Source organism: Strix uralensis, chromosome Z, assembly GCF_047716275.1.
Source record: "Strix uralensis isolate ZFMK-TIS-50842 chromosome Z, bStrUra1, whole genome shotgun sequence".
Lineage (NCBI taxonomy): Eukaryota > Metazoa > Chordata > Aves > Strigiformes > Strigidae > Strix > Strix uralensis.
The window spans coordinates 54,450,866-54,521,868 of NC_134012.1; the positions used below are offsets into that span (position 1 = coordinate 54,450,866).

Sequence of the window (71,003 nt, forward strand, 5' to 3'; positions counted from 1 at the left end):
GGACTGCCTCAGCAGGGGCCAGTGGCTGAGGCATCTCCCCTTCTTGCAGCTCAGGTGCTTTGCAAATCCCAGCAATACTACATGCTTTCCCATAAGGATTTGGATGCTGGCACAAAGCCACTGATGCCTTTAATCCCAGCAATGCTCTCAACCTGGAAAGCTCTGATTTCAAGCCCCACTCCTGCCCATCCAGGACAGGAGGGCGTCAAAATTATGTTTTCATCAACATGCTCTTGTTACTGAACCCTTGTCCAACAGAGCTCTAAAACCACCATATAATTGTGCGTCATATTTTAATCACCACATAACCACATCATTTATATACTTTTTCCTTTAAGGAAGAGGTCCTGTCTGTGCTGGGGTTGGAGGGCTGGTGGGTATAAGTTTCTGTGTTTGTCTGGAGACTCCAGTGTGTATAGGCACTCTGATTTAAGATATGTTTAGCTAGCCAAGATAAAGCATAGGGGGAAACCTAGGCCCTTTATGTCCAACTAATCTGGTGTCAAGCATCCTAGCTTCATAACAAGCTTTTTAATAGGGATTAGGACTGCTTCTGCTGTAACTTCACGGAGCTAATGTGGCTGGAAAAACATGCCCTTTTTGGCCACCATGAAAAGATATCTAGGAAAGCTGAGAACCTAATCAGATAAACTGAAACATATTTTTTTAAAGACTGTGGCTCCACCTGTGCTAAAAGGGCTAACTTGCTATCCCTCCACACCAGCTTAGAAACACTGAGGTTTTTTTCATCTGTGGACCAGACAAAGGGTATGAATTCTCCTTAGGTGATACAGGTAGGGCTCCTAAATTTGCTGATCACCATTAGCACCTTGCTAGCTAACACATTTGTACATTCCAGTTTGGAATCACCATCCATGTCTACTGCCCAGTACATAGGTCCACTGGAGCTCAAAGCCAATGTGCCACCTCACAAAAACTCTGGGTAACTCAGGTTCAGGAATTACACCCAGCCATCCTTGCACCAAGTTCAGTATTTCTTATTTGCATAGAGCATATCTAGCACAAACTGGTGTGGTAAACTTGGGGACTGTGAGGAGGCCAAGGCTCCCACACACTGCTTAGTTGGACAGCAACATGTACATATACCTGTCACACAAGGTGTGCAAAGAGTCCTCAGCTAATTTTGAGGAATTTTACACAGGCATATACAAACTTTCTTCTCAGAGGGGTATAAGTGAGACTGATAATTATGGGTTTTTTCTTACTAAAGCTGTTATTTAACACAAAATAGTGCACCAAGTCCCTACTTTTGCAAAAGCACAATGTTACCCTTCAGGCTATTTTATGGCTGAGCATTTCTTGTTAACCAAATTAGTGGTTGCAAGCACAAGGTAGAAATACAATGGGCCTCTGATGTAACATAAATACTGGAGTTGGAACAATCTATTTTGATCTATAAAATTCATACAGGGAAGTTGTAAAAATCACAAAGATCTCAGGGCTACTTATTGAGGTAAATACTAGGTCTCCATGTATTTAGCAATGATAACACAAACCACATAAAAATACAGAGTAGGATAAAAACTTCCTCCAAGTTACTATAGAGGGGCAGGTAGGAAGGGGTTTACCTGAATATATTGTCAGTTGCTTTTCTTTCTACAGGGAAATCAGTGAGTCCTCTGTTGTATTTTCTGTGCTCTAGGAGGTCAGAGTGCTCAGTGGTTTGTACTTATTACAGAGTCTTCCGTCTATGGAGGGAGCTGAAAAACAACTGCAGCAATCAGATTGAAAAGTTGGACTTCAGGGAGAGAAAAAAAATCTGTCTTCATCTGTCTTCTGCCACCTGGTTGGTGGAATAATATTGTGTGGCTTACAGGCATCTTGCAAGATAACAAGATGGTACCCTAAAATTAGATCAACTGGGCATTTACCTCCTATAGCAGTGGATCATACTGTAATGATGAGGTAAAGTCAGAACAGATACCTCTTGGAGATTCTCTTAGGACTTCTTTTGCCACAGAGCAAAGAAGGTCAAGGCCAGGCACTCTCTAAAGGCAACCAAACAGCTCTGACTGCCAGAGGATGGCACCCTGCATGTTTGCATGCTTCATCCCAAACAGATGCAAACCCTAGTTACACGCACAGAGCAGTTCACAGCTGATGTCTCTGTATATAGTTTCTCATGGTGAACAGGTCTTCAAGTCCTTGGGTATCCCAAGGGTCAAAAGCTGCAGACACTTCCATTACATGCTCTCATAACTAGGGATGATTTCTAAATGCTTGCCAGGTTGCGTCCCAGGTGCTTTAGAAGGGCTTTTTTTATATAAAAGGGTGCCTGCCACACACAGTGTCTAGGCTCTGCAGTTTTCTAATATGATTACCATAGTGCAGCACCATAGCAGAGCTCATCTGACAGGTTGGGGTTTCTTTTTTCAGTGAAGCCTTTTCCTGCTGGCAGACAATGCCTCATGAAACCCAGCTGGTACTAGTACCTCAGCCAGTAATGACAAGAACATCAGAGGTAAATAATAAATGAGCAGAAACCTACAGATTTGGCTGAGCATCATGGTATGAGCAGGAACACCAGTTAGAGAACACCAGGTGGCTCACTGTTGTGGTTTCAGCACAGAGGGCAATGCAGCCTTTCACTCACCCCTTCCCCCCCAGTGCTGGGAAGGAGGAAAAAATGAATCAAAAGGCTCAGGAATAAGGACAGTGAGGGGTTGCTCACGCATTAGCAGTCACAGGCAAAAGACTCCTTATTAAGTGGTTCAGCACACGCTGTTCTTCAGTATTCCTCTTCCTGTGATGAAATATGTGTATTTGATTGCACCTGGTATCCACTCAAACATAGGCAAGGCTTTGCTCATCCTGGTTTGTCGTGACTGTAAGAGAGGATGCTTTGAAGCCCACAGAACCGAAGTTCAGGAGTTAAATCTGTGTATGAAAAGAAACTGTCCTTAATGCAAGAGAGAAAGGAGGTGTGCAGAGGCTGCCAAAGATGGTGCAGAAAGTCTGATATGGTTGGAAGAAGGAAGTAGAGGCCAGTGTGCAGGAAGGACTGTTAAAGAGGTGCTGTAAAGTAGTTCTGTCCTGCGTTTGAGAGTGAAGGGACAACCAACAAGTTCACATGAAATGTGCAGATCTGGTGCATCATGATGCACCTCTTGACACTCAAAGCACTGGCGTGTCTCTGTGTCCTGAATGGGTCCCTGCTGGGCAGAGAGGAGGAGATCTGAGCAGAGGTAGGTGTTTCCATACTGTGCTAGTTTTATCTGGGATAGAGTTAATTTTCTTCATACTAGCTAGTATGGGGCTATGTTTTGGATTTGTGCTGAAAACAATGTTGATAACACAAGGATGTTTTAGTTACTGCTGAGCAGTGCTTACACAGTATCAAGACCTTTTCTGCCTCTCACTCCACCCCACCAGTGAGTAGACTGGGGTTGTACAAGAAGTTGGGAGGGGACACAGCCAGGACAGCTGACACCAACTGACCAAGGGGATATCCCATACCATATGACGTCATGCTCAGCATATAAACCTGGGGGAAGAAGAAGGGAGAGGGGGGATATTCGGAGTGATGGCGTTTGTCTTCCGAAGTAACTGTTACACATGGTGGAGCCCTGCTTTCCTGGAGATGGCTGAACACCTGCCCACCAATGGGAAGTGGAGAATGAATTCCTTGTTTTGCTTTGCTTGCATGTGTGGCTTTTGCTTTACCTATTAAATGGTCTTTATCTCAACCCACGAGTTTTCTCACTTTTAATCTTTTGATTCTCTCCTTCATCCCACCAGAAGGGAGTGAGCAAGCAGCTATGTGGGGCTTAGTTGCCAGCTAGGGTTAAACCACGACACATACTTCTGGATTTCTGTTTTAAATATTTGGCCTTTCTTAACTATATAATGCTGTTAGAACAGCAATGCTCAAACTTTTCTTAATTTCTCTCAGCTACCTACCAGTTTCCCTGACCTGTACATAGTGTAGGTTTATTCTTCTCTGACTCTCCTTAGTTCCTCTAATTATTGGTTTGGGGTTTTTTGTGATGTGGCACTCCTCTCTGCCAGAGTCCTCCACACAGCATCCCCATGGGGTTTATTCTCTCAGAAGCTCTAGCAGTTTTCTGTCACTGTTTTGATACTTCAGCTCTATTCTTGTTCAATCCTTTTGTTTGATTGGTTGATTATTAATATTGCCAAGCATGGCAGTGAAGCAATGAAAGCTCTTCCAGTTTTCACATTCTTCTCAGTTGTGACACTTACTGTTTGAGTTTTAAATATCTGTTGTTGTCTTTATCCCATTGCACTGAGCTTATTAAACTGATCCACTGTTACTGTTGTGTCAAAATATGTCCTAAATCTCATACAATGGAAATCTCTTAGTACTTTCCTTTCAAAGTGGCTGTTTCTTTTTTAAAAAGAATTCTCTAGAGTAATACTTCTGCTTACTGTATCTTTGTTAACTGCAGCATTCCTCCTTTTTCTGATCAGTGATTTCACTGCCTTCTGCACCACCAAAGGCATACTCTGCAGAAAGCAGGAGGTGATGCTTCCTGTCCTGCCATCCACTCTTATGCTCAAAACTGCATCTGATGACTAACTGTGCCAGCACTCTAACTTTCTGTGCTATTCCCTTAGTCTAGTTTTGTAATGAAACTCCAGTGAGTAAACATCTCCTATAAATGTCCCTTTGTATCTTGGGCAAAATATTGCAGTCCTTAATGACTTTGCACATTTTGCACTGGTGTGCAGAGTTTCATGAGAACAGCGCTGATATAAAAGCACCCATTAAGATCTGGAAGTTGCCTGTTACACAGGTTATCCCCTGAGCACAATGAAGATTTCTAAGAAATGGGATGAAATAAGGGTGAGGAGCCCTTCCACCTGGAAAGACTTCCTCTCCAGCTGCCAGGTTCTGGTTCAGCCCTGCTGTGATGCTTATGCTGGGCACTTCTCAAGCGGTGTCTTAATGCAGATGTTCTGCTTCATGCAGTTTTGTTTCCTTTTGTCTGCTGACACATTTCTTTCACAAGGTGGGCTGATCTCTAGATGCACAATAGATTAGGGAGCTACTGAATTTAAACACTGACCTTTAGCTTTCCTACCGCCTCCAGTGATGCACAATTTAGTTTCACTCATAGTGAAATTTGAAGAATTACTCTGGGTAAGAACAGAAAACATTTCCATCAGCCACAAATCTAGCAAACAGCCTGATTTGATCAGTTTCACTTGATGTATTTCAATAGGAATAAATCTCACTGCAGCCAGTTTGGGGAAAATTTGTCAGCTACTCTTGTTTGTTAAAAGTAACTCCCCAAGAAGCTCTAGGAATTTGAGCTGTTAGATATGTTTGCTGAGGTTCACATTATTTCTCCTCATGTTATGGAAAATATAAATGTTAAGAATGTTACAACTGAATGTTTTGATCTATCTTTCTGTGGTTCATTGGAAAATGTTTAGGCTTTAACTAAGTAAATTTAATTTATGTTACATGGTATAGCCAAAAGAGGGTAAATTAGAGGTGAGGTTAACATTTGATTAATCATAATAAAGCTCCAGAGATTAGGCAGTACTTCAGTGCTGTGATAATTCTACTCTGAGAATCTGGGTATGAATGATAACTTGAGGTTCAGCTCTGACTCTAATAATCCTTATTAATAGATGGCTGTACAAATCTCCAGGATGTGACAGCACAGTAAGTCACTAATGCTTTGTGAGTAAGTGTGATGTGTTTATTGGCTTCACTAACTGGAACACCTATTTGCTTTTTGACAGTCTTTTCTTCCAAACACCAATATTTGTGCATCAGAAAAAGTTTGGGAACGTTTGGGAAAGTTTGCTTGACCAGTGCTGTCAGCTCGCTGCCATTCATTCTTCCCCCACTGTATGGGTTTTAATCTGGCTGTCCCTGAGCACAAGCCACAGTGAGCCTTGGGGAAGCAATGCCACAGGAAAACCAATAGCAATAAGCTGAAAACACTACTCAAGAGCAACCTACAGCTTAAATCAACTTTAATGAATGCACCCAGAGAAGAATACAATTAATTCCTACATCTTGAATCTGAATAACATGTCAATTGATTAGACAAGGCATAAACAAGTTGCTCAGATAGGATCTGTCTCCCCACTAATAAGTGGGGAGAAATCTCCAGAATTATTTCTGCTTCAGAGCAGTCCAGACAGGATTGCTAAAATCCAGTCTGCAGATCTCCTGAACTGCTCTAATATCTGTAATGTTTATATTTCTTAATAGTTTGACACCTTTGTCCACACATGATTAACCCTAATATTGTTCATCTAAATTCTTCATAGTATTGAATTGTTGTTTCTTCATCAACTGCTTAAAAACAAGGATTAGCTATTATGTTTAAGTAAATATCTTAATTATACCCAGGAATTACCTGTTGAACTTGTCACAGCTCTGCAGTGCTTTTCATCTTGTAGATCAAATCCTTAGGACTGGATCTGACTTCTATACCACCTTTCTTTGAGCAAATCTTTAACTGATATCACATATTGTCCCTCTCAATTCCTTACATATACTGGATACATAAATCTCAAAGCTGGCTTCCTTCCCACTAGATACACAGCTATGCCACAAAGGTCCATGCTTTTTCAGTCCCACAGGTTTGATCTTTGCAATGCCTTGCACCTGGAAATGAACCCATGGTCACTGGATGGTTCACTGTGCAGCACCCTCCAATTTCAGCTGTTGGGAGCAACACAGGATTATCAGTCTAGTGATCTGATTTCTCATGCTGTTTAAAACTAAACCCAAAGTCTAGATTTCCAAGGCCTACATGGTTTGGCTTAAAGTGTTGGAGGGGATGAAATTGACAATCACAATATCCAGTCCCCTGGGTTTGGATAACAAACTTCTCCCTGTGCCTGGTCTGCCGTCAGGCCTTATTCTTTCATGGAAGAGTATTCCCATAAAACAGTTTCTGAATCCCACTTGCACAGGAAAGCCAAATTAACTGAGCAGTCTGATGGTAAGTTGCCTGGTTGTGATATGGAGCTGCCATCTTGTCATTTGCCACATGTATAACCTGGCTATGGCTACAGGTCCCTGTGCACTGGGAGAGGACTGAAAAGTGAGTGCATCCAAATCTCCTCACTGTGTTGCTTCCCATACAGCTTCTGTGAAACGCATCCCTCCTCTTATACATGTCTGCTGTTCTTTTAGCAGCGTTAGATTTTTCTAGCTACATATTATTAGGCTAGCTGTGCATTAAACTTCAAAAACAACTGGCAGCCTATAAATGCAGTTTATAAATAAATAAAAAAATAAATCAAACATGTCTTTGTTGCTACTTTAGAGGAGCTCTGGGACCACATTAGCTTGGGTGAAGCGTGAAAGAGCAAACAATAAATGTGAAAAGCAAGCCTATGTATGTAGGTGGCTAAATGGAATTAAACATGTGATTATGTGACAGGGGGGTATAGCTATGAATCACAAACCATGCTGCCATTTTTCAAATGAGTGCTGCAGTGAAATAAACCACACTATCATTTTAAATGACATAAATGGAGCTTAACCTTGTTTCTTTCTATCAATCTCGATTGATTATAACTTTTTAAAGAAGTATTTAATTGTTAGGAATGCATTTTGCTCTGTTTTTCAGAGTGCTCTGCTGATGAAGTGTATGATGAGTCACCTAATTGAACAGGGATATGTGTCATTATATAAGAAGAAAAACAGATTAAAAGTACCACCCAAATGCCAATATGTATTCTGATTTTGATTACAGTAAATAGACTTGGGAATATTTTCTTTTATTAATAAAAATTAAATTTGTTATTTTTGAACATTAATATGTTCAACATTAATACATTGAAAATTGGTTTAGGAAGATTAGGGACATTAGTTTAAAAATAAACAAAGAATAAAACAGAAAAAATATTCTGGTGTCTACTGATCCACTGAAAATTTCAATGTCTTCTGATATTTCTGGTAGGAGAAAGAAGAAAATTCTCCTCTTTTCTCAGCCACTAAAAAACCTGGTATTTCCATAACACCCACTGAGGAGAAGATGCTTGGAGAGCAAGTGATGTTCCAGCACAAGTTCCAGATGCTAAAGCAGTGGGTGGTTTAAAAAATGTGGACTGTAGCCCTGAGGTGAAGATGGAGGCTGTGCAATTGCTTGTGTTATGTGACTGGGTGTGCACATACCATGAGGTTAGTGCTAAAGGCAGTGGCAAACAACAGCCCATTATCCTTTCAGTAAATCCTTGCCTGATAATGATGTCAAGAGCCATTAAAAATAATGAGCTGCTCATATCTCACAAAGCACTTTGGGTAAACATAAAACCCCTTATGCATCATTTCCTGGGAAGGCGTGAGGAACAAGAAAAGCTCTTTCCCCATGTGGGGACAATGAGCACGCTAGAACGGGTGCCTGGTGCAGGGACTTAGCCTTGCCTGCCACCTCTTCTGCATTAGCTGGTAGGAAGACCACCAGTACCACCAAGGTTAATGATTTCCTTGTGTCAAGTTGTTCCTGCAGAAAGCTCAACCAGGTGTTACTTAAGTTTGACCTCTCTGTGCTGGACCACAGTGCCCTGGCATTGCCCGGCATGCTGCCTGTCTGATGCAGATGCAAAGCATCGAGAGGTCTAGGAAGACCATCCATATGGCTCAGGTTGGAACGAGGTCCATATATCCTGGGCCCAGACCACTGTTCATGTTGACCTTCCTAACCAGACCTTGCTTGGGGTGACTCCTGGCCCTCCAGCTGCAACTCCTCAGGATAAAAAACTGTAGAACTTGCAGGTTTTAGCCTACGGTTAATTACCCACTCCTCAAGACAGCAGTAGCTGCTTTTGTAGGTCTTTGAGGCTGCTTTACACCCTGGTGGCACTGGGAAGCTCCACACCTTCTCAGGACCCAGCTGAGACCCAACCAAATACCCTACGGCACACTGCCCAGCCAGCGGACTGGGGTCTGTGTGTCAGATGGTGTGAGCAGGTGGGGAACACGTGAGGGTGGGCAGGCAGGCAGAGGTTAGCAGGAAAGGAGTTGTCTCCCTTTGTCACCTGCCATCCCTCTCCTCTGGCTGGTCTCTGGACTCTGGAGGAGATCTCCCAGTCTCCTGGCCTCGCTGGGTGCTCTGCAGGAGATGGGTGCTTTCCTCCCACGGTGGTACCGACCAAGTCCCCCCCAGCCTCAGGAAACATTCGCACTGTGAAAGGCCAGAGGAAACAAAAGAAAACGGTGAACAGTGCTGGTGTGTGAGTCTAGTTTTCCGTTTCCTACGGCTGCTTCTCAAGAATTTATTTTCCTTCTGATAAGGGACCAAGTCCTGCCCCTCCTCCCACTGCCCTTTCCCCTGTAGGAATAAATCTCCCAGAGAGTTTCCACTTGCCAGGCTTCAGGTGGACACAGACCTGGTCTAATATAACTTGGGCTGCTGTAGACCACTTTTCTATTAATATCTCTTCAGTTGCTCCAGGACTTATGGCCCCTCATACTTCTCGGTAAGTTATACTTACATGGTACTTATATGACGCAGCAAGTTTGCAAAAAGCCACAGCTGCATAAACACTGTCTGTTGGGATCCACTGACTGAATTCAACCAAGCTCCTCAGTCTGCTTTCAAATCAGACCATACTTATTTACACAGACTATTGTTCACGTGCCATAAAGAAAAACTTACCTTAGAGTGCTCTACATCTAATAAACGGACAAGGAGAACATAACAGGCATTCCTGGGCAAAACTACACCCATATCTTGATAGATACCTACATAGATACTGAACCACCTGCAAGAAATACTCAGAAAAGACATGAGCTGAAAGTCATACTGAAAAATGCACATAGAAATCGGGGAGCGTGCAGGTCAGGGTTATATCATTATGAAGGCATTTGCACACAAACACTTACATGTAAAATAAACATAGATGGTCAGTCATGCACAGGCTTTGAACAGCTCTTGTAGGGCTCGCCTTTTATATTAGCTGGGCTTAACATATAAATACCAGGATCTAACTTTTATATTAATGATAAACAGTTGCTTGTTATAGAATGAGCCTAGGTGGATCAGTTAATTAAAAATAATAATCGAATGCCAGCTGCTAATTAGGAAATTAATTAGTCACACAGTAAAGTGTCACTTCTGCATGTAAAGGAGCTGACTTCAAAACGTCTTGGAGGAGACTGGCTTTCTGCCAGCACCAGTAAGTATATTCACAGGAAAAAATAAACTGATTATTGATGACTACTTCTCCTTTGAATAACAGGAGGTCTGTACCCTCAATGAAATAATGTACTGCAGCCTCTTCATAAAACAGATCTATCCTCCCTCTTCTGGCAGAAAAGAGCTTCTGTGAGCTTCTAATGTTCAATACTAAAAAGGAATGCATGAAAATAAAATTCTTCAGGGTAAGGAAAGCTAGTCCTTTGTTGATGTAAGGTGTTGGTTTAATCTACTTGGTTCTCTGGTGTAATAAATACTTGCATGAAACCACTGCTCTTTGAATGGTAAGTGAAACACTAAAATGGGAGACTCTATCAGTAACTTCCCATCTGCACCATCCCAACAGCAAACTGCATTTAAAAAGATGTCAACACCCTTAGAGCCTCCTCCTAGCAGTCTTTGCTGTTCTTCACCTCCTAAAAAAACATTCCTCACAGTATAATGGGGAAAGCAACCACTGTGCTTGTAAATTAAAAAGTGTGTCTGAATATGTTCAAAGTCAGCAACAGACTGTTTTGATATCAGCACGATTTTAGGCAGCCCCAGGTTAATTCCCTTGCTAAGAACCAACATAACCTCATAAAAAGCCATACTACCATAAAGGAAATAGCTCGTCGGAGCTGTGAGGTGGAAGATGCCAAGTACAGCCTGTGTGTGACTATAGGTGTGTTAATTATAACATTTGGAATGCAAATACGAAGACATCATGTTGAAGGCCCAGGGAAACAGATGCCCTTGTGATGCCAGAGCTGAAATTATGTTAGATTTAGGAAATCTGACTAGGATAAAACAGCATCCAGAATTCAGCTAGGCATATATGTTACTCCAGAAATAATTACTGCACCAGAAGTTCACCACCATAACAGAGGTGAATTTCTGCCTCTATAAGCACATGATTCTACAGTGATGCCATACACCTAAGTGGGCAGCGAGTATACATGCATATGCGTGTACCTCAGGGGAGCTGGTGTGCCTGCCACAGTACCTGTGGTTGCCTCTGTTGTGAAATGCTGCAACTGCATCACTGTGGGCCATAAACCTGGCTCAACCACTGAGACAGGAGGAGGAATATCATATCTAATTCAAACTGTGGAGGACAGGATTTAAGCAGGCAGAATGTAATCTTTCCACCCAGGAATACAGATAAAAGTGATGGTTCATTCTCTGTCTTAATGGAAAATCTCAAAGGATAGTGATGGGGCCAGCATCTCCCATACCACCTCTCAGGTGAAAGCCTGTGCTACGGAGTTGTGTGGTGGGCGCAGAGCCAGGACTGAATGGAAGGGAAATGTGCAATTTGCCACACCTCCAGAACTGTTTTTAAATCTCACATACTTAACAATGCAAACATGGTCTTGGTTTTGGATGGCACATGCCAAGTGAGACTATCAATCCAGACAGGCATTAAGACAGGTCTCTCTTAAAGTTTTCCACAAATCTAATCAAATATCATGTTTAACAAATTTGAAAGGCCTACAGAAAAGTACGATTACCACGATGATTCCAGCCATTATTAGAAGAGTGTTGCTTTTTAAATCAAATTTAAGAACACAATCTATGAACAAGTTTCAAAGAACCTACTGATGCTGCAGGGACTCAATACCTTCAGCGGTCAGGCAACAAAATGTTAGTCTTACTAGCATTTTGATACCTGGTATTGGTCTACTCCTGGGCTTTGAAGATGCAAACATGTGCCATGCAAGCATGCAAGCAGCCAATACCACCTGCCCTTCTCCTCTACTGCTGGCATACTCTCTTAATCAGTGGCAAGGGATTACCAAGTATTTTAGTCACTAGGATGATAACAGAAAATGTTACACCATGGCATTTCAAGTGGAGGACAAGCAGAGGATGTATCTTGTCATTTTAACGAAAGAGGAGAGATACTGTCAAGCAAAGTAAAATGAACCCACTCAGTGAATTGTGCTTCGTGTGATATCTTCTGTAAGGTAATCGTTGTGGACAAAAACATACCAGCACACATTATTGTAGCTGGAAGGAAATGTTTCATTTCCAAGTTGTTACCCAGTGCTGGCACCAGTTTATTAGGAGACATGGCCTTTATTTGAGATGTCCTCTCTTTGATCCTCTAGTAAAAGTGCAAGAGAACAGTATTAAAAATAACAGGATATCAAATTTCCAGCTATATCGCAAGTCTGAAGTGATAGTAGTGGATCAATGAAGAGGAACAGAGATAATGCTACAACAGGTGTGGGTTCATGCTAGCCTGACACATTCCTGCCCTCTGAGGCACATCACTCTTCGCAGCAGCAGGCAAAGCGGCTTGCTGCAGATAGGTTATTTTAAGATGAGCGGTTCTCTGTCCCTGGAATGGTAAAAGTTCAGGTCATTGTACCTATCAGTGGGATGGCAGCGGGTCCTTGCTGTGCTGGTCAGGCAAAATGGCAAACTTATATGTCAGGATGGCTGGGTAGCAATCTTGAACCCTTCGTGCTAGTTTTGCAATGCAGGTACTGCTGGTACTGGTGTAGGTGATAGGTGGCAGCATGTTTGAAAGTTGGGGATGGAAGACCAAAATGAGGAAACATAAAGTAATAGCAGTCTCAAGGGTGAGAGGATTACAAGATTTATTTTTGAAATTGGTTATTTTTTTATTCTCAGCTGTGGCTGAGTCCTGGGAGGCTGTAGAACAGAGCATGGAGACGTTTCTTCCTCGAACAGACCTCCTTCTTATGGACAGCATTGTGTATTCACAAACATCTGTGATTTTTGGATGGTATGTCAACTTTGGATGGACAAAATTGGTGCTAAGGATCTTTTAAAATACTTGCCAAGGTAGAGATAAGTTGTGGTGGCCTCACTAATTCTGTCAGGCTCCCTTGGCACCTTATGCAGGTAAAGTCTTCGAAATACTTCTTTTATAGTCTATCCTCGTGTGAATTCCAGGTAAAGTTGTCACTGAAGGATCATGACTCTGCAGCATTTTATATATCTGTGAGCTCTCTGCCTCAGAAAAGAAAAGCACCTGTGTAGTTGGTGGTAAAGCCTTGGGAATAAGCTGTGGAGGACATAGACAATGCCTTTCTGTTGATAGCCCTTTGTGGTCCCTTGGGGGTTACAGTCTCGTAACAAATATTCCTCTAAACATGTAGGTCTCCAGTTCTGTCCCCAAAACAAGGGAGCTTCAACTCAAACCACTGCCCAAAGCTTGTGTTGCACAAGCAAGGCATCCCAAGGCAGAGGTCTGGGGTCTACAGTGAGACTCCAGCAGTGCTGTGGGGAGAATACATGCCACGGTTTCATCCCTTGCTGCTCCAAACTAGTTCCTCACACTTGCAGGACTCAGTCTTTTGCTGATCAGGGATATCAATTAAACTCAGACACCAGAGTGAAAAGAGCAGGCGTATTTACTAGAAATAACTAAATAATATAACAGAATAATACAGAAAACATACAGTAAGAAAAGACAGAACAGTGCACTCAAACAAATAGGAAAATACAGGGTAATGCATCAAATCATTACTACCTGAGAGAGAGAGTAGTGATTAAGAGAGATCCATCACCACTTGCATACGTTACCATCATCCAGATCCGCAGTCGCTGGGGAGCCCCGGTTACAGCGAGGGTTTGGAGAACCTTTCCCTGCAAGTGGGAAATCCTACGCGGTGCGTCCACCCGTAGGTGAGGCTTCCAAAGTCGCTGTGAGCGGGCCCAGCCTTATATACCTAAAAATCAGTAAGCCAGAATAGCTGGCACCTTTGTTTTAAGCGGAAATATCTGGTTTCAATCTCACATTAGATTCCCCCAGAGCCTGGCCAGGGCTCAAGGGAGAAGCTGAGGGAGTTTCTTTGTTTATCTGATTGGATTATGTGCAAGGTCTCACATCAGACCTCGAGAACAGACACCTGTCTCCATGACTCTGTTGTTCTATTCACATACAAAGGAAGGGAAAGATACATTCAGGACAGCTACATCCTCCATGCATATTTCATTAATGATTACATGCTGAGTTAACAGTTTCCGGCTCAGGGCCTGTTGCTCAGGCTTCAACAAACACTTCCACCTTTTACATCAGACTAGGTAGTTTGTTATAACTTAGTATAATACCTGTTAGCACAATGGTTATCAGTTATAAAATGTACAGGATTCATCTATAGGTCAACTCTGGCTTGGGCCTATTGTCCAAGCCTTAGCACTTCACTCAGGACTGTTGCTGTGCAAGACTAATAAGGCAGTGATGTCACGGATGAGTGGAATGCACCTCACTCTTTTGAGCGAAGCAGCAATATATTTTATTGAGATAAAATAATAATTTGACTGAGTTCAATAAATTTGATGGAATTTAACAAAGTTTAACAGTGGTTTACCAAGGTTCAATAAGTCTGATGGCAAGGTTCACCTTATTAATTACCTTATTAATTACTACAATAGCATACAAAAGAAAATTGAATTAGAATCAAGATAGAATCATTCACACAGAGACGAGACATAGAGGGTAAGGAAGACCCTCCTGTTGAGTCACAAGATTCAGAGTGGACCCCCTTGCTTTCTAAACTCCTTATAGAGCCTAGGTGCAGCTAGGTCCAATCTTAGTCTCAGACTTGGACAACAATTTATGTCTAATGGAATTATCTATATGAAGTTTATAATAATTAATATTGAGTAGCTACATGGATTAGTAATGTTTCATTAGTATTAATTCAGCATGCTACCAAGGGTCTGTCACAAGTAAGGGATGTCTCCACCTTGGGCAAGAAAGTCTCAGCTAAGGAATCTCAAACCTTGAGAGGCATCCCTGGTCAAGGGGAGAGTCACCTGGTGTGGCAGTCCAGCTGCAATTCAGGGAGAACTCAGGTTGGGCCCATCCTGATAGTAATATTTATAGAGTGAAGTAGCTGGCTGCTACTCAATAGTATAACAAGATAGATGTCTTGGTTTAACTCTGGTATCTTGTTCTATACTTCGGTTATCTTGCATTTTTGGGCTTTAAAAACACCTTTCAAAATATTCTTCCAAGGCACCTTCACTCCCTTGAATGTGATCTTTCCAGCTCACAGGTTCACCACAGGGCACAAGGCCTGTTGCTCCTTAGCCTGAACCAAAGTACGGCTAGGGGTCAAGTGTATCCGTCACAGGTGGCAAATCTTTACATGCAAGTACCTGGGGTCGAGACACAGACAGGCTTCCTGGCAGAATAAGTCTGGACATGATGAAAGGAATTATTTTAGATGTAGAAAGTGTTGTACACCTTACACAAATGTTGAGGTATGATAGTCCATTCTCAGCATCCAGCAGAAACACAGGAATACTGCACATATTGCAGGAATACCACAAGATCTCTCTTCTTACCTGGTGGATCATACCCGTGCAGAGCTGCCAGCTCCACCCCTCATAGGCTTGTCACAGCGCATATAATACAGCCGGTCACACAGATGTCAAGTGGCACATACATATAACTCTGAATTCAGCTGGAGTCATACTGCCAGCAAGGCAGCACAGGCATGGATGTCCCATTCTCTGGTTGCAGGGCAGCAGGGGTGAGGCCATGCTGGAGTCTTCCATGTTGGCAGCCAAACAATGTGCAGAACTTTGTTAGCTGCCTGGGCAAAGCCTGAGACAACAAGGACCCCGTGGACCTTTAAGCAGGGCTGAGCTCTCTTCCAACCACAGTTTGGCATGCCCTGGAGGGTTATCTGAGGCTACCCAGCTACTTTGCTTGCCAAGCAGATAGCTTGTAATGTATTTCTGAATATGCAGTGCCTGAGATGATAACCAGGTGAGTCCAGATACTTTTCTTCATTTGCTATAAAGCATTTGCATGCTTTCCAGTTCATGTGATTTTGTACAATTAATTCTTAGGTGTAACTGGTTGAACTTTTTCAGGTAGCAGGATCAATCCCACAGATTTAAGTATGCCAGCTCTTGCAATTATCCCTTGTCTTTTGAAAAGGAGCAAAGCTATGGCCTTCTTGTGCAACTAACATACCCAACAGACTTCATGCACTCAGAGCAACACGGATACAGGGCCTGACAACTCTGCTCCTAACTTGCTTCCTTGTGTCTTCTTCACCCTGCCCAAACTGTAATTTCAACCAGTCCACAAATTTGTTTTAGGTCCAATTTTCAAAGAGCCAAAAATCTGTTGGGGACCCTATGCTGTCATGTAAAGAAAATAATATAACCATGCTTTGCTTCTGTGCTCTCTATGAGCCATGGTGAGGCACAGGTTATCAAGATCAGTTTTTCAGTCAAGGTAAGAGAGCCAGGAAGTTTCCTGTGCATGTTTGGGGTACACTTTCTGCAGAGAGTTAACACAGGGTTGGGCACTAATGCTGGTCAGAAAATATTTGGCTTCAACAGTCATGTAAATAACATTTTTTTGGCAGAGAGTTGAACATTACACATTAGGAGTACTCCAAAATACCTTGCAGAAAATGTGTTTTGTGTTCTCCATTCTCCCATTCTGCCTTAGTTTACAAAGTCCTAGTAAAACTGTATCTCCTATCACATACTACCTCTCTCCTGTTTTTCTTCTGCTTCACACCAAAAGGACACTTAGGCCAAATGGAAGCATTTGGCTTGTCTGATGAAGATGCTTTCTTCAGCTATCAGCCCTATCTGGAGCTTAAACATGGTTTCAACCCACTTTAAGTGGTATGTTGACCTTTTGTTTTCCCTGTAGGCAAATAAATTTTCTGCTGAAACCACATGCTAGCTAGACAAATACAACTTTATTCCAATATGCTTCCAATGCCTTTTGCCCAGGTTGATAGAAGATTATGATGAATAAGGGATTTCTGCTTATGCAAGCTCTCCTACCATGCAGGAACCCAAAGTAATTGCCTTGTCACTCTTTGTAATAAAGAAATCACAGCACAAGACAAGAATATCTCCCACATATTAAAAAAAAAAAAAAAAAAGAAAATTAATATGTAATAGAACTATGAGAGATAGACAGGATCTTCTCAGGACACACAACACCTTCAAGAGCCTCAGACCCCACCTGCAGTGGAAATGCAGGCAGAGTCTCTTCCCAGCAGAACACCAAGTGCAACTTCTGGAGAAAGCAAAGGATGGAAGCTCGTGACTTCTGGCACCAAGAGGAAGGATCCTGCTCTATCTGAAGACCTGTAACTATGACATAGGTTCATTGCTCTCAAGGCTGAGGAGGAGCTAGGTATGCTTTCAAGAGAAGCATCTGGGCCAACTGACCCTGAACCATGCAAGACCACCATGAGGAAGCAGTGAGTGACAGTAGCGCGTGACTCCCTGTGGCAGGGGACAGAGGCACCCACCTGCTGACCTGACCTGTTGTCTAAAGAAGTTTGCTGCTTGCTGGTGGCCCAGATCTGGGATGTTGTGGGGAGACCACTGAGGCTTGCCTGACCCTCTGGCTAATACCCCGTGATGTTCTTACATGTTGGCACCAGTGATACTGCTGGGGCAACCTGGAGAGTATCAAAGGTGACTACAGAGCTCTGGGGCTGACAGATGGGGGCATGGAGGACCAGGTGGTGTTCTCAGTCCTGTCAGAGAGGGTAGAGGGTGTGAAGAGGACGAGGAGGAGGACACTGGTACTGCCTTGTCAACAACGGGTTGCAGAGCTGGTGTCACCAAAAGGGTTTGGTTTTGGACCATGGGACCCTGTTTGGAGATCAGCGTTGTCCAGATCCAATATCAGGGAGGGTTCTTAAAGGATCCCAAGAGCAAGATTAAGACACAAACGAGGTGAGATGCCATACAACCTTGTGAACTTTATTTTCCGTAACAACTGATAATAGCGATAGGACAGAGAGAGAAAGACAGGAAAAGTCAGAATCCCAAAGCAAGCAAAAGTAGAGACACAGCAAGATTAATTGCCACCACCACAAATCCAGCGATGTCCCGTTGGCTCAGTCTCGGTGCAGGTGATGGTGCTCCGAGCTCCAAGCTCTGCCAAAGTCCCAGCTCCAAGGAAGGAGAGCAATCAAGAATCATCAAAACCAAGAAGGATCCAGAGAGAGGAGTACACAGTCCTTTTATCGTCCCAGTCCCCACGATTTCTCTGAAAAGTCCGCCCATTTCCATGAGCTCACTGTCATACGTGCTGCCCCGTGTTCCTCCATGCGCGCATGCCCAGGTGTTCATGGTGGTCGTCCTCTCCACCTGGCTCGCAAGCAATTGCAGCTTGGTAGGCACTGCCAAGGATGTTGTTGCTCGAGCTTCGGGCAGATATTGTGGTTTCTTTGGGGACAATTCGTCTTCTTCAGAGTGTACTCCTCCATGGCGACAGGATGTTGAGGCCAGGAAGTGGTAGTGGTGCAGCAGCAATGTTGAAACAAACACAGTCCAATACAGTCCCTTACAAGCATCTGCTTGGGAAAGATGGGAACCACCCCACTACGTGGGGCAAATGTATCTTTGCCAGGAAGATGGCTGCCTTAGTAAGGAGAAAAAAATACAACTAAGATCTTTGGTCAAAGGCATAAATATCTATCTAAACTAACAAATACCATTTCTGAGAAAGAAGAGATATTTTTTGCAGAACAGAGGGCTGAATGCTAAACTAAACACCATGAAAACTGAAGTCCACTGTTAGTAAATCTCGTGGAAGCTTACCAGACACTGTGGCACATATATGCTGTGGTGTGACATGGAGGACTGATGTGATTTGGTGTTTCAAAGGCTGAAGTCTGAAGACCAGATGAAATGTCCCTGGTTCCCATTCAGATGTTTGTGCATGCAGCCCCTTGTACCGCTCCTTGTGGGTGCCCACAGGATGGGGGGACCCCTGCCTGGGGCTGGCACCTTCTTCCCAGGCACAGGACATCTAGTCACCTGAGCAACAGGTGCCAAACCAGAGTTTGCCTCTGTGTCTTTCTCCTTCATTGTGTGGGTCCTGCACCAAGGGCTTCCAACTTGCCCCAAAAAACATGAGCAGGTAGATGACTGTGTGTGTGTATGTGTCCCCCGCAGGGTACGTTTGCAGGGTGGCATCCACATCTGACAGGCTCCGCCCTTAGCCTAAGGCGTCTTGACAGGCAGGGAATCAAAACCTCTGCTTGTGTGATGGCTCCAAACAGCCGCTATGCCTTTCAACACAGGTTGCTGGCACCCAGCCTGCCCAAGGACTCACTGGTGTCTCTGGCACATCCAGCATGCTGCAGCAGCACAGTGGCTTGCACACACGAAGCAAGCCAGCACTCCCCAGGAGCTGCCTGGCCTGTTGGCTGGCACCCATGTCCCAGTGCAGCAGGACTCCAGCACCAGCCTCTCTGCAGCTAAGCTGGTTGACTCCTTAATGATGAAGACAACGGCTACTGCATGCACTGCCCTTTTTAGGGGCTCAGTGTTGAGCAATGGTACTTGCAAATTAACATCTTTGACACAACACCAGCTGCCATGCTCAGTGTTCCCCAGCCAGCGTTGGGTCCTCACCTGGCATCTCGATTCCTGCCAGGGTTTCTGCTCCTTCCTGCTCCTCTAACATGGGTACACTTTTGCCTTTACATAAGAGAGGTAAAATTTTAAAAAAAGGAAAACTGAAAAAAAAGAGTTTACACAACAAATTATTGTTTGGTGAAATTCTGGTCTAGCAATGAAAAAGAAAAGATAATGTGACAACTGATATCTAGTATTTTGCATAATATTAATAACATAGCATAATCCAAGTACTGCTATTGTTACTATCAAGTGTGACTAATTAGATATCTAAAAATAGCTTTTCTTATCTCTAGAAATCATTTAGCTTCCTAAAATACCTCTTTTATTTAAGATTTTTAATTTTGAGTGCTGAACATGTGAGGCAGAGTTTGACAGCTAAGAGGATTGCTTGTCAGTGAAGACTGGATAATTTTTGCAGGGCTGTGCATATGACAGAGAAGGTATTTTGCAACTTGAGTCCCCAGACCATGTTTGCACAGCACCTAGGGGACTGAGCCCTCCTAGCTTAAGGTTTGTTACTGCTACCAAAATGCAAATATGAAGACATTGAACTGCATGAGCCCCTCAGGAGCAACAGCCTCAGGGCTCTCATTGCCCAAGGGCACTGTACAAGCAGGCATCGACACCAACACCAAAAGCCATGAGCTCAGCGGTTAATCATTAACAGTGGGAGATATGTCTTTTATTGTGCCTCTGCTTGCAGGGTCTCCCAGGGCAGGCCAGAAAACCCCTGCTTGATTTCACTCACTTTGGGAGGTATGACATGAGAGGGACAATTCTAGATGAAAGAATGGCTCAGCGGGTGTGAATTGAAATGGGTCCATTCATTTCAACAGAACCGCACCAGTTTGCATCAGTAGACCAATTCTCTCATTGTCTCATCCAATTTAGCCCTGCAGAGCTGATGTTGTTAGCAGTATTGTTGAAATGTCTGATAACAGACAGAAAAAAGTGTGCGTATTTTAAAATATGTGTATGTATTCCTAGAAAGTGATGTTGGGGAGGGGGGAGGGATGGAAAAGAAAGAAGACAACCTTTTTCTGATGCTTTTTTGTTTTTAAGTGACAGTAAATTTATTATGGCTGTCACCACAACTGGCAATTGGTATGCTGTACGAGCTGGGGAATGGGAAAGTGGTGGGTGACAAAATTGCACTACTGTGCATAATTGAAGTGGACACATTACCAGAGAGCTGCAGTGGGTCTTAAAAAGCCCTGCTCCTTCCCCTCTCCTCCAGCTGCCTTCTAGTCCTCCAGGTATTTTGGGGATGCTTCAGGATTCTCCCAACCCCTCGTCAAAGCTCTGCCTAAAAAGTAACACTCACATCATATCCTTCACAGCATAAAAAAAAAAAAGCCTCATAAACCATGTGGCAACAGGGACAATTATTTTCTTGGTAATTATTAATGACTTAAACCCACTCAGCACTTCAGTTAAGCTGAGCACTGGTATCAATTTTTGTTCCTTTCTGCAGCAGGTATGAACTCTTTCCCGCTCCATCCATTAGTTCAGGAATTATTCACATGCTGTGGCAAAGTGAAAAATCAATAAGGGCTTTGTTTTCCCTCCCTTCTGGAGATTTATTTTTCAGTGCAGGTTAAAGTTATATTGCCCCAAAAGCACCACACACTGCTATTGGCTGACTCAGCTATTACTGATATCAGCAGCTGTCACAATGTTTTTAATCCTTTAGATTTTCAAGTTTTGTCAAAGGCATTCAGTGTAACAAGTTACTGCAATTTAGTATAATAATCATAGAATCATTGACTGGTTTGGATTGGAAGGGACCTTAAAGATCATCTAGCTCCAACCCCCTGCCATGGGCAGGGACACCTTCCACTAGCCCAGGTTGCCCAAAGCCCCGTCCAACCTGGCCTTGAACCCTTCCAGGGAGAGGGCAGCCACAGCTTCTCTGGGCAACCTGTGCCAGGGCCTCACCACCCTCACAGGGAAGAATTTCTTCCTTACATCTAATTGAAATCTACTCTCTTTCTGTTCAAAGCCATTATCCCTCATCCTATCACTACATGCCTGTGTAAAAAGTCCCTCTCCAGCTTTCTTATAGGCCCCCTTTAAGTACTGGAAGCCTGTTTTGTGTATTTCATGATCATGCAGTACCGCGTCTCATTTCCCTTTCCTTTTAGTGTACAAAACTTGTTTTATTGAATGGAAGGTAGCAAAAGATTATCTAAAATGTAACTTTACCTGCCAGTCTTTTCCTGGATGAGGGTAAAGTTTATTCTTGTGAGGTGTCATGCTGACCCCAGTAATGTTTACTTGCCTGAGCAAAAAGCACCCAGTTCAGTAAGGGTGATCAGGACTGTGTCCCTGGATTGCTGCCTCTTTGGCTACTTGTTTTCCACTGAGGAAGAAGCTTCTGGATGTTCAAAGGACATGTTGCAGATTCAGGAGCTAGCCATTTAATTGTTACCCTTTCTTAATTTTCCCATAGTCCTGTGCAAAGTAATAGGAATTATTTTCACTTAGCATATGGAAAAAATGAAGGAACACACATGGCTTGCCAGTACAAACCTTTTTGCATCTGCTGCACTAAGAGGAATGGATTTCAGCTTTTGCAGTACTTTTCTTTCACACTCTTTGCAAAATGATAATGAATAAGTTCAGTGCAATGGCTCTAAAGGAGAAAAGCTGGCAGCCACTGGGTACTCAATATTGTTTACACTCAGTAGGGTATTGCGGGCTGTTTGACTGAATGGGGGAAAGTTGGCTGAAAAGCAGCATCTTCCTGTAACAAAAGCAGGAATTACTGGCCTTCATGACCACTTCTGTTGCTTCCTGCTGTGGGATTCTTTCCCCAGTGCCACTGAACTCATGTACTCAGGACTGCCTGCTCCCTGGCAGTGCTGTGTGCCCACAGGAGAGAGCTTAAGCAAGACTCCCAGCCCCACTCTCCTTTCACACAGGCGGCCTGCTTTCCAGAGTCAAAGAAAAAGTGAGCTTTTTTCTGTTTCTTGCCCAAAATCTTGCTACAATGAAGGACCTGCACTGCCTTCTTTATACAGAAACACAGAATGACGGAATCGTCTAGGTTGGAAAAGACCTTGAAGATCATCCAGTCCAACCATTAACCTAACACTGACCGTTCTCAACTACACCATATCCCTAAGCACTATGTCAACCCGATTCTTCAACACCTCCAGGGATGGGGACTCCACCACCTCCCTGGGCAATCCATTCCAACGCCTAACAATCCCTTCTGGAAAGAAATGTTTCCTAATATCCAGTCTAAACCTTCCCTGGTGGAATTTGAGGCCATTAACTCTTGTCCTATTGCTTATTACTTGGCCCAACAGACTCATCCCCAGCTCTCTGCAACCTCCTTTCAGGTAGCTGTAGAGGGCGATGAGGTCTCCCCTCAGCCTCCTCTTCTCCAGACTAAACAACCCCAGTTCCCTCAGCCGCTCCTCGTATGACCTGTGCTCCAGACCCTTCACCAGCTTCGTTGCCCTTCTCTGGACACGCTCGAGTCATTCAATGTCCTTTTTGTAGTGAGGGGCCCAAAACTGAACACAGTCATCGAGGTGCGGCCTCACCAGTGCCAAGTACAGGGGCAAGATCACTTCCCTGTCCCTGCTGGCCATGCTATTGCTGATACAAGCCAGGATGCCATTGGCCTTCTTGGCCACCTGGGCACACTGCTGGCTCATGTTCAGGTGGCTGATAATCAACACCCCCAGGTCCCTCTCTGACTGGCAGCTCTCCAGCCACTCCTCCCCAAGCCTGTAGTGCTGCTGGGGGTTGTTGTGGCCCAAGTGCAGCACCCGGCATTTGGCCTTATTGAAACTCCTACAGCTGGCCTTAGCCCATGGCTCCAGCCTGTCCAGATCCCTCTGCAGAGCCTCCCTACCCTCGAGCAGATCAACACTCCCACCCAACTTGGTGTCATCTGCAAACTTACTGAGGGTGCACTCGATCCCCTCATCTAGATCATCAATAAAGATGTTAAACAGGAGTGGCCCCAAAACCGAGCCCTGGGGGACACCACTCATGACCGCCCGCCATCCTATAGGACTTCCCTATATATATAATTTCTGGTGTGCTTGAAATGTCTCAGTATGGCCCCCAAACTTGAGGAGAAATAACATCATAGAGTGGAATGTGTGATAGCTTTATTTTTGGTAGCTTTAATCACCACTGCTTTAAATATATTGAGCAGCATATAAGGATGATGCTCATAAGCAAGTACACTCCTCTGAGTCTGAGAATACATTTGCCTCACTACATATCCTAATTGGGTGTCCTTTAATGACAGTGAAGCTTTGGTGGAAAAGATCAGCTGAATAACTGCACAGCTCAGAAAATTCACACATCATAATCCCAGTCCTCCAGTTTCCCTCTTCCCCATGCTGTGCACTGTTAGTCCCCAGACAGGCACATGTTACAGCTCTCCACCTCCTGTTCTCTTCCTGCTGTTCTCAAATAAGAGCAAAACAGCCTCTCTCTTGCTTAACTGAGCTTGGCTCCTGTAATGCTGAGTATGCCACATTTTGTCAGAGACTTTATAGTTACTGACATTCATTTTATTAGAAAGAAACCTTTGAAACAAAATCAATGCATTGCTTGTGCAAGAAGCAGTAAAGTCGTTTTGGACAGCATGGTGGCTTTGTCTGCAGCCACCTCCTTCCAGCTGTGAAAGGGCAGCTGGACACTGCCGATTCTCAAAGGAGTGGTCAGTGAGGAGGTGGAAGAGAGGAAGGAATGAACACCTGCATCATAAAACACAAGATGGGGAAAGTGTCTCTTCCATTATGTGGATTGCCCATCATCTCAGTTCATGAGACCACAGTGCAGATGCTTGACTTTTTACTTGGAAAAGTGAGGAACTATAAGAAGAATGTGAAAGCACAGGTGACAGTGCTCTACTGCAAGGATGGCCTGCAGGCATGACGTGAGAAGGGCTTTTCCTATCCCTCTCAGAATTCAATCCTGAGTCTCACTTTATTCATGATGAGGCAGGGGATTAAATAGTGACAGTGTAGTTTTCTTCCTTTTTTTAAAAAAAGAGAAAATAAGAGTATATTTCTACTTGTCACAGATGTGAAGAAAAGCTAGAAAATAACTTGAATGTGGCTCTAAAGGACAAAAAATGAGTAAAAAGGGCCCAAGCTTTATTTTAATTTCCTGGTATTTTTTCCTGGCTAATTGTATTATTCCATTGCATCCTGCAATTTTTAAACATCTGGGATCAGGAGTGCTCATCTGCACTAGTCACAAGGCTATACTACTGCTCATCCTCCTCCTTCGAGCTTCGCTCAGGGATCAGCTCCTGCAAAGATGCTCATGTCAGAGGAGAAAGCGAGGCAACTCAGTTCATGTGCAGCCTCTGGCTCTGCTCACACCTCCTGAGGCACACCAGGCAAGAAGAGATGTGGCAAGAAAGATGGAGCAGAAGGAGTTTTGGCTCCCTGGCTTCATCTCTCCTGCTGCCACAGGGATGGTGCCTTGAAGTATTGCTGTGTCTTTTCACAGTGCAAAGGTGCAGCAGTTCTTGACAGCACCTTCCTCAGAGGCATTTCTGCCCATTTTTCTTCTGGGTTCCTATGGTCCATGACTGACAGACAAGTACATCGGGGGCTGATGGGCTGCACTTCACAGCACGGTCTCATCACACACCTTGGACTATACCGTCAGATGTGGTGGACTGTAGAAATTGATAAATGATGACATAGTTGAGACCACAGTTATTTCAGGGCCATTTTTCCTTTCCCCTGCCTGAAGAAGTGAGAGAAAGGGCTGAACAATGATGAGAAATGGTTGGAAACACCCTGAAAATGAGGCAAATCATCTTCAGTAGAGGTGAGGCCTCCCGCTGTATCTATTAAAAGTGTTCTGGGACACAGAAAGCCATTCCCCAGGTCTTGAAACCACTCACCTGGAGAGTGCCGAACTGGTCTGGTCTCAAACAAACTCTTGTTGGCCACCTCCAGGTGAACCTGGTGCTCTTCTCAGAAAGGAACAATCTCTTCTCTGAAACACAGTAAATATTAACAGAAGTTTTTCAGTCATACCATTCCTTAGGTATTATTGTTTTAAAAATAGAGTTTGCTAGCTTCTGTCACTAAGCAGTACACACCCAGGAGCACACTTGGTTGCAGCAAAGGCTGTCAAAATGGATCTTCATAACAGGTCATTTTTTGACTCTTAAGTCATACAGTGGATAAGTCAAGCAAATTCCCTGGGGTAATTATTAATTGTTTTTGTTTAATTTCACATTTTGGTGCAGCTCTTAGGCATCAGTGTCCATTGCAGCTGTCGGAGCTGGCTGCTGGACTGAGTACTGACCAAGAAAGTCCTGACTGTACAGCGTGGACCTCTGTTTTATTCTTTTGCAAATAAAGTAGAACCTAGCCCAGATCAGCAAAAATCATCAATTAGACATTACCCCCTCCCAGAATAATGGGATTCACTTTGAAGTCATTAAAATTGCAAAGGTTTATTCTATCTCCTCGTAAATACCCACACCTCAGTAGATGCTCAGTTTTCCCTCACACTGGGCATGTCTAGCAATTAATTGCCTTAGCTTGCAAGTGGAGAGTCAGACTGCCACCTTGTCAGCAGGTATGGTTTGTAGGTAAGGCTGCAGCCTTCCTGAGGGTCTACATGACTCCTCACAGTCTGCATGGACTGTGCACAGAGGTGCACCACACCAGCACCAGTGTTAGGGGGTACTGACTCTTTTCCCACTGAAGCCAGTGCAATTTTCATGCCTACATAGATAGTACATTTATATTCAGACCTGTTTAGCCTTGTCTTCTGCTCTCTGCTTGAGAGGAGTATACGCATAAATGTGCATCTAAACTTGCTGGGACTGTCCAGATGCAAGCCTGGGTAGCTCTAGCCCTGTCCACTTCTCACCTGATAGGTGGCACTACGAAAAGCCATCATGCACTTGGGCAGCCTGAACTCTCAGTTGACTATAAGCTCTACCCTGGACCTGAAAATCTATCTATGGCAAATCTGAACTGTCTAGGCCAACCTCCGGCACCCCTCATGAGTGTGTGTATGTAGTCCTACATATCCAGAGAATGCATGCTGTGGGGCAATACCAAAGCACACCTTAAAACAAGGAATACGCTTCTCTTACACTGATTATCATTACGATTTTACATTTGTTATTGTTTCCTTTTTTTCCTAACTCTAAAAATAAGCCATGGAAACTAACACACAACTTCTGGGCCCCATTTTGGCCCCTTACCACTACGCTTAAGGGTTTGTCTGCACTTGGTTATTCACTGACATAGAAACTCTGGGTAATGATACCAGCTTTATATATATAAATATATATATATTTATATATATAAATATATATAAAGCAAGCAATAGAACAAAAAGCATTACACAGGCTTTGCTTGGCTGCACAAAACAGATCAAAAAGAGCCAGTTATCCATACCATTGGCCTAAAAGTTTCTACCCATTTTTACTCATAACATGAGCACCCTGCTGCAATGGAAAGCTCGAGACATAAACATTTTTCCTAGCACTTCAGCAGTTCCCATTTCTGGGTGGCAGCAGGTAAACTGTAGTGAAAACACAAGGAAACATTTTCCTTTTGTTGTTCTTTTGAGATTACGGGATAGTATTCCAGTATTTTCACTCCAGTACCTCTCATTTTTTGCCTAACCACCTCATTACAATTTCCTTCTTATTACTGGCAGGCATGAACTAGCAACCTGCAAAAAAATATGTCTAACCTCAAGCTGTCTGCAATCAATATCTCATCTTGAGAGATGATCCAGATTTTTGGAGACAAATAATGGTCTGTGATTCATCCTCGTGACTTTAGTAGACCAAAATTACACCTGCAGATGAAAATCCTGTTAAGAACTAGGGTGCTTGAGACTAGGATCTATATTTTGCAGTGTGGGTTCCATTTTGACATTTTAAATATTCTTACACTGGCTTATTTGAGTGAGAAAGTAAGTCCCCTGGACAAGTAAAATGATAGGGATAATTTGGTTAAGCTTTTTACAAGATGAGTTGTCCATGTGTGTTCTCTGTTTCCTTGGATACTAGAGATTTCACGGCACAGTTCAGCCACACATACATTTTCTATTCCATTACAGCACCTGGAATATGAATGAAAAATCCTCACAAATTGTTAAGACATGAACAAGACTGCAGGTGTAATCTCAAGCAGGAACCTCCTAGTCAGATAGAAGTGGACAGGGAAAGCAGAAGATTAATCATCTGCATAGGCTGCTCAGTGGGGATCTCTCTTGTTTTTCTAAGCAGGTAAGGCTTGCATGGGAATATTCTCTTTCCTTCACCACTCTGAAGCTGCAGTTGTTTTTGCTTTTAGCATTTACCTGACTGACAGCTCAAAATATAATGAATTAGACCATATGCATAGTTTGGACTAAAGGCTAGTCTAGTGCATTTTCAAAGCAGTTTTCATAAATCCTTCCACAATCATAATTGTGTGCTAAAAATCAGAAGCTCCATCCTCAAAGCTACACTGCAGATTGATTTACTAATCTTATGAACCAGTTCACAAATTCACTCTTGCCATTCACTTGTGCGATTATTCAGTCTCTGGATATTTGCCAAGCATTTTCTAAGTCTTTTGCAAGTCATGAATATTTTCCAAAAAAAAGACAGATTACTAATTCCAAGTTGATAATAATAGCAACAAAGCAGTCTTTGTTTTGTAAACAGTCTTACAAACTTTCACCAGATAACCTTTAACAACACTTGTCTAGTCTGGATGAAAGGGCAGAGAAGACCTAGAAAAAACTGGTGAGTACTTTCCAAAGAGTTCTTTGATCTTTAGGTGATGGTTTCTTTGTGTTTAGTAAGCCTAGATGGACTTTTTCCATTAATTCGTTGTTTTGAAAACCCAAATAACTTTTATAATTTACAATGTCTTGCAGCAAGAAGTGATACAAGTGAATTGTGTGCTTTGTGAAGAGCCACCTTCTTGTGCTTGTCTGGAACCTGCCTATGTTTATATCTTCCTTCACTTTTCCGACCATTCCTGAGAACTGAGTTTGTGTTTTCACTGGATGCACCTCACATTTTACAAGCCCCTTCCTTTCCCTGTTGCCAAAAGGAGGAGACATTAATTTAAATGCCTCAATTCAGTCTCTAAATTAATGTGATGAATTAGGTATTTAAACCTTGTCTGAGAGAAACTATAAAGAGAATTTTAGGCAGAATATAGCAGAATGTCATTATTTACTTCCAAATCCTGGCAAGGCGCTGAATATTTTGTGCTGTTCTCTGAACGCTTTTGTTTTCTCTTCCAACTACTAGTTCAGATGCACAAAGCTTTCTCTCCACCTGTTTGTGACCTGCAGGGTGCTGAGGCTCTGCATTGGTCACTGAATGGGGAAAGCAAAATGCTATTACAGGTGACACAGGATTTCACTAAAGTCCTGAGATATACATTTTTCACATGAGTGATGGTTGATCCTTGATGTCAACATTTTCACAGAGTGTCCACCACCGGCACCTGCATGTCACTTAAGCCATGTGAGGATTTCACTGACTCTGGGAGATATTCCTTGGGAAGCAATCTGGCAGATCTGGAGCCACTTTGCAATGGCAACATCTGCCTAATCTAACATCTGGAAAGGCCAGTGTGAATCAAGCCATTGTAGCAAAAGGCACTCGCAAATCTTCCTAGGTGGATTCCCAGATGTGTTCTTGCCCACAGTGTAGGAAGGTGTGCTAGGAGGGATCTACCACACACTAGGGCAGGTCTCTTGTTTCCAAAAGGCATCAAAGGATATTACTACCCCAAGGCACGCAAGGTAATAATATCGTAGAAAATGCATTAGGAATCACTTCATAACTAGGCTTGCAAACTTGGTTTTTATCAGTTATACTGCAGAAGAAGTTCTAACAAGGGTGATGGCCCCTGCTGCAATAGAAGACTGCAGGCTTGAGGCTGGAGAGACTTCCTGCATTAGGAAGCCCGTTTAAAGGCAGGATCATTAACTCCAATTCCATCCCAGGAAGGTGGTGTGCTTCATGACTAATGCTCAGCACAGTTAAGCGGCACAGCTGGAGTTCCTGGCAAAGCAACATATGGTGTTTTCAAGCACTGTAGATGTTTCATTGCATATGTTTCCCACCTTTTTACCTCACAACACTTCAGAGCACCTCTTCACTCTATCATTGCTGCACTAGTCCTTTTTACCTTTGTTTTCAAATTTTAATTATTTACAGTAGTGATACTAGAAATTCATCATATGAAGATAGACATACCTGTGTATACAGCACTTTGTGGTTTTCTTCTAATTGAGACTTCAAACTATGTAAAAGCTTTTTGATGCCACACTGTCACTACTTTCCACCGTATCGTGTGTGCTACTCATGAGTTGGGGACTCTGTGTAAGCACTGAGGGCTGAGCTTTCTGAGAGTGTGAACTGCAGCTGAGAGCAGGTGCTGTGTCTGCAAATATGACTTGTCTGGCCCCAGTTCTGATAACAGCTACATGCAAACTTAACACCCAGCACAGGAGACTACTTATGCTTAAAATTAGGCATGTGGCTATTACAGGATCATCAAGAACATTTTAAAAATTAAAGGGGTCACTGCTAGTATCAGTTCCAAGTGTGTTAGTTACGCTCAAGCCAGCTCTGCGTGTAGCAGAGCTCAACAGCAATGTTACTAGGAGACTTTAAAAAATATTTTCTCCTATTTGGTAAACATCTCTAAGCCAAACAACATGGCATCTATCCATAAAATATCAACTGCAACATATTCTCCTGGTTTCATTCCTTACAGAGCGCCACACAATAACCACACATGCACACCTGTTTAGCCACACATGGTGTATGGCCTCCCAGCCTGCTCCTGCTCGCCATTACAGATGGTTGGATACCTTGCTGTATGGTCTGCTGGCCTCGGTATTAAAATTTTGCTTGCAATTGAGCATTTAAGCTTTTTCCTTCTGTAAGAATAAAGCTCAGACCTTCCTGTGTGCATTTTGTTGTCCATTTGCTATCTAAATGGTAAGATTACAATATGGAAAAAAGGAAAAAGTTCAAGTAATATCTGTGACAGGAACACTGACAGCTGAGCAGCAGAACTGGATTCCCAAAACCCAGGATGCATACGAGCTTATTAAAATTTTGTCTTTTTTGTGTAAGTCTTTCTTATTTGCAACTTAACCATTTTTTCATAACCACCAAGGTATAGAAAACACAGAACTTACTCATCTTCTTATTGTATAAACATGACCTCTTTATGTATATATACATACACATATGTCAGTCTTGATGCTAGGTTTTGCATATGTCATGCACTGAAACAGAGCAGCATCCAGCAGTAAGAACCGGATGAAGAAACAGGGTTCCCAGCCTCTCAGCTTATCGTGGCCCTCTCCAGCTCCTCCGTAAATCCACCCCATTTAGGACGCCTGCCTGTCGTCACTACACACTGCTACATGGTGGGATCCCAACAGGCCTGAATTTCCCACAGCTCCCACCTCCATCAGGAGACCCCCTACCCAAGCCCTGCAGCCAACACACCTGAGAAAACTTAAGCTCTACAATATAAAGTTTTGGGCAAAGTTGGGCAACGTCTATCTAGTTGCTCTTCCAGATGCTGGTTTCTGTTTTATTTTCTTCACTGTGGTTTATTTATTGGAACAGGGACTGGACGTGCATTTCTCCCTTCTCCTAGCTACAATTGTAAAGGAATAAAAAAAGTTTCCTTTTAGCACATACTACGGAATGGGACTGTCGAGTCTGTTTTATGGCTATTCTGCTTGCTACATTGCTACATTCACATATGAAAAAGAAAAAATAACACAAACCTCTCTCGGTGGGGTCATTAGAAGAGTTGCTCTCACAAACGATGTGCAAGGGCGAGTCAAAAAGTTCAGCCAAGACCTGCTCAGTAAATGCCCAAGCTGCCGTCTTTGAGGAGGACTCCTCCTGTGCCTGCAGTGGTGGTGTCTGCCGGCCTTCGCACGGTTCCTGCCAAGAGAATGCCACCTGTCAAACACTCAGGCTTTAGCTGCCACTTCTCCGATCTGGAAGAACGACTCAGCAGACAACACAACGACCGAGGACAGCAGTACATGCAGCACCTGGTCCCTCCAGCCTCTACTTCTGCAAAAAGCATTCACAGGAGAAAGTGCTGGAAAGCAGGCGTGCATTCAACCTGGGCAGTAGCAAAACCCCCACAGGCTGGAGGGGAACTTCCTCCTCAATGTACTGGCTTTCTTTTTGGTAAATCTAAAAGGCAAGCGTCTTATGACTGGCCAGACTAAGCTTCTCCTGCTGCCTCAGCATGCCCTGATCTCCAAACACGTGGCTTTATTGGGACTGCAAATAGAGATGACAGTTAGCCATGGGGCAAGCGGAAGGTGGTCCAGGATTTTCTGCACTTTTCAGCATTCCTATTTTCTACCCTGTTTGTTATAACAAACAGGATCTCCTGTTTATAAGGCAAGAGTGAAAAAACAAATATATTTTAAAAAGGAGCTGAACATTTAATAGTTTAGTAACAGCCCAATAATTGACCAAACGTAACTCAGCTGGATCAAATAAGAGATGTTGGAGCTCAGAAGAAGCAGCAGCTCTCAAGAAACACACTGAGTCAAAATGGGTATTTATCAGCCATCCTAATGCATACTTTGGAGTAATACAGTGTAAAAGTCAAGAAACATGAGAAACAATGTCTAAAACATCATTTGTACAGCTCTGCAAGTTCAGGAGTCTTCTAAAAAACACCTACACGGAGGACAAACAACTCTTTTTTTTTTCTGAAAAGCCGAACTTGTCACATATGATCTTAGAAAGGCAGAAGGACAGAATCTTGCTCCTTCCCTGTGTAACTTCTCCACAACATCTGTCTCTAAACAGCAGGTGGTAAGGAGTACAGGACGCAGACATCAGTGATGGGCAAGAATCCTCAAAGACGTGAGGATTCAAAAGAGGTTTCCCAGCTGCTGGTGTAACCAGCTGTGGGTCCTGCACGACAGGTAACAAGAGTTAGCTTCCAACCAGAAGGCCCTCGAGATCTGCAGCACCAGCCTCTGGCTCCACCCTAGATGGCAGTGTCCTACTCACAACGTCTGCATGGAACAGCCATCAACAGTCCAACTACTTGGTAAGGAAAGATCTATGTTCAAATGCATAGAACAAGAAACCAAAACCAGAGAGAAACTTCAGTTTCAGTAAACGTCTGCAGGGTTTAATTATTACTCAATTCAGAGCCAAGCTGCTTTGCTTTGGACTTCACACAGGAATGTGCAAGGGGGCATAAACCTGAGCCTGAGGCCCAGGAGATGTTTGCTAGTTTTAGCTGTCAGGAAAACAACATTAAAATCATAGTATACTTTTTTTCATTTTGCTCAAGATTCTTTCATTTTCTGCCTGTGGAAGGTGAACACATTTGAAAAGCACACAGGATGCAAAAAATCCTCGTGTAATGATTACCACCTTTATAATTACAGCCATTATATAATGTCCTGCCTAGGGTTTCCTCCCCACCCTTACCTGGCCTCTGCCAGCTGCTCTGAAAGGCCTCGTCTGCCCCGCTGCAGGGCTGCCAGTCGCACCTCTAGGGCAGCCTTCTCATGCTCCAGGAACTCCTTCTCTTTGGACACCGTGGCCAGTGCGTGCCCCTGGCGAGAGGACTCCTGGCGCAGCTGCTCAGACCGCTGCGAGCTGACTCTTGCTGGCGGTAAACATGAAAGCAGGACAAAAGACAGTTAGAGTCCTTTCTCTGGAGTTCTGTGCAGAGCCAGCCAGTGCCACTTCTGCATCAGCTGGAGGAGAAAGAGCTCCTGTACTGCGGGCTGGAAGTTTAAGAGCATCTGCTCTATACCACGCTAATACCCTGGGCTGCCAAAAGGCACTGGGACTGTTAACTTGGAAGTGATGAGTATGGCCACGCTGGGCTGCCTGGGACCACACAGCCCCTTCACAGCAAACATAAATACACCAGACTACGTGTTTGCATGCAAAAATATGGCATCTTCCAGAACTGCCACCTTGCAAACTGGAATTCTATCAGAATCTGTCCCAGTGCTGGAAATTTTCAGAAAGTTTAGAGCAAAAGCAACTTTGTTCACTGAAGAAAGTGAAAATACACATGGTTTCTCCTTCTGGAAAAAAAAAGAAAAAGATCAAAGTGCATTGGCTGCAATGAGGTGATGCTGGGCAGGGAAACAGCCCTTGGGGTGATTTATGAAAGTCTGGCTGATGCGGCCAAAGAGATGGTAGACTCTATTCGTACAGCAGTTCATGTCAACAACACTGTCTGCTTGAAGATTAACCATGATTTTTTAGCTTTTTTTCTTCAATATAACACCTCTGATGGGTATTTGCCAAACATACCGTGGACTCCAAGACTGACTATCTAACAGAGAACAGACCATCAGAAACAAACAATTCTCTCAAAGTTATCCCATAATATCCCAAGATTGTACATTATGAAACTGACATTTAAAGGATGACAAACTCCCTGGTCTCCTTCAGTGACATGATTCTCTCAAGCTCTTTTTCCAGGGTATCAAAATCAGTTAGTTCAGAGTGAAGAGTCTTGTGTGATCACCGATTTCTCATCTTCCTCAAAGCCTGAAGAGGCTCTAACAGCTCACAGAATCATAGACTCACAGACTCATAGAATCACAGAATCATAGGACTAAGCTAAAGCTAGCCCTAAACAGTTAGATCAGTTGCAATTCTGGGGAAATAATAATGGTCAGTGAATGCAGAGTGAAAGGAGCAGAGTTGGCACATGCATTGATTCAGTCAGTGACCTTTTATAAAAATCTAAAGAACAACAGAGTCATTGCTCAAGAGGTGGGAGAAGCCTCCAGGCAACACTAGGACACAAATGTCAAGTAGCCAACTCAGAAAGCATAGTCAAATAGAGACCTTACGGGAAAGGCAAAGGTACTGAAACTTCTAGTGACTTAGCTCAAGTGTCACAGGACAGCCAACTCAGAAGTTATAACAGGTTTTATGTCAGAAAAGTGGTATAATAATTAAACAGCCAGTAGCAGTTAACACAGACAGTATAAAACACATATATCTATTCCCCGGGCTAGTTGTTTGCCTTCCTCAAGTACTTTTAAATCAAATTACAGGGATGTGGTCCCAACTCTGTACTCACCTCTGTAATATCTTTTATCAGCTTTTGGAGGGAAAGATTCTCTTCTTTGACACTTTTAGTCAATGAAGCTTCACATTCTTTCTCTAACAGACTTGCTTCCTGAGAATAGAATAAGCAAAGGGTGGGCAGGGAAGAGCTGCTCCCCTCTGCAGCGCTCCCAGCCTCAGCAGCATCGTCGTGCTGATAAGCCTCAGCCCTACTGATTCCAGTATATTCCTTCCCACGTCTGTTGAATTCCTTCTTTGCTAAAACTAAGAAGAGAAAGACCACCAGCTGATTTTCACAGGCTGCTATGAAGCTGTCAATTCCAAGGAACTTTGATCCCTGGAGATTTAGTCACAGGCAGAATAGCACTGGTGCAACCCCCAGAACTGTCTGCAGCTCCCCGTCACTGTCTGCACCTGGCACCTGGGCTGACTCACACGTGCCTGATGCTCCCACACATCAGCGTCCTCACCACTCTTTCTCTTGAGGAAACCACACCCCTTTGTGCTAAAGCTGGAGAACAACCATTGGGCCATCTCCCAAATAAAGGTAAAACATACTAGAATCTCCACAGTGTCGTTAAGTGTTTTCACGGTCTTCTCCTTCTCCTCGTTCTGCTTCTGAGACTGTACGAGCAAGGCTGAGAGCTCCGTCACCCTGAGAAGAGAAGGTCCACGTGCCACTCCAAAAGCATCACACACCATCACCCGCTAAAGAGCTAAGCAGCTCCCAGAAGCACAGCAGAGAAAGTTCAGCCCAGAAAATACAGCGAAGGCAGCGTTCATCTCTACAGGTTAATATGCCTGATGTTGCAAAATGGCCCTTCCTGCCCCAAAGGACTTCTGCACTCAGTCTTGTAAGGAACTGTCAGTACAGAGGGGCTTAGGATGGCCCTGGGCAAATTCCTCCCAACTCCTTTGCACAGCCCTGGGTAGCAAAAGGGCTGCACAAGAGACACAGCTCTCTTTATGATGGTCTCAACTTCTCACCAAGAACCAGGTAACAGCAAAAACACTGTAATACACTGTGATCTCTTTTCCAGTCTTGTCTTACAAAAGCTTCTGTCGGTCAGACGTGTTTTTCTATCCTGCTGTTGAAGGCCATAGCTTGGCTAGGGACAGAAACAAGGCTGTGCAGAACGGGTATGTTTTAAACATGAACACAGCCCATCTACGAATCCAAGAAGCAGCCACAAAAGGTAATGTTGGTAAAAGCAAAGTTTAAAACACATTTACCTGTCCTGAAGCTCCTTCTTCTCCAGGTCCCCCTTGACTTGTAAGTGCATCACTTCCCAAGTCTTCTGGCTTGTTTCCTGTTCCGCTTGCTGCTGTGCCTGATCCTTTAGGACAGGTCTGCCCACACTGATGGGCTCCCAGAGCTGCACGTCAGAGTTCAGGCGGGAGCAGTTTACAAGTACAGATCCAGAAAGCCTCATCTGCTCTGCCTTCAGCTCGGACAAATCTCTGCAGAAGGATCAAGAAAGAGATCATACTCACACCACCGTCTTTATCGGCTGACTCACTTCTGAAGCACGTTAACTGTGCAGCAGTAAAAGCTGGCAGGAAAGATGACATCTTTGCTGGGGACAAATCATTCATCTGAGACTTTGAGATCAGGACATATCTTGATAGTTGAGCAATGGGTCTATTTGACAGTTTGAAGAGTGAGGCTATTTTCTCCTCAGAGATAAGAAGTATGGAACAGCCAAAAGGCTTCAAGAATGAACTAGCAGGTCAGGGCATACCCTGCACATTAAGGAAAGCTTACAGCCAAGTAAGGTAAATGGCTGACAGTAACTCACAGTTTGAAACTGCATGCAGTTTCAACAGAAGAATGTACTATTATGGCTACACTGGTTTTGTTTGCATAGAAGGCAGCTGCGAGAAAGGAACCTCAGAGAGACCAAGAACAAGAAAACAGTCATCAAAAGAAGGTATCAAACTAAGCAAAATACATTGGATAAATGCAGTAACAGGGTCAAGAAGCTATTCTTCCTCTCAACAATGTTGCTACAGGAATAAACGGATACAAACTGACCAGAATAAATGTAAGCTGGAAATGAGAAGGAAAAAAAAGATAATATTCATGAATGACCTTTCCGTCAGGAGCAGTGAGAAAAGAAAGCCAGCGAGATTTAAGGCAGATGTTAATCACTCTGTGAAAGGGACCGCTCTACATGCTGCACGCACAGCTTTGGTGAGTCTCTTCCAAGGTGTCCACATGTGCCCCTGTCTGTGTTAATACGCCCAAACATCAACAGAGTCAGTTCATCTCTTCAGGGCCTCTGCACTGCTTATAGCCTGAGCCCTGCGGTGTCCCCAGCTCAAAAAATATTATTCTGAAAATAGCCAAAAGCATGCTTAATGGCATTGCTTCAGACTGCCAAAGGAGAAATCCTACCTTTAGCTGCAGCTAAAGTAACATCAAGGCTTAAAAAGCAGCTGTGAAGGGAAGCTACATTTTTTCTGCAAGAGGTCCAGCCTGAACTTCTACTCACCGGTCAGTGGCAGTCTTCATGTCCAGGAAATGATGGTGGAAGGTTACCACCTGGCGCCACAGGCTGAGCAGACGGTTACGTTCACCCCTTAAGTAGCTGTCAGAAAGCTAAACAGGCAAAGACAACAAGAAATGCCAGTTCAGCCTCCGCTGTCACTGTACAAGTCTTTCAGATAGGAGAGAGCACAACCATCATCACCAGGTCTCCTTTAATAACAATTCCAACAGGGGCATCAAGGGCTGAAGAGGTACCACAGAGGCATCCTCAGTGGGCCTGCCACCTGACTTCAGAGAAGGGAACATCCACACTTCTCCTGCGGGAGTGCGGATCAGCAAAGCAAACTGACCACGATTCATCATCTCGCCCTGCAGAGGTGTCAAACAGTCTTGGTGGAAGACGACAAAAACAAGCCCCTCCAAGACCAGTGTCAGATTTGCTTACAACAGGCTACTGGTAAGGGAGGCCTGTCCTCTTCTGCTGTTGGCTACTCTGAGTCTGAAAACACACAGACCTCTCTGCTCTGCACTGCTGTAGACAGCGATTTAGGAACCGTTGAAACAACGACCGTTCATGTGGGACTGCCCTACAGCATCCAGCAACAGCAACCGTTTGCCTTTAAGACCGAGCAGTGTGGTCACAGCAGGGGGGTATCTCCCATCCACACAGTCTGATGACACTCCTCCATCTCACGCCCCTGCCTCCTGCCAGTCAGCACCAACACAGCCTCAATGGAGCCACAACTTTCACACAGCAAGTCGCCTGTGCCAGAAATAAAATGCATTCTCATTCCCCTCTGGCATCACGTCTGACATTCCCGCAGCCTTATCCCTACCTCACGTTCACTGCGCCATTCGCTCTCCTTCAATTCCAGCTCCTCCCGGGCCCTCATCCAATCCGCCGTCAGTTTTTCAACATCTTTTTTAAGGGCTGAATTAACCTCACTGGCTTTATCGAGGTGCTCCCGCAGGAGAGTGTTCACGTCTGCCAGATGCTCACACCTTGGAAAGGGAGAAACAGCAATGAGGTCACGGAACAACTGCTGTCCACAGGCAGCACCCCCATGACTTTCCAACTCCTTCAACGCTGACTGTTGTCAAACTGAGAGGCAGTAAAAGTGCCTTCTAGGGTTAACTAAGATCTCTCTGTGATGGCACACTCATTTGCTTCTCCTTGCTCTGAGCCTTCAATTTCCATCTACAGTTTCGTTCCCCCTTCCTTTGATGATGCCCACAGCTAATGTCTTGCCTTCCCTTCGTGCTCTCTGATCACTGGGTGCACCACCTTTCTCCATCCTTGTCCTGACCACTCTCTTCCTCCACTCTCCTCAGTTTCTATGTCCTCTTCCCTTGCAATGATTGTACCCACCACTGCCCTCACCCTCTCCTTAAGCCTCTCCCTGTCTGTACGATACACTGGGTAAGACCTGTAGCAAAGACCCCACCTTGCTGACCCAGTAAAGTGCACACCACAAAGACAGCACCATATACGTAAGGGAAACAGCTTTATATGAAACTTTCCACTGAAAATTGAAGAGCCAGGCGCTGCAGGCTTATGACTTTGGGGCCACAGACTGACATCCCACCCAGGAAACACTTCAAGAACAAAATTTAAAGAACTGCTACCCTGTGAACAAGCACGAAACTCAGTTTCTGGATCAAAACATGAGTCGTGTTTCTCCCACCTTAGTTTGCAACATACGTAACACAGCACACACAGTTCATCTCCCGGACAGAGGTAAAAAGAAAAGCAAAGAAAGAAATGTGGCAGAAGATGCCTGTGGTGCAAGTGCTCTACTGGGGACTCTGTTATAAGCACAGGGTGTGCTATTCGCGGAGAATCAAACAGGAAAACTCATGCGCCACAAAATGTTCAGCATGTCAGGGCTTGATTCTCAACCAAAAATGGGGCTCTGCTGAGTAGCTCACCTACTGAATCATAGAATTTAGGCTGGAAAAGGACCTTTGGAGGTCACCCAGAGCAACCCCCTGCTCAAAACAGAGCCATTCAGCACGCAACACTACTACTGCACCACAGAACAGTCTGTGGACCTTTCTCCTTTCTAAACAACTTGCCCAACTGCTTCCCTTGGGGAAACCAGGTAGAACCCGACAGGTTTTCCCTCACTTCCATAAGCATCCAGGATACCAAATGTAAGGTAACACTTCTTCCCCTTACCTTTGATGCTCCTCTTCCAACTGAAGCAGTGCTTTCTCCAGGCTGTGGTCTTCTGTGGCTTCTCCCCTGCCTGGAAGGGATCCCTTAAGAAGAAAGGAAATGTTTAGTCAAACTCTTGTGTTCCCTTCACTACTGTTAGCATCCACCGCTTTCCCCTCTGTTTCTTTGGCACCTCAGGAGCTCGTGGCTTCCTGACCATGGAGGGGAAGGCAGGGAAGGGTGTTACTCAGTGGGAGTGGCTCTCCTCAGCCTCCCACTGTCACACTCTCACAGCTGGGTATCCTTAGCTCATCACCGTGAGCACTCACTTAGACTTGAAGCCTGGGAATACTCTCCTATCCTTTGTCTCCTAGGTTTACTTTAGCTGTCAAGCAGAAAGAAAAGCAGAGGGCCAGCTCTGTGTGTTGAACGCCACCATTCTTACCTTCCAAAATGCTGCGTTTCAGCCAACTCTTTTTCAGAGACAGCCTTATAATATAACAGGCAGTACAGCCCTCTCCTGAGACCTAGGACAAATGTCACTCTGGCAGTAAAGCACTCTTCCACAAAATTGAAATCCTTCTTCAACAGGTTTTCTGGACTGGCATTTCTGGGACTACTGGCTGCTCTAAGAATGGCAACGGGACAAAACAGTGACGGGCAAACTTACAGCGCTTCTCTAAATCCCCAGGTAGCGAAACTTTGGTTTCCTCTGTCACTGTTTTCAGGAGCTTTTTGTCTGTGTGCATGAATGCTACATGCACTATCTGTAGTCAGCAACCTCCACACTCACCCCTCCTGCTCCCAGCTGCTGCTCCAGCTCTTGACACCGAGTCCGGTACTGCAGCACCTGGGTGGATAAAGAGAAGAAAGATGAGCAAATGCAGCTTGTAACAGACTCGGCTCCTCCCGCACCAGCTTTTCTCTGAGTCTTCACAGCCCAAGCACAGCACATTCCCCAGTGCTGCCGATACGGCGAACAAGAAGCCGTTATGACACAGGGAAGCTTCACCTTACCTATTATTAAAGAACTTGAGACAGGGTTTCTTTTACACGTAGCGCTCCCTGCTCAGCTCTGGCAGCGATGGCAGCAGAATGAGCAGACAGGCCCAGACAGCCGTGCCCAGCCCACGGCCACTATGGACCCCAAAACAGTATTTCCAGCGGGCTGGAAGTCCAGCGGGCCCTCGAAGTTGGAGAAACGAGTTTTCAAAACTGCTTTTCATTATTTAGCAAGTACAGTTAGTTCCAACCCCAGTCCCGCTCAGCCACTGCAGATTCCTGCTCGCCTGCAGCAGACACGCACGGGCAGCAGAAGCGGGATGACCTGGCAGCAGCGCCGGACGCACCGTCGGGCTCCGGGCCGGGCCGGGCCTGCCCCGACCCTGCGCCCAGCTCGGGCACCCTCCTCCCGCCAGCGCTCCTGGGCCCGGGCGAACCAGGCCCGGGCTGCCCGCCCCTGCCCGGGGCCGCCCCAAGCCACCCCCGCCGGCTCGGCTCCTGCCTCCGGGCCGGCCCCTGCTCCCGCGGCCGCACGACGGCCTTCGCCAGCCAGGCCCCGCTCCTGCAGCGCGGCGGAGCCCTCACGGGACGCTCGGGGGGGCCCGCGACAGGGCCCGCCGGGCCGGGCCGGGCGGCTCCCGGCGCCTCCCCCGAGCTCCGGGCTCGGCGTCCTCCCGCCCGCGGCAGCGCCAGCTGGGGCCGCGCGGTCGCGCCCCTCCGCCGATGGCCGCCGCCGAGGCCCCGCTCAGCGCGGCCCGGCCCCCCCACCCCGGGCCGGTCCCCCCAGGCCGGCGGCCCCGCTCTCCCCTTCACCTTGCAGCTGCCGCCCCAGCCCCGCCGGCCGCTTCTGCGCCTCCTGCGAGATCTGCAGCCGGCGCCGCCCGCCCGGGCCCCGCCGCCACGGCCCCGCTCGCCAGCGGGGCCCGCGCCTGCCAGGCCCCGGGGCGGGGGGGGGCGGAATCCGCCGTCGGGGCGCTCGCCGGGACGTCCCGGCCCCCGGTGCCCCCCGGGAAGGGCGGGGGAGGGGAAGAGGGGAGGGAGGACCCCAACTCCCCCCAGAGCCGCCGGGTTCACACTCCCCGGGCGGGGTGAGGCTGCGACGCGGGCGTGACTCCACCCCCGAGGTCCCCCCCACCCCAGGCCCCCTCTACCCGCCTTCCCGCCTCATCGGAGCCCGTAGGGCCCAGAGGAGCGGCTGGAACCGCGGGGCCGTCACCACCGCCATCATGGTGGCCCTGGGGGAAGCGGGGTCCGCCCTGGAGAGTGTGGGCATTGCCAGGGCGGGGGCGGGGCCAGCGGGGCGCATGCACAGAACGCGGAAGGGGTGCGGAGTTACACTGCAGCCTCCATGGGGAGTGTGGGCAGTGCCAGTGCAAGGGCGGGGCCAGTGGGGCGCATGCGCAGAATGCGGAGGAGGGGTGCGGAGCGACGCCGCGGCCGCCATGTCGGGTGAGGGCAGCCCGTTCGGGGGCGGGGCCGGCGCGGCGTGAGGGCCGCAGGGCGGGAAGGCGTTTTCCTCTCCTCAGCCGCCGCCGCCGCCGCTATTTTGGAGGCAGTGCTTGTCGGGGTGGGTGCCGCTGCCTCCTCTTCCTCCTCCTCTTCCTCCTCCTCTCCCCACCGGCCCCTGAGGTAGGCAGGGGCTCCTCGCTGGGCACCCCCTCCCCGCGGCACCCCCCGCGCTGGGGATGGGGGTCCCCGAGTTCTCCCTGGTACCCCCGGACCCTCACACACCCCCGTTCCCCCCCCCCGGGGACCCCCCTGACAGGGCACTTGGTAGCGGGGGACGGGATCCCCCTGACAGGGTGGGGAGAGGGACCCCCCTGCCCACTGGGATCCCCCCCAGCAGGGGGGTTTTGGGGGGCAGGACCCCTCGGGGACCCCAGGTGAGGGGTGCACCCCCATTAGTGCCACCCCTGCCCCGTTAACTCGTTATTTTTGCCATAACACCACCACCCCCCCCCCCATTTCCCTTTTTCTCCCCGTTTCACACCCCTCAGGTGATGGCAGAAGAGGCCAAGCCCAGCGCCCCCGTCCCGGCAGAGGGGGCTCCCCCCATGTTGCCTTTCTCAAGGCGTGGCGACCTGATTCAGGAACGGCACGGCAACCAAATCCCAGGTTGCTTGGTCCATCAGCACACATACACCAATGTGGAGGAGGCAAAATGGCATTTATTGAAAGGTTACACTGCCTTATATAACATGGGTTTACCTCGTCACTTCCGCCTGCTTACGTCAGAGATCCATATGGATTGGTTGCAGGGAGGGAGGCTCTATCTTTCCGTACAACGCGATATCTTCCGGTCGCCGGACCCTACCTACCACATTTCCCCCCTCCCTATGCTTAAAGTAAATGGGCAGAAGTATAAAAGTTTAAAAATATAAAATACAAGGCACATTAAGTTAGTAGCATCTAAAATGACTAAAAATCCCTTATTACGTGTCATTAAGTTGATAAACCATAACAAACTAAAAAGGTTACAATAAAGAGCTTATATAAACATAGGACATATCGGACAAATAGAAAACAGAAGAAATTCATTAATCATAGAACATACCTTTCTATATAAAAATGATCAAACTAAGATTATATACTAATGTTGCGTTCTCAAAGCAACTGTCAACGTTCTACTAACATTATGTTAACTTTTTCTAGTCGACTCTTAACAAACAGCACAAGCCTGTTCAATATACATGGTCCAAAAATCAACACTAGCATGAACAGTATAATCGGTCCCATTAGCGTAGAAATGAGGGTGGTTAGCCATGGCGTACGATTAAACCACGACTCAAACCATCCTTGCTGGGCTTCCCTATCCCTCTTTCTTTTTTCTAAACCCTCCCGGAGTTTGGCCATAGTATCACGAACGACACCAGTGTTGTCTGCATATATACAGCATTCTTCCCCCAAAGCAGCACATAATCCTCCTTGTTGTAAAAACAAGAGATCTAATCCTCTACGATTTTGGAGAACTACTTCCGACAATGAACTCAGCGATTGTTCTAAAGCGCTGATTGATTTCTCAATTCGAGTAAGATCCTCATCCACTGCCATTCTAAGGGAATGAAATTTTTGATTCTGCTCAACTAATGAAGCTATTCCTGTTCCTGCTCCCGCGGCTCCTATGGTCAATAGGGTAGCTATGGTCAGAGCGGTAAAAGGTTCTCGCTTTTGTACATGGTGCAAGGTTGAAGAAGTCAAATGATCATAAACATATTCCTCCAGGTGATATATAATTCTCGGAATAATTAATACTTGTATACAAAATTCAGCTTTTATCTTAAGTTTCCTAATAGATATACATGGAGTAATTCCAGCCTTTGAACATATCCATTTTGTATTAGTAGCCGGGACTAACCAATCAGCTATTTCTCCGTTGTTTTTATTAAGTTGTTGTCTGTCTTGTATAATCTCAAACTTACATAGACTTCTTTTTTCAAGAAGTATTACACCAACACATGCACCTTGCCCTGACACTTGCTGCATTGTTACTCCCTGTTTGTTTTGAGAATCGTTCCACAAACATTGTATCGGATTAGGCCCACTCACCCATTTTGGTTCAGAAGGTATACCCACTGCCTCATAAAGAGGAGGTCGTACATCATAACAAAGCCAACAATGTGTCGTCATCTTTGGATTTGTTGAATTTAATATTTGGTATGTCGAATTTAGTAATTTCCATAAAGGGGGTAGTTTAGGATCAAACGTTGCCAAAATTTCAGCATCAGTAGGAGTCGCTTTTCTAACGGCAGTCGTAGTGTCATGTCTTACAGGTTTAGGCATCTGTGGATTAAGGACTAGATTGGGCCCAATAGCTTGAGGTGCCTGGGGTACAGTCTTAATGATCTGCACAAGTACTCCCATATCTTTGTAACTTCTCTGAAGAAACGGAGACCACATGTTACCTAAAAGCCACCCTGAATCACCTGGATTTAAAATTTCCAAAACCAACTGGAAACGGTTAGATCCCCAGCTCACTCGTAAAAATTCATCCTTTCTTTCTGGTGTCCATCTACTACCCGTCACTATGGTTTCACAACCCCAATATCCACAAAACCAATATCCAGGGTAGTTACAATAACTTTTCCCTGGATTTGAACCTGGGCACCAATATATTTCCCCATATGTTTGTCCATGTCTCCTAATATTTGGGTTTGCTGCCGCCTCATATCTCGTACGGGAGGAAGCTGTGCGCGGCTCAGGCGCCTCCTCCCCCTCCCGTTTCCCTGACTCTTCAATTTACATTCCTTTGCATGATGTCCGTTCTTACCGCAGCGCCAACATGGACCTTTAGGTGATATCTGACGTGAGGTAGGTATCGTGGGTGGATTCATTAATTGAGGGCAATTTGCCATGATATGGCCTGCTTGGCCACATTTAAAACATGCTATTATGCTAGCTATTGCGGTATGGACAGCTGCTTGAATCAGGACTAAATGTTCCTCTTTCGCGACATGTCTAATCATGTCTGCCAAACTCGACCCCACCGGCAGCGATCGTAAAATTTCTTTAGTGCTGGCATTGCATTGTTGGCGTAAACAGTCTGCGACTACCGGACCCTTTGCCTCTGCAGGCAGGGAGGAAGAGTCAATCGCTGCTTGAAGGCGATCCACAAACTGCGCGAAACTCTCACTCTCATTTTGTTTTATAGTTGACCATGGGGACGGCTTGGCAATAACCTTAGAAGCTGTACGAATAGCTTCCCTAGCTGCACGGGTGGTTGTCATCACCTCATGGGCTCGCAGACCCAGAGCCTGCGCTTGAGGTGTGATCATTGTTGGATCCGTTCCCATCAATCGTTGTAAACTAGAACCATACAATGGGTGGTCCACCCCTGTTACCTGAGCTAATTGTCTCACACAGTTGTCCTCCCAATCTTGTTTGAAAACTATCATCCCTGCGCCATCAAAAATCAGCCTGCAGGTTTGTTTTATATCAAATGGGAGCATGTCATCTCCTCCGAAGATGCCATCTACTAAAGTAGAGACCATGGCAGAATTGAGCCCCTTATCAGCGATCGCCTTAATGATCGCCTGTATATCTTTAGGATTTATAGGAGAGTACACTCTTCGTGCCCCATCACCATCTCCCATTACTCTAACCGGGTACGCTAGCGCGGCTGAGGGGGCCCAATCTGCACATGCAATTTTTATTTTCCTCCAATCCGTAAGAGGAATTTTATTCTCTCGTATTCCTTTTTTGCTATGAGCAGTATTATATTGAGTTCCAATTTTTGTCTCATCTTCATCTGAGTTTAAATCAGCCGTAAGCCAGTCGTCTCCATCTGCATCCGACTCAAGATCGGAACTCGACTCACTAGTCACTTCCAGGCTCTGGTGTTTTTTCTTTGGGCTCCTGTCCCGCCTACATTCCTTTTGGGGACTTCGACCCCTCCTACTTTGTCCGTAATCGGGCAATTCCCTCCCCTTCGACTCGCCCCCTCGTCTGACCGGGGAGGAGTTTACTCTATAGGGGCATGTTTGTAGGCGGACATTCTGACTGGTCCTCCACTCCTTAGTCGCCTCCGCCTCCCCTTTCTGACCATCCCTACCATTCTCCTCCTCCTCACTCTCCATTGGTGGAGAATGCGGGCATATTACTGGGTAAATGCTCTGATTGGCTTTCCCCTTTTGATTGTCCATACCGCCTTTCTCTTCTTTGTTGTCCTTATCTTCTTGCCCACGTGTATTCGTTAAGTCTTGCATTCCTTCCTTATCTTCACCAAGAACATCATCGCCCCTCCCTTTCTCTTCCCGGTCAGTGCCATTCAGAGGCGCATAGGGCGGTGGTCTCACCCAGATGTTATCAGATTCTATTTTCTCTGCGGCATTCCCAGCCTCCCCGGCCAGCCCACCCCAGAGGGACTCCGCCCGCCCCTGATCCCTCACGAGCGGAGTAGGGTGGTTTGGGGATTGAGGGGGGGGGGTATCACCCTCCTGCCGGTCCCCAGGGTCCGCTGAATTATCATCATTTAGAGGGCGTGAGGTCTGCATGGCTGCTCCGACACCAAGTTTCGGGACAGCTAATAAACAGTCCCTTGCCGCCCTCCATGTTTCCTGCTCCTGCAGGGCTTTTTTCAAAGCCTGCACGACCTTCCCCCATGCCTTAAGGTGTTTCGCCGTGCCTGAGGACATGGTCTCCTCAGCAAACACTTTAGTGCATTTATCCCACGTTTCTGGGTGGAGTATATCCACCGGCTGATCAATGACTCCAATCTGTAAAAGCCTCGCAACTGCAAGGGTAAAATCTTTAGGCTTACAATCAATCCCCCACTGCTTATGCAGCTCAGATACGACCTTTACAAGGGCTTCCATTCTCCTTGATGGTCCGGGAGCGTCCTCCCCGCCAGGCTGGTCCTGCCGCTCCGGCCGCCGTTCACCAAATCCAGGCGAAATTCCCGGGTTTCGGCACCACTTTGTTGCCTTTCTCAAGGCGTGGCGACCTGATTCAGGAACGGCACGGCAACCAAATCCCAGGTTGCTTGGTCCATCAGCACACATACACCAATGTGGAGGAGGCAAAATGGCATTTATTGAAAGGTTACACTGCCTTATATAACCTGGGTTTACCTCGTCACTTCCGCCTGCTTACGTCAGAGATCCATATGGATTGGTTGCAGGGAGGGAGGCTCTATCTTTCCGTACAACGCGATATCTTCCGGTCGCCGGACCCTACCTACCACACCCCCACACCCCGGGCCCCCCCCTCCCCCATCCCAGAGGCCTCTGAGGGGCCCCCCGAGATCCTGAGGGCTCCCTCCACACCGCGGGGTCCTCCCAGGGGTGCCCCTCCATCGTGGACCGCTCCGAGGGGGCACCCCCGACCCAGAGGAGTCCCCCCGAACCCCGCGGGGCAGCGAGGGTCCCCCCTGCCCAATCCTGGGGCTCTGTGTGTGGCACTGGAGGCAGCTCTGACCCGGGACCCCGGGGAGGCAATGCCGGCTGAGCTGAGCCCGATTTTGGGGGTCCCCTGGCCCCCCCGAGACAAGTGTCAGCACCTGGACGGGGCCCTGCTGCTGTGTGACAACCTGTGCCTGGTACGGGGAGGGCCCAAAATGCAGGAGGGGGACACCCAAAATGCAGGGGGGGGCAACCAAAATGCGGGGGGGCACCCAAAATATGGGGGAATGGGGTATGGGGGGCAGTGGGAGGGGGAGTGGGGGGATGTGGGGGTGCAGTGGGGGTTTGGGGGCTCCCCCTGACCCTTCCTGTCCCCCCCAGGTGCCGGGGGGCATCCGCAGGGTTTGGGAGGGCTGCAGATGGCACTCAGCATCCTGGAGAAGTACGGCTGGAACCTGCTGCATCCTGGCCCCCCCAGCACTGCCGCACCGTCCGCTTCGTGAACCTCGTCTGCCGCGGCACTGTTGATGCCGTGCAGGTACCCCAAAACCCACACTGGCACCCCAAAACCTCAAGGACCCCAATCCCCCCGTATCATCCCAATATCCCCTTGTAGAACCCCAATATCACCGCAATATCCCTCTCTAGCACCCCAATATTTTCCTATAGGGTCCTAATCCCACTGTATCACCCTAATATCCCCCATAGACCCCCAATATCACCCCAATATCTCCCTTGAGCACCCCAATATTTTGCTGCAGGACCCCAATCCCCCCATATCACCCCAATATCCCCTATAACACCCCAGTATTCCTCCATACAACTGCAGTACTCCCAGTATCACCCCAGTATCCCTCATATCACCCCAGTATCCCATTACAGCACCCCAATATTCTGCTGTAGGACCCCAGTTCCCACCTGGGACACCCCAATTCCCCCCCACCCCCATAGCCCATATCCCCCCCAGTGATGATGCCCCTCCCCTGCAGGGGGACTGGGGGGTGCTGCAGCTGTTGGGGCACACGGAGGAGACAAGGAAGGGGCTGAGCTTCCCCCCAGGGGCGGGCAGTCCCCAAATCCCCCATGTGGCCACCATCACCGCCAACGTCCTGCTGCTGCGCGCCGAGCGGGACCTGCTGCTGGCCGTGAGTGCTGGGGGGCACTGGGACAAACTGGGGAGCACTGGGAAGGTTGTTAGGATGGACTGGGGGGGGGCACTGGGACATACGGGGGCCAGCGGGACATACTGGGATATATTGGGGAGCACTAGAAAGGTCACTGGTACATAGTGGGGGGCACTGGGAGGGTTACTGGGGTACTGCAGGGCACTGGGACATACTGGGATATATTGGGGAGCGCTAGGAGAGTCACTGGCAGATACTGGGGGGCACTGGGAGGGTCGCTGAGATGTACTGGGGAGCACTGGAACATACTGGGGCGCACTGGAGGGGTTACAGGGATGTACTGCAGGGCACTGGGACATAGTTGGGTAACTGGGGTGTGCTAGAAGAGTTACTGGGATATACTAGGAGGCACTGAGGCATACTGGGGGCACTGGGAGGGTTACTGGGATGTACTGCAGGGCACTGGGACATACTAGGATATATTGGGGAGCACTAGGAAGGTCACTGGGACATACTGGGGGGCACTGGGAGTTTCACTGACATGTACTGGGGGGCACTGGGACATACTGAGGAGTGCTGGGAGGGTTATTGGGACATACTAGGGGTCACTGGGACATACTGGGGAGTACTGGGAGGGGCACTGGAATGTACTGAGGGACACTGGGACGTAGTGGGAGGCACTGGGATGTACTGGGGGGCACTGGGAGGGCTCTGACTCTCCCCCCCCCACCACCAGAACCAGCATCTGAACCCCGAGTTCTTCACTGATGTGCTGGCGGGGGGGCTGAGGTAAGCGGGGACTGGTGGGAACTGGGAGGGACTGGGGGAAGCACACAGCTATAGTGGGAGGGAGTGGGGGGAGGACATGGCTATACTGGGAGGGACTGAGAGGAGGTTGGGCTGCACTGGGAGGGGTTGGCAGGGAACTGGGCTATACTGGGGGTCCCCAGGGATGTACAGGGAGGGTGGAGTGGGGGTGTCACTGGTTCATACTGGTGTGAACTGGGAGTGGCTCCTCTTCCTGCTCCCAGGGGCTGCTGGTGGCCGATTCGCTGCCAAGAACGGATGGGGACGGCCCTGCGGGTACAGGGCTGGGGGGCTCTATAGGCGCTGGAGGGGCTATAGGGAGCATTATAGGGGCTATGGGGGCTCTATGGGGGTTCTATAGGGGCTGAGGGGGCTGTAGAGGGGCTCTATAGGGCCTGGGGGGGCTCTAGGGGAGCTCTATAGGGGCTGTGGGTGCTCTATGGGTCATCTATAGGGGGGCTCTAGGGGCGCTATGGGGGGGCTCTAGGGTCTGGATGGGCTGTAGAAGGGCTGGAGGGCCTGGGGGGGGCTTCTGGGGTCCTGTGTGGGTCTGTAGGGCCCCTATAGAGCCCCTATAGATCCTGAGAGTGTCCCCCCGCCCCCTCCCTCCTCCAGGTGGAACCCACCAGCCAGCCCCCATGGGGGGACCCCAGGGTACAGCCCCCCCAACCCCCCCCCGATCCCCTGTGGGGGATTATGGGGATCTATAGGGTCCCTCACCCTCTTTTCTTCCTCTCCAGTGCTATAGGGGCCCCCCTGACTCTGGGGCCACCCCCCAACACTAGCAGCGAGGTGGGGGCTGCGCCTGCACCTCCTGCACCTTCCTGAACCCTGGCCCCAGCGTCCTCTGCGGGGTCTGCGAGTGCCCCCGCCTTGCCCGATGGCCCCCCCCAATCCCCCAGGTCAGTTTAGGGGGGTCCCTGCCCTTCCTGGGGGGGTCCCTGATTTTTGGGAGTGACCCCAAGCCCTGACCCCCCCACACCTTTTTTTTACCATAGAGCTGGCAGTGCCCCCACTGCACCTTCCACAGCCAGGGCTCAGGGTGCATCTGTGATGTCTGTCACCGCTCGGGGGGGGCTCCCTGACCCCCGAAACCCTCACATCCCCCCAACACCCCCCAGTCTTTGGGGGGGCAACTGATCCCCCCCCTCCGCCCTCACTCCTTCCCAGGAGGCCGAGGGGCAACGGCAGGAGCTGCTGCGGGAGGAGGGGCAGCACATGGTCACCCTGGTCACGATGAGCTTGGGGTGGGGCCTGGGGGCGGTCTGCATGTGTCAGGGGGTTCGGGGGGGGGGGGGTGTCTGGGGGTACCATGTGGAGTCTGGGGGGCTCTGGGGATCCTCAGGGGGTGCTGGGGGGGTCCTGGGGTGGTCCTGGAGGGGTCTGGGGGTGATGGTGGGGGTCTAGGGGGGCTCTAGGGATCCTGGGAGTGTTCTGGGGGTGCCAGGAGGGGTTCTAGGGGGGGTATGGGAGTTCTGGGTGGGGTTGTGGAGGGGTCTGGATGGTCTGGGGGTCCTGGGGGAGTCTGGGGGTGTGGGGGTGTCAGGACACATTTGAAACTTCTGAATTTTGAAATTTGAAAGCCTCAGAACTTTAGATTTGAATTTCCTAAATTCCAAATTTGAAATATCTGGGGTTATGAAATGATGGAATTTTGAATTTGAAAATGACAAATTTTGAAATGTCCGCATCTTGAATTGGACATTTCTGAAATTTGAAATTTCTGACTTTCAAAATTTGGAAACCTCTGAACTGTAAATTTGAATTTTCCAAATTTTAAATTTCATATGCCCAGGTTTTGGAATGTTGGAATTTTGAATTTGAAAATGCCAAATTTTAAAGTGTCTGCATCTTGAATTTGAAATGTTTGAAACTTTTGAATTTTGAGATTTGGAAACCTCAGAACTGTAGATTTGAATTTTCCAAATTCCAGATTTCAAATGTCCAGGTTTTGGAATGTGGGAGTTTTGAATTTGAAATTTCTGGATTTTGAAATGTCCACATTTTGAATTTGAAATGTCTGAAATTTCAGAAATTTGAAATTTCCAAATTTTGGAAACCTCCAAACTGTAAATTTGAATTTTCTGAATGTTGAAATGTGTGGGGTAAAAGTAACTCTTCCAAAAGTAACTCTAAAATTCCCTTGGTATTCCTGAAGCCCATTCCTGGTGTGCAGCAGTGGCTCTGTTGCTCTGGGCAGGTGCAGGGGCTGACGCCGGGCCAGCGCCCGCTGGGCCCCGAGTGTTTCCGTCTGCACTTCCCCGTCCCGCCCAGGAGCGCCCGGCCGGGGCCCTCAGCTGTGCTGCCTGCGCCCGCCCCGGCCCGGCCGACAAGGCCCAGCGCCTCTGCTGCTGCTGCACCCTCGGCACCCAGTGGGGTGCCCCCTCCCCTGCCCCAGGGAGGGAGCGTGTAGGACTCGGTGCCCGCCTCCCTGCAGGGAGCTGGAACGTGGGTGGCTGGGGATCCTCAAGAAGAGACCTCCAGAGACAGGCCTGACTCTCCTCTGGTTTCCTTGCCCAGGGATGGTCTCCAGCCTTCCTTGTCACCCGCCCCTCGCCTCCCTGGGGAGACTTCTGCTGGGCATGTGCATCTTCGCCGTGTACATGCTACATGTTTCTGCTGTGGACAGGGATGGGTAGGAAGGGGATGGCTGAGGGCCAGTGCGAGCCACAGGGAGATCAGGGGGTGTTCCCCAGCCAGCAGCCCGGGGCTCCCACTTGGGCACTGAAGCCGGGTGCTGCTCATGCTGTGGCCGTTCTCAGGGAGAAGCTCGAGCCAAGCCCCTCGGCAGCTTCACTCCCGCGCGTTTGCCAGAGGCCCAAACTTTGGCTGCGGTAGGACAAACTGCCGCGTAGCCAGACGCTGGGGCGCAGAGCCGTACCTCCGCCGGGGAAGGGTTTTCCCCAGCTTGGGCAAGAGACCACGCAGCTCCGGGAGGGCTCTGGGAAGACCCACAGACAAGGCTCCTGCCCTTCCCAGCCGCGAGGAGAGACAACCCAATGAGGGAGCTGTGTGATCGCAAGCAAGAACAGCCCTGTTTTCTCAGCCAAAGAGAGAGCAAGGTCCACACCAGAAAGGCTGCTGAAAAGCAGTCTTCATTTGCTCCACCTCTTTACTTCTGGGATTATTTCGTTCCCTTTTGGGAGGTGCTCCTGGAGCCCTCCCTCTGGGGAAGAGCTGCTGGCAGTGTTGAACAGTGTGGATGGAAATCGCGTTTCTCCTGGGCACTGCTCTGTCAGCTCTCTGTCAGCAGCAGGCTTCTAAAACAGAGGCTTTTCAGCCTGAAATCAGAAATCCACCCGTGAAGGGCTTTGCTCAAGACTGGGCTCATAGACAGACACAGGACTCCCTCTTATTCAGGGAAAAGATGGCCTCGCAGAAGAGGAGGTTTCTGCAAGTCATCTTGCTGCTCGCAGTGGCTCTTGGTGAGTTTGCATGAGCGAACATGCTGGGTGCCAGCTTTCTGCTGGCCAGCTTTCCTTCCGGGCCAGTTCCTGTGCTGATGGAGGGGCTCTTCCTCTCACTGCATCCGGAAAGGGAACAGCTGGGTCACCCTCTGCTGCCCACGCAGCGAGCCCTCAGCTTTGCTCTGCTGTCATTGCCCCGGACACCTGCTGCCTCCCAGCACCCTCAGACCTTCTCCTCGTGGTGCTGTGGGAGCAGCAGTCACCAGACACAGGGATGCCATCCCTGCCCCGTGCAGCCGGGCACCCCCACGGCCTGGGGATGAGAACAGCGCTGACAGATGTGGAGCTGCTTGACGGCACCAGAAAGAGTGTCTGAGCACCAAGTGCTCCTGGTCTGTGGCCTCTTGCAGTCACCTGCTCTCCCTTCCTTACAGGTGCCACCATCGACATGCAGAGAACTTTGGAGACCTACAGCTGCAGAGAGAATTGGAGCTCCAGGGTTGTGGGGTTGTTCTTTGCGTCCAACCCTCCTGATGCTATTTTGCAGGTACTGTAGCAGAACTCATCAGTGCTAGTTTCCTTCCTTCCTGTGAAGCTGGGACCGACCTCAGGGGCTCTCCCCTCTGCCCAGGGCAGTGCTGCTCCAGCCCACAGTGCTGATCAGGTTCCTGAAACCAAAGCTCAAACACAGGGCTGGGACTGCTAGAGATCAGCAGTTCCCCTCAGGAGGGGAACAAAGCTGAACTGAGTGGAACTGCTGCACCTTGCCCACAGGCCTCTGTCCCAGCTGAGTGAAAGACTTTCTCCCTGGTGACCCCATTTCCACACTTGTCCCTAACAGTGCCTTTTCAGGGGTGGGAAGCAGGAGGTGCCCTGCAGAGCTGCTGAGCAGAGAGGTGTTTGTGTAAGGTCCTGACGAGGGTGGTTTCATAACCGGTGTTCTCCTCCTTTCCATAACACTGAGAGCCCCCTCTGTCAGGCAGGGAAGGCACCTCCTGCTTCTGTCCATTTCTTCACAGGCGCCTCATTTCCGAGCTGCAGTAGCCACCCCCACACTGGTCCCGTGCTCCAAGCGGCACGAGCAGTTGTGTTGTCCCCAACACACTCTCACCCCTCACTGCTCTCTTGTTCTGGCTGCAGCTGGATGTGTCCCCAGGAAACTGCTGGCCTTTCCAAGGGCACCAGGGCCAGGTGGTCATCAGGTTGCCAGCACGAGTCCGTCCGACTGCCGTCACTCTGCAGCACATCTACAAAGAGGTGTCTCTGTCTGGGAGCGTCACCAGCGCCCCCAGAGAAGTCTCTGCTGGGCGCTTCTGGTGGGGTCTGGCCCTGGGGGAAAGCTGTGACAAGGACTTGCCTGCTGGCTTCTGTGCATCCTCTGGGGTTTGTGTCCTGCTCTCTGCTGAGCACCGTGCTGACCTGAGGGGATACTTCTTTGGGCACAGCCCCTGCTCTGGCCTGGGGTCCTCCCCGGGCTCGGGTGGCATCTGCTCCCCCGGTAACCTCCACGGGTGCAGGGCACAGCCTGCCTTCTCCCCACGGACTGCAGGGGGGTGTCTGCTCCAGTGTGCCTCACTCCCCTCCTCATCTTTTCTTACACTGACCTCGGTGTCTGCAGAGGCGTCTCACAACTCCTCCTCACCACTCCCACTCTTCCTCCCAGGTTTCTCTTCTTAAATATGTTATCACAGAGGTGCAGCCACCATCACTAATTGGCTCAGCATTGGCCAGAGTCAGGTCGAACTTGGAGCCAGGGGAGCCTCAATAAGCTTCTCACAGGGGCCACAACTGTAGCCCCCCCGCCCCCGCTACCAAACCCCGTCACACACACACACAAACCCAACACACATGACCACAGCCAGCCGTGTCCCTGTTCTCCTCTACAGCTGGTAAGGACTGAAGTTTACTAGTGAAAGCACAGATGCCCTGAGTACCAGCACAGCTCTTCCATCCATCTGATAACCCTGCCCTGTACGCTTAGCCCTCTGGCTCACTCCTACACACCAGCTGGTCCAGTTCCTGTGCACAGCATGCACGCATTGACACATTTACCCAACGGGCACTCCACACCCACAGATCTCCCCAGATACCACTGTGAGCCTATGCCCGATACCCTGCCTGGACCCAGGGCCTCCTGCTCACCAGCCGCCCCCCCTTGAAGTTTGTTAAAACGTGACATGCCCACCCGCAGCACTTCTCCCTGGTGTCTGTGGGAGATGCAATCACTTTGGCTCCCCCGAGGCAGCACCAGGCACACGGGCTGTGACCTGCAGTCCTGCTTCGCATGCTGGTGTTACAACTTGCTCGCTTTACTCATCCCAGTTCCTCCAGCAGCTGCACCCGGGACACACCTACTGGTCCTGTCCCAGCAGCTGGAGCTGAGACCCTCACTGTCACCTGTGCCCTTTGCTGGCACCCAGACCCTAACCCACTCCCATTGCTGGCACGATAGATGGGATCTGACCCAGAACCGTCCTAACTTGGTCAACTTCCCAAATGCTGTGTGCATGTTTTGGCTCTTAGGCGAGGTGGTATCCACCTGGAGAGTCCATCTCTGGAACTCCCTGAATCACCAGAATGGGAAGATGGAAGGTGCCCCAGGCTTTTCACAGCGGGATTTTAATTTATGAGCTGAAAAGAAGCAGTTCTGGAAGTTAAATGGCTCTGTTTTCGAGCCCTGGTTTTCTACGCAGCTGGGAAGAGCAGAAGTGCTGTGGCTCCTCTCCCACAGCCCACACAGACCAGCAGCACCTCATCCCACCCACTGACCTCTTGAAGCCAGGAAAAAGCCTTCCACTGGAGAGGCCTGGCTCTGCTTCCTGGGCTGCTGGGTGCCCTGGGGTCACTTGGTCCATGGCAGGGGTTTTCCCCACAGGCAGCTCTGTGGGAAGGAGAGCATGGAAGGGCCTCAGTCTCATGTTCTCCTGAGCAGCAGCTGCAGCTCCCAATGGTGGCCAGACATAAAATGCATATAAACCTAAAGACCGTACTTAGAGCTACAGGTAGCTCCCAGGTCACCATAGACCAAGAAGCAAAAGCTACAAATTTTGTGGTGAAAGAGGAAAAAAGATTTATGCATGGTACGAGACACAGACAGATAAGGGTAAGAGAGAGGTGCAGGAAAGTAGAAGACAGCACTGAGCCCAAAGGAAGGTGATGTGTCAGAGTACCCTGTCTGAGGACACTAGCAGTGCTTTGTGACTGGAAACATTCAACAGACTTAGGATGGGTTTGTCTGAGTTGTGGTGCTGCCAAAAATCCTGTAACAATTTGGACAGACAAGTTTCAGTTCCCTCTCTGCAAAAACAGGCTGGGAGTTTATTGCTGCACTGCCACTTCAGGTCTCCTCTACTGTTTGCTGCAGCTGTCTGCCATCACTCAGCCCGTGTGGCAACCACTTCAAACGTTTCTGCAGGAAGGAACCCACGTACCTGAGCAGAAGTCAATGCCACAGGACCGTGACTCACCATCAGGGGCTCGATAAAGCCATGTAACACATGAACGCAAGCAACTACAGCGAAGCAAAAGCAGAAGCTAGACGGCAGTGTTGGCACATGCTCTAGGGCACAGGCAAGTATTTCACACAGTGGGCTCTAACTGTGGCTCCTCTATTGACAGGAATCAGTTTTGGACCTTTTTCATCAGCTGAAGAAAAAATGGTTTAGCACCTCTGAAACTTCAGCCTCAAAGGAGGTACTCAGAGTTCATGGGGGAGAGCAAGAGCCAAAAAGACTCAGAGTTCCCAAAGCAGAAAGACCATATCCTTTTCTTTAACAGTAAAAAGGTGTTTCTCCCCCCTCCAAGTCACACTTCTGCATGTCAGTAGATTGTCCGATTTCACAGTGACACACCACCAAATGAGCTTGTCACTAAAAGGAAGTTTTTGAAATGGCTATTTACATGCAAATGAGATAAAAAGAGAGGTGGAGGGCTCTGCCACAGGTACTGGAAGAGACGAATGGTTAAAATGATAAAGACCTTCAAAGACCATATTTGCCCCAAGCAGCCTTTAATGGATTTTATTGTGGTTCAGTGAGCCTGGTTTGCTTTTAACGGTTCATTTGGCAAGTTGTTGCTGCAGCAATTTCTAATAATAATGTCACAAGAATCTTTTAACCAGGTACAGCCTTGTGACTATACAGGGCTGCTCTGAAAGTGAATTTTGGACTTGGAAGAACATCTGCAATAAGTTCCTTTAGTTCCTTCCTCCGTGGCGCACATCACACAGAGAAACAGGAGGACAACAGTCACTCTAAGGAAAAGCAGAAGGAATTTTCTTCCACTCAGATGAGGATTATTTTGAAATTGTAACAGCAGCTGAGAGCACAACATTGCCAGCAGACAGGGACAGCATTTACTTCCTTCACACTTTGGTGTTACTGATCATAGTCAATACAACAATATATTTCTTCCCAACATACTAGTTTTTTGGTAGAGTTATTTTCCCAGTCCTCTATTCCAAATGATATTTTGACTCTATCCTTGTGCTGATTCAAGTAGAAAAGTAACCAAAATGACTAAAATAATGAAGTGATGAACTGTAATTAAGACTATACATATATTATTTTTCATCATGAACCAAAAGCTCAGTGACAGCAATAAAGCCCAAAAGGAAAAAAGATTTAAAACCAAACTACTGAAATAATTTGCTAGCTATGCATCTTGATAACCATACCTTATCTTTCTTCATCAGCTGCAGTCATCCTGCTGTCACTCCACCTTTCTGTAGAGGCTCTCAGGCACAGGAAAACACACACAGTCTTCTGTATTGTCATTTTTCAGATGTAACTGTGGGTGGACAAGACATTTCACAGCAGGTAGGAATGCCTAATGCAAGGAGGAGAAATTTGTAGTGCAGGAAAAGGGAAAGGACTTGAAAAGGAGACTTCCCCTAGGAGATTAAATCCCAGGTCCATACAAACAACTCACCATGATTTGGGGCAAATAATCCTATCAAAGTCAATAAAAGCATGCCATTTAAAAAATCATACTCTGCGTAATCTGCAGCGGGCTTCAGATCAGTGGCAGACATGAAGCTTTGATAGTTTTTTCCAGTGATTTCAATGGGACTATTCACATACAAAAGCACACGCTGAACTGCCAGAATCTGGTCGCAAAGCCGGTTAATTCTGTCTGGCTACAAACAAGCTCCAGACTAAAATCCTTGCAGGGTTGCTATTTATTAATCAGTATTTGTTTATCTCTTTGTGGTACCTTCTAATTGTGTATCTTAAATCCCATCCCATATACCTGTCTGCAGGATCAGGCCTAGGGCTGAGTTCTCCCCGAGCACTGCGCCTCTGCAGGAGGGGCTGGCACTGTCACCCACCTCACTGCCCCCAGCAGCAGGCCCCCAGCTCCTGACAGTCGGCAGAGTGCAGCTGGGCTCTGACTGCAGCAAACCCACTGCAAGGTAGATTTTTACAGTATTTGTATTCCAAAGGCTTGTGGACACATATGGTATGAAATTCACAACTGAATGCATTTGTCCATTATCATCCCATCACTGATTAAAAGAAGAAAGTCCATGACTTCAAATCAACAACCTCTGCCTTGGTAATGCTGAGCTCTCCTCTCCACAGAGAGAAGCTGTTTGGGTATTTCACCTCAACAGAACTAAACTAAGCAGTTAACATTTCAGTCCTTGTTTCCATTTCTGTGCAGACAGATGGCACCTATTAGGAGTATATGCCAATCTAAAAGGTGGTCAATTAAACTATTATGCTTTGCTTCAGACACGCAGCATCCAGCCACAGCCTACAGATTTTCTCAACTGCAACCAGGAGGGTTTTGCCTCAGTAGAGAACTGAGAGATTTGGTCTAGTGATGAAAGTGTCAGCTTAATAATAAAGCCCTCCACAACTGCAGTTCATTAGGCCTTGATCCAAAGCATGGAGCAGGTAATGACTTCCAGGAGGTCTGTCAGCACTGTTGTGCTGGGGGCACGTGTCATCCCAACACTCAGACAGCCAAGCTTTTGGGGGGGTGTAAAAGATAGCACTCCATGTAAACATGGAGTTTACAGTCTTACGTAGAACTGCTGCAAATACAACAAGTGAAGGGAAATAAAGTCATGACTATTTCCCTGAGTAGGAGCTGAGGAGAGAAAAGCTGATAAGAAAGTTGGCTGAGCTCACAAGCCAGCTGAGAGAGAGCAATTGCCTGCAGTCCTCCTGAGAGCCCTAGCCAGAGCATCTTTCCAGGCTAGACAGGGTTTCAAAGAGCCTTTAAAAAAACAGCTACTATATACTTTTTACTAAAGCCTTCTGAAACTCTACTAAAACAGCCACAGCCATTATGGGAATAGTGGGCTACAAATGGATGACAGTGGAGGAATGTAGAGATTAACAAAAAAACCCCTGTAGTGTCACAGCAGACTGCTCCAGATTGAAAGGTGATGAGTCTGAGGTTTAAAAACTTGAGGCAATAGTTATTTGATGGCTACCACTGCAACAAAGTGGAAGAGCAAAGAAATAAATTTGTTCCCTTGAAATCTACAGTCATCTGCCTCTATCTGCAGAAGAGCTCTTTGCACTACGTGTGTCCAGGACACAAATCTTATGATCACACCGTCCAGCTCTCACAGGAGTGGGCCCAGCAGAGGTGGAGCAGGATAAGCTTATCACAGCTTATGTCGGTTTTGCTCCTGAACCAGCAGTCTGTAGCAGGAGAGTCGTCCTGCTGTCCCAAGACCAGTATAACCATTTTCTCAAAACCACTGAGACATTTTTCCTTTTTCTCAAGAACTTCTGCAGATTTTTTTTTTTACAGCTGTCAGCTCACCTGCACTTTACGGAGAAAGGGGCAAACTTCATCTTTTGTACATACTTGTTCTGCACTCCTGTTGAGCAGTCTGTGAATCCTGGGTGGTTATTACAGCCACTGATATTTCTGTCAGTCCCTGGTCTCTCCAGGTACACTCTCTGCCCCCAGTGAGTCTTCTCCTCTAACATTTTCCTTGCCTTTCATTTTGAGCCTGGAGTACGCTGGAGAGCAAGACAGACAGAGGGACAGTACTAGTCTGAGGGGTAGGCTAGGAGGGGAGACAACTCCCCCCAGCAGGCAATGGCAAACTGCCTTCCTCGGGATGAAGCAGCCCAGCAGAGAGGGGTATTCTTCCATCCCCTGGAGGCTGCACAGCACAAGTGACTGTGTGGGGACATCAGCCATGTCTCACAGGTGATTGATTTATATCTTTCCTCGCAGAGATTGTTTCCTTCTGAACAGTCCATTAATTCTTCCTTCCAAAAAAAAAGAAAAAAAAATAGTATTGCACAGGAAATTTTGTTTCTGGATAAAAAGAAGGGTTTTACAACACATGTTAGCACAGAGTTGAGAATTCAGAAACAATTATTTCATTACTTTTCCAGATACTACAGGGCATATTAATACATATTAGCACAAAGTCTGTATACAAATATGTAATTTAATATGCTTTATAAAACAGTTGTATCTCAGATCACTAACTTTCATTTGATGGATAATAAATATAATTTTCAATTTTCTCAAAATGGTAAAAGCTCAGAAAAAACACAATTTCTTAATACAGATCTCAGTAGACTTTCGTATAAACTCCTGGTTGTGTTTTCTGTGCAAGATTCACCCACAGTTAGTCTGATTGCTCTGTCAATTTTTCTTCAGATAAATTCAGATTAGGAAATCTTTATCCAACAGGAAGAAAGATACATAACTACATTTCAAAACTATTTTGCTCATACTGCAACCTGTCACTGGCCAACATATCTCTCTCAGCCACATTAATGTTGATAATAAATACAAACTGTCTCCTTCTGGGAAAAGAGTACCAACACTTATTGGAAGAATGCATACTTCTGGTTTGGGAAGCAATTTTAGGAAGAGCTTAGTAGGATTCCTCTATTACTGCTTAATAAGCATATGTTCTTTTATTGCTTCTTTTGAGTTTAACATAGCTCACCTATGTCATCTTTCACTGTTGAAGTCAGATAATGAAACGGTAAGTGATGCTTTAGAAACCTGTATAAAACTTCAGTGCTGCATTAAATGGACAATGTCAAATGCTAAGTAAATATGAGTTACAATTAGTTTTAGAGGAGAGCAAGCTATGCCTGCAGCCTGCTGATAATTTACGTTTTCAAAAACACATTTTTCACTGAAAGGAATGCTTCTTTCCCTGATAGGTGTTGTGTAAAAGGCCCAGATGAAAAAAGAGTAAGACTGATGGTATGCGTAGGGATGTAGAGAACTGTCAGCATTAGATCAGGCACCTCTCCCCATCCCTGCCAGGGGACAAGAGACTTCTGAAACCTCTTACCTCTGAGAAAATGAGGCCATCTCTGTTACCGAAAATCCGGAATAAAGAACTTATCAACACCAATTTGATGCAGATAAGCAAACACTTCTTTATTGACGGCCAGGCACGCAGGGGAGTATTGTCACCAACAACGCGCGCCAAGCACTAAAATCACTCATCTTATATAGAACTTGCTCATATACAATTCCCAAGGACACAGTTTCATACACAAACACAATTCCCAAGGACACAGTTTCCTTGGCAGGTACTTGTAAGCTGTTACGGTTGTTTCCCTCAGTTCCTATTATTCCTAGACTTTGACAACTACTTGTATTCTCCTGGTCCTGTATATGTATTATAAATCAACTTACAAATCAGTTTGTGTTTGGTTACCTAGGTTCCAAACGTTTCTACTAAATGATTATGACCAATCTCTTCGGTCTTGGTATGGAGCTGTATAGGGGATGTTAAAGTAGCAATCGGTTGCTGGTATAAACTACAACAAATAAAAAAATTTTTACTAAATATTTCTCATGATTCCATATTTCTGTTAAATCAAACACAATTACTTCTACTTATTGGTAAATCGATAACATCTCCACCAGCTGAAGTTTGACTCCCTTTCCTGACATGATCACAGAATCACAGAATCATCTAGGTTGGAAAGGACCTTGAAGATCACCCAGTCCAACCATTAACCTAACACTGACAGTTCCCATCTACACCATATCTCTCAGGGCTATGTCGACCCTACTCTTAAACACCTCCAGGGATGGGGACTCCACCACCTCCCTGGGCAATCCATTCCAATGCCTAATAATCCGTTCTGCAAAGAAATACTTCCTGACATCTAGTCTAAACCTTCCCTGGCGCAACTTGAGGCCATTCTCTCTTGTCCTATCGCTTATTACTTGGTTAAAGAGACTCATCCCCAGCTCTCTGCAACCTCCTTTCAGGTAGCTGTAGAAGGCGATGAGGTCTCCCCTCAGCCTCCTCTTCTCCAGACTAAACAACCCCAGTTCCCTCAGCCGCTCCTCGTACGACCTGTGCTGCAGACCCTTCACCAGCTTCGTTGCCCTTCTCTGGACACGCTCGAGTCATTCAATGTCCTTTTTGTAGTGAGGGGCCCAAAACTGAACACAGTAATTGAGGTGCAGCCTCACCAGTGTCGAGTACAGGGGTAAGATCCCTTCCCTGTCCCTGCTGGCCACACTATTTCTGATGCAAGCCAGGATGTCATTGGCCTTCTTGGCCACCTGGGCACACTGCTGGCTCATGTTCAGCCGGCTGTCAATCAACACCCCCAGGTCCCTCTCTGACTGGCTGAAGTGCTAAGGCTTGGACAACAGGCCCAAGCCAGAGTTGACCTATAGATGAATCCTGTATATTTTATAACTGATAATCATTGTGCTAGTAGGTATGTATTAAGTTATAACAACCTATTTATGCTGGTGTAAAAAGTGCTGAAGCATTGAAATACTGCAGCCTGAACAACAGGCCCCAAGCTGAAGCTGTTAACTTAGCATGTACGCCTACTCTTTTCACTCTGGTGTCCAAGTTTAATTGGTATCCTTAATCAGCAAAACACTGGCAGCTCTCCAGCCACTCCTCCCCAAGCCTGTAGCGCTGCTGGGGGTTGTTGTGGCCCAAGTGCAGCAGCACCCGGCATTTGGCCTTATTGAAACTCCTACAGTTGGCCTCAGCCCATCGCTCCAGCCTGTCCAGGTCTCTCTGCAGAGCCTCCCTACCCTCGAGCAGATCAACACTCCCACCCAACTTGGTGTCATCTGCAAACTTACTGAGGGTGCACTCGATCCTCTCGTCTAGATCATCAATAAAGATGTTAAACAGGAGTGGCCCCAAAACCGAGCCCTGGGGGACACCACTCATGACCGGCCACCAACCGGATTTAACTCCATTCACCACAACTCTTTGGGCCCGGCCATCCAGCCAGTTTTTTACCCAGCAAAGCGTGTGCCCATCCAAGCCTCGAGCAGCCAGTTTCGCCAGGAGAATGCTGTGGGAAATGGTGTCAAAGGCCTCGCTAAAGTCAAGGTAAACTACATCCACAGCCTTTCCCTCATCCAATAAGCAGGTCACTCTGTTGTAGAAGGAGATCAGGATTGTCAAGCAGGACCTGCCTTTCATAAACCCATGCTGACTGGGCCTGATCATCTGGTTGTCCCGCATGTGCTGTGTGATGGTACTCTGGATGAGTTGCTCCATCAGCTTCCCGGGTACCAACGTCAAGCTGACAGGCCTGTAATTTCCTGGATCATCCTCCCGACCCTTCTTATAGATGGGCGTCACATTGGCCGATTTCCAATCTGTCAGGACCTCCCCGGTCAGCCAGGACTGCTGGTAAATGATGGAAAGCGGCTTGGCGAGCACCCCAGCCAGCTCCTTCAGAACTCTTGGGTGTATCCCATCCGGTCCCATAGACTTGTGTATGTCTATGTGATGCAATAGGTCACTGACTCTCTCCTGGATTGCAGGGGGGTCATTCTCCCAGTCTCTATCATCTGGCTGAGGGGGCTGGATTCCCTCAATACAACTAGTCTTGTTATTAAAGACTGAGGCAAAGAAGGCATTAAGTACCTCAGCCTTCCCCTCATCACTTGCTACCAAGTTTCCTTCAGCATCTAGCAGGGGATGGAGACTCTCCCTGGTCTTTCTTTTGCTATTGACATACTTACAGAAACATTTCTTGTTATATTTGATTGCTGAAGCCAGATTAATTTCCAGCTGGGCTTTGGACCTCCTGATTTCCGCCCTGCATAGCCTCACAGCCTCTTTGTAATCACTGTGAGTGGCTAGCCCCTTCCTCCAAAGGCTGTAAACTCTCCTTTTCTCCTTGAGTTGCAACCAAAGCTCCCTGTTCAGCCAGGGTGGTCTCCTCTGCCGCCTGCTCCTCTTAGAGCACCTGGGAACTGCCTGCTCCTGAGCCATAAACACTTCCTTCTTAAAGAGCGCCCAGCCTTCCTGGACCCCTATACCCTTCAGGACTATCTCCCAAGGGATCCTGTCAAGCTGGTGCCTAAAGAAGACAAAGTCAGCCTTTTGGAAGTCCAGGATGGCAGTCCTGCTTAGCCCTTTCCTGGCCTCTCTAAGAATAGAGAACTCTATTATTTCATGATCGCTGTGCCCTAGTCGGCCTCCAACCGCCACATCATCCACCAGTCCTTCTCTGTTCACAAGGAGGAGATCTAGCAGGGCACCTTCTCTGGTTGGTTCTCTCACCAGCTGTGTTAGGAAGTTGTCCCCCACACATTCCAGGAATCTTCGGGACTGGTCACGCTCTGCTGTGTTGTATTTCCAGCAGATGTCTGGGAAGTTGAAGTCCACCACAAGAACAAGGGCAAGCAATTATGAGATTTCACCCAAGTGCCTATAGAATATTTCATCCACCTCTCTGTCCTGGGTGGGTGGCCTATAGTAGACTCCTACTACAACATCTGCCCTGTCGCCCTTCCCCCTGATTCTAACACAAAGACACTCCACCCTGTCTTCACTACACTTGTATTCAAGGCAATCATAACAGTCCCTAACATACAGTGCTACCCCACCGCCTCTCCTTCCTTGTCTATCCCTCCTAAAGAGCTTGTAGCCATCAACTGGCACACTCCAGTCATGGGAGACATCCCACCATGTTTCTGTGATAGCCACAACATCATAATCTTCCTGTTTCATCACGGCTTCAAGCTCCTCCTGTTTGTTACCCATGCTGTGTGCATTGGTATACATGCACTTCAGATGGGCTGGTGTTTTGCCCCCTTCCCCCTTCAAATTTAGTTTAAAGCCTGTCAATGAGGCCAGCTAACTCCTGCCCCAAGATCCTCTTCCCCTTCTGGGACAAGTGCATCCCATCTAACGCCCAGAGGTCTGGTGCCCTGTATACCAACCCATGATCGAAAAAAACAAAGCCCTGACGGTGACACCAGTCTTGAAGCCACAAATTCATCTGCTGTGTTCTTCGGTGTTCATTCTCATCCATCCCCCCAACTGGAGGGATGGAGGAGAACACAACCTGTGCCCCCGACCCCTTGATCAGTTTCCCCAAGGCCCTGAAATCTCTCTTCATTGATTTAATACTTCTCCTGCTAATGTCGTCACTACCTACCTGAAAAACCAGAATAGGGTAATAGTCCTTGGGTTTGACTAGAGAGGGGAGTCTTCTTGTGAGGTCCTTGACGTGGGCCCCAGGGAGGCAGCAGACTTCCCTATGATGCGGGTCTGGTCTGCATATGGGGCCTTCGACACCCCTCAGAATGGAGTCCCCCACTACAATGACTCTTCTGGGGTTCCTTTCAGAGCTGGTTTTAATACCTTTTCTAGAGTGACCTGGCCTTGGTGGTCCTTGGTCTTCCTCATTGTTTGTCTCATTCTCTTCCTCCAAGTCTTCATTCAAAAGTTCCAGGGCCCCGAATCTATTGTGAAGGGGCACCATGGAGGGTGAGGGAGGTTGGGAGAGAATTTTCCTGCCTCCCTGAGCAGGGACCTGTTTCCAGTCTCCCTCATCTCTTAGGTCCCCTCCTTCTGCCTGGTAGCATGAGGGTGACGGATCACCTGCCTTGCCTGGAGCCCCTATTTGCTCCTGTTGATTCATGGGTGCCAAGGTGGAACTCCACCAATCAATCTCCCTTTCACATTCCCTAATAACTCTTTAATCTCTCGACCTCTTCTTTGAGTTCTGCCACCAGGCTGAGCAGGTCATCCAGCTGGTCACAGCGCACACAGGCGCTGTCACTGCGGCCCTCCAACAGCACGGACAGGCTCAGGCACTCCCTGCAGCCTGGGACCTGGACTGCTGCATGTTTGCGTGGTTGCTCTGTCTGGGTCGCCACGTTCTTGCTGGTGGTGCTTTTGAGGCGAGTGGAGACCATGGCTCAGGCTACCGGTGGTTGACAAGTACTATCAACCGGTGGTTTACAGGTACTATCTGATCACCCTGAGCTCGGTGGGCAGCGACCAGGTCGCTGCCCTCCCACAGGGTTCTTATCACCGAATTAACAGTGGGTGGTGCTGGTTCCACCCACGCTACCTAGGAAGCCCTCCCAGCTCATTACCAAGGGGTGGTTATGAGCTGCTCTCCTCTGTGAGTGACCCTTGGTGTGTTTACACCTCGTTCGAAACAGGCGCCACCAGCCCTGGGCTCTGCCCACAGCCCACGCCTCCTCAGCTGCCCGCCCACCAGCTTGCCAGTCTCCTTAGAGCTGGCTAGCCGCCTTTCTGTCTCCAAAAAGATTCAAAAGCCCCCCCAAAAAAAGCTCCTTTCTGGTCCCTTTTGCCGCGAATCCCCCCAGTACGGGCTTACCTGCACTGGAGCTGCTCTCCTTGGCGAGTGACCGTTGGATCAACTCAGCGCAACACAGTCATGCCTTTGAAAAGAATTAGAAAAAAACTGTTCCTTACTTTGTTGCATTTATAACAAGTTTAAGCACATCTTGCCACAAATTTAAAAACTCAAATTGAAGTCAGGTTTTTGCTAAGTTCACATAATGTTCCTTTGAAAATAGTGAGGTAAAAGTTTTGAAGTGCGAGTAACAAGGACAGAGGCCACAAGCTCTTACTCTACAGCATAGCAGGCATCATATTTAGTCTCACTCTTAACAGAGGTGATGATGTCTTTTGTAGCTATTAAAGGCCTTGAATGAAGCATTCAAGCAGCACACAGAACTAACATGGCAATTAAAAGCCACAAGAGAGCACCTATTTTATACTCCATGTTTACAAATCTCTACCTATTTAAAGACCTCATTCTCCTCTCACACCTGCACGGACAAACTGAATTACTCTTGTATGAAACTGGTTAGGCCAACACATGAGAATCCAGACAGGCCTTGTGTCTTCTAACATGAGCCATCCAAGATTTAGGTATCTAGCCTAAATTAGCCAACTAGATTTCCCACCACATCCCAGGCCATCTAATTTTTACTGGAGGATCTGGTGTCTTGGTTTTCACCTACGGGCCAGCCTCAGCTGGCTTATGGCAGGCAGCTCAATGAATTATTGCTTGCTTCTCTAATTTCTTGGGATTGCCTTAAAAATGTGAATAGGGCATTAGGGCAAGAGCTATAACGGGATCTTGCTACACCAGAGCAATGCTAACTCCAAAACCTATCAGTGATTTCAGTGTAAGCAGTGCTGGGAAAGTGTGTGTTAATCACTGTCTGAATCTGGGACATCTCTACTTTTTCTCCCTGAAACTGCCCAGCACTGCAAGTACAGAAGCTGCAAGGCAAGAGGTTTATATTGTAACAGGCAAAGACAATGGACTTCTTCTTGCACAGGCTCAGTGCAGAGGTTTTATGTCTTCTGAGACAAAAGCTTTTACTAAAAAAGTGATCTGAATTAATGAATTTTTCAGAAGGAACATAAGGCAGAGAGATGCCATTGGGATGGGGCAACCTCAAAGTCAGATATAGAAAGTGAGTTTCTCCTGAACATCTCATCTCTTTGCTGCTCTTCATCTTTCCATGGCTTCCAAGATGTGTGAAACTAATTTAATCAACTTTAAACAATGTCCTTTATTAAACAGAACATGTGAAGAGGAAGAATTTAACCCATGCATGGTGTGAGAGTACAGACATCTGTCCTGTTCATGTCTAATGCGTTTTGGTTTTGAGAATAATATTTGACACATGAAGTATAATCAGCAACTTAACTCTCCAGTTTGCCTTCTTGACTTGCTTCTGGTGCCTCACCCTAAGAGTTATGCATCAGTCAATGGATTTCATATCCTCCTACTGGCCTTGAAAAAAGACAACCAGCCACAAAGCTGTCTAAATGCTGCAAAATTATCAAGCAAGCCTCACTGTTCGAAGATAAACTCATCAATTACTTTATAATGAGAACAAAGGTAACAAAGAATCAAGAAGGTATTTTTAGCACTAAGCAAGCCCAGTATATTCCAACATGCTTAAATACCTACACAGCCATATTTTATAAAATATGTTCAGCTTCCTGAACAGAGTCTGAACTGACAGTGCAAAAATCAACCCCCTTGCTTTTTTTACCCTTTCATCAGGGTCTGATGATATAGTAGGACTGTAAGTTGACTAAAAAGGCATGTCCTCGGCTTCTTGGTCTCATCCCACACCTCTCCTTCCCAACACTGACTGCGGATCCCTCCTCTCCCAAATCCTCCTGTGCATATGAGGGGTAAGTTGCATTTGCCACTAACCATTCACAAGGGACAGCTGGCATGTGAATTGTGTATCTCTAAATAAAATTTGTGAGGACACAGGAGTGAAGAGATGGGGAAACTCCATGTGAGGTGGGTTCTTCTGCTCTGTTTTTTCACCCAGAGGAGACCAACACTGTAACAAACTCTTGATTTTGTTCGTCTCTGAAGATTGGGCAGCATTCCCATACCACCCTCATGAATTAGAGAAAGAATGGATGAGTATTTAAGTAGCAGGTAGAACCACATCTCTGCCTAAGAAAAGACACTTTCCAGTGGCTTAGCCTTGCTTGCTGAGCTGATCTGCCAGGCTGCACCATCTGCCAGAGCAGGAAACGTGACTTCTAACAATGAGATCCAGTCATGCAGTGAAGAGATTAATTCACATCAGTTATACTACATATTGAAGCAACCCATTAAATCAGTCAGGTTGTGCCATCCAGCACACCTGATGGTCTTAATCTAATGTCTCACCCTGGCCCTGGGGTCATCAGTGGGCAGCTGTAACTATAAGTGATGGAAAAGATGTTTTCCCAGGTGAGTGTCTGTTTCCTGGAACTCAGGCATCACTGATTATTTTCCCTGTGTTGCCCATTCCGATCTTTCCTTTCCAATCTTCTTATCCCCTAGAGGGCCTATGCAGCTTTTTAGTGACTTGAAATCAAGGTATGAAATCAGCAATATTCTGATTACAGGCAAGTTCTGGAGGTAACACCTGCAGGCTTATAACGACACCACGCTAGCACTGTATCAATCTATGGATCTGCTATTGTCTCTGCAAAGGTAGAAGCCAATTCATCTAAGAGGTCAGATTTTGTTTCCTTATTCCTACAAAGCCTTGAAGTGTGTTACACTTGGAAGACATAAGGACTTTCGGGAATGCCAAAGCAATTGTACGTGTTTTTCAGAAATTATAGACTTCTTTAAACATGAGTCTTTTCAAAGAAAATTGACCCACCAGGCACACATCTCTCAGCTAACAGAAAGCACGCGGCATCCACCACATTTTAAGATTCCCATTTGGCTAGTTGGGTCATTCCTGCTGAGAAGCACCTTGGAGCATGAGTCACACCCTGACCTGCAAAGGACCGGTGAGTTTACTCACTGAGATGAGGAGTCTTTCCAGGCAGAGCATGCCACATGTGCATCTCCCATCTCTGTTCTTAGCACTCAGCCAAGGGTGCCCACAGGGTACCAACCTGCAGGACAAATTAGAGTGGCTTATTTTTTTTTGGCTTTCCTCCGGTTTCCCTTCAGCCTCAAGGACTGGACTTGTACCACCATCTCATTTTGACATGAGCTGCAGGCAGCTGTCAGATAGCAACATTGCTCACTAACACGTGAATGGGAATTGAGTCAGCAACTTGGGAAGTAAAGGTTTAGCTTCTGTAACTGTTCCTTTAAACTGCCCAGTCCCTAGAACCCAGTGAGCTATTTTACCTTTAAAAATAATCATGTTCTGGGAAGGAAGAACACACACATCATCCCCTCCAGCAAGACAAACTTGTCTGATGCCAACGCTTCACACCATTTCAAACACTGTGGTCAAGAGGCAGCACCCTGCTTCGAACAGCAAAAGTCACTTACCGACATACTCAGAGAGGAGCACAACAAAGAACGGACTGACCAGATCATTGATTCCCGGCACACAGCCGCTGGCTGGGTGTCGAATGGCCCAGATAAACAGGATTCTTTCAAAGATCTAGGGAAGAATGAGGGAAAGCAGGTACCTGCCTTAGCCATGCACAAAGGAAAGCCAGAAAAGCATAACGGCTAAGCTCAGGGAGCGGAGATCATGTGCTGACAGGCTTTCCTGCAGCAATATGGGTGAGATAAGAAGCACGCAAGTCCTAGGAGAGACTCTGGTATGATCCACAGATCCCCCACACAGGCCAGCCCACACTTCACTGAATAAAGCAGCCCAGGCTCCTCAAAGCCTCTGTTTGAAGAAGTGCAGACCCAGCTTTTCAAGATCCAGGTGGCTTAAGACCCTTCCACCCCTCGGGCAGAGCTGCCCATTAGCAGAGCAGCACATCTTGCTGAGCGTCAGGTGGAAAGCCAAGGCTGTTATCTGTTATCAGCACAGTTCTCCTGGCAAAACATCACGGGTCGGGATAGTTCCCAACAGAGCAGCCTCCCCCCACAACCAGCGTGTTATTTCCAGACTGCCCCAGCCCCAGGACACCGTGCTCTGACACATACGCACATGCTGAGCTCGTTTCTAAAGAGGACAGATGCTCCTCACACCTCCTGGCCACCTCTCAAACTCCTCCCTGCCCATGTTTCTCACATCCTGCTTCACAGGAAAGAGGTTTCATAGCAAAACACAACTGATCTCCTCTGGTTCAAACACCTTAAATTTGTCTCAAAACAAAACTTTCAGGTCTTCTACCAGTTCTCAGCTACATCTCGCCACAGAAGAGCTGATCTCATCACTCCTGAGCTCCAAGTCTGATTTCAGAAACGTGGGACAAAGTTTCAGCAGGTATTTGCATCAGGAGGTGTCAGCCAGGGAAGTTTCCCTGCAAGACCAACTCACTCATAGCAGTGCTGGTCTAACCCCACACACATCCCACGGCAAATGTGGGGCAGGAGCTTCACTCCCCCTCTTACCTCCTGGACGAGCGGCTGCTGGAAGAGGGGGATGAGTGGGTTGGTCCTTGGAACGTCGATGTGGATCTGGAAGAGAGGGTGGGTTACACACACCAGCCGTGCTTTCCAGGGGCACAGTAACTCCTCACGGGCTAACAGAGGGGAATCCACCCCTCAGTGTCCCCCCAGGCAAGAGTTGCACTTGCTGACAAGCGCAGTGAGGGCTGCAGATGACGGCTGCACTGAGAAAATCATCTACAGTTTAATCTCCAGCCTCCTCTGCTCAGGCGTGGGCAGGTGCCCTGAACTGGGAAAGAGCTGGGGTCTGAATTCTAGTTATTAGGTCGATTTAGGGAAGGCTTAAACTACTGCCTGTAAGAAGACAGAAACATGGTGTCCTGTCCCCAAGGAGAAGACTCCTGATAGCTACAGCTAGAAGAAGTCCTCGCATGACCTCAACTGCACGGACAAGTGGCAGCAAGAAGGAGGAAAGGGACGTAAC

The 71,003-nt window shown here is 47.3% G+C and overlaps 3 protein-coding genes across 3 annotated transcripts in view; 1 reads left to right on the forward strand and 2 right to left on the reverse strand.

Moving 5' to 3' along the window:
* Nucleotides 1-23,654: 23,654 nt before the first annotated feature.
* Nucleotides 23,655-41,724, reverse strand: LOC141938266 (centrosome-associated protein CEP250-like). Its single transcript, XM_074856915.1, has 12 exons — nucleotides 41,617-41,724; nucleotides 41,432-41,536; nucleotides 40,072-40,128; nucleotides 39,300-39,382; nucleotides 37,957-38,122; nucleotides 37,125-37,231; nucleotides 35,863-36,090; nucleotides 35,188-35,284; nucleotides 34,643-34,741; nucleotides 31,329-31,491; nucleotides 25,435-25,529; nucleotides 23,655-25,274 (listed from the first exon to the last, which is right to left on the reverse strand). The coding sequence occupies exons 1-12, from the start codon at nucleotides 41,722-41,724 to the stop codon at nucleotides 25,182-25,184; spliced, it is 1,401 nt and encodes a 466-aa protein (XP_074713016.1). The 3' UTR covers nucleotides 23,655-25,181.
* Nucleotides 41,723-58,628, forward strand: LOC141938267 (uncharacterized). The gene is made up of 7 exons (XM_074856916.1): nucleotides 41,723-41,729; nucleotides 41,780-41,909; nucleotides 47,498-47,654; nucleotides 48,106-48,261; nucleotides 48,977-49,029; nucleotides 52,889-53,001; nucleotides 53,595-58,628. The coding sequence occupies exons 1-6, from the start codon at nucleotides 41,723-41,725 to the stop codon at nucleotides 52,986-52,988; spliced, it is 603 nt and encodes a 200-aa protein (XP_074713017.1). The 3' UTR covers nucleotides 52,989-53,001; nucleotides 53,595-58,628.
* Nucleotides 58,629-63,883: 5,255 nt separating this feature from the next.
* Nucleotides 63,884-71,003, reverse strand: part of LOC141938046 (TBC1 domain family member 22B-like) — a 14,330-nt gene continuing 7,210 nt past the window's right edge. The window contains exons 7-11 of the mRNA XM_074856514.1: nucleotides 70,523-70,588; nucleotides 69,350-69,611; nucleotides 69,015-69,108; nucleotides 66,041-66,104; nucleotides 63,884-64,052 (exon numbers count right to left, since the gene is read on the reverse strand). Coding sequence (XP_074712615.1) covers nucleotides 69,489-69,611; nucleotides 70,523-70,588 — 189 coding nt within the window. The 3' untranslated portion in view covers nucleotides 63,884-64,052; nucleotides 66,041-66,104; nucleotides 69,015-69,108; nucleotides 69,350-69,488. The remainder of the gene's footprint in view (nucleotides 64,053-66,040; nucleotides 66,105-69,014; nucleotides 69,109-69,349; nucleotides 69,612-70,522; nucleotides 70,589-71,003) is intronic.

Coding starts and splice junctions, on each gene's coding strand:
- LOC141938267 (XM_074856916.1), top strand. Junction 47,655..48,105: donor GCACTGTTGATGCCGTGCAG/GTACCCCAAAAC, acceptor CCTCCCCTGCAG/GGGGACTGGGGGGTGCTGCA. Junction 48,262..48,976: donor AGCGGGACCTGCTGCTGGCC/GTGAGTGCTGGG, acceptor CCCCACCACCAG/AACCAGCATCTGAACCCCGA.
- LOC141938266 (XM_074856915.1), bottom strand. CDS start 41,724: ATGGCGGCCGCGGCGTCGCTCCGCACCCCTCCTCCGCATTCTGCGCAT. Junction 41,537..41,616: donor CTCCCCATGGAGGCTGCAGT/GTAACTCCGCAC, acceptor CACACTCTCCAG/GGCGGACCCCGCTTCCCCCA. Junction 40,129..41,431: donor CCGATGAGGCGGGAAGGCGG/GTAGAGGGGGCC, acceptor TTATCCACCCAG/GTGCTGCAGTACCGGACTCG.